Raw genomic sequence first — 72,089 nt, 5'->3', positions numbered from 1 at the left:
CATATGAGGATAGATTAAAAACACTGGGACTTTTCAGCTTGGAAAAGAGACGGCTAAGAGGAGATATGATTGAGGTCTATAAAATTGTGCCTGGTGTAGAGAAAGTGTTGTTTACTACTTCTCATAACACAAGAACTAGGGGTCACCCAATGAAATTAATAGGCAGCAGATTTAAAACAAACAGAAGGAAGTACTTCTTCACACAATCAACCTGTGGAGCTCTTTGCCAGGGGAGGTTGTGAAGGCCAAAACCATAACAGGTTTCAAGAAATAACTAGATAAGTTCATGGAGGATAGGACCATCAATGGCTGCTAGCCAGGATGGGCAGGAATGGTGTCCCTAGTCTCTGTTTGCCAGAAGCTGGGAGTGGACGAGAGTGGATGGATCACTCGATGATTGCCTGTTCTGTTTATTCCCTCTGAAGCACCTGGCATCGGACACTGTCGGAAGATAGGATACTGGGCAGGAGTGGCAGAAGCCCCCTAAAAGTGGAGGTGCCACCAGTGTCTGAACCATGGCCCTGCTCCCATGCTGCCCTGCCCTCATGCTGCCCCTTCTCCCTGAGCCCCCATCCTCGTGCCACCCTTTCCCCCTGAGTCCCCACCCTTGTACCACCTCTTCCCCCAAGGTCCCACTGCCACTCAGCCTCTTCCCACCCAAGAATCCACCCCCTGCTTGCTCCTCTCTGCCCTCCCCCGCATTGCTGACCCTTGCAGTTGGTAAAAAGTGATGGGGCCATGGCCCCCTCACACACCCGTTTCAGCACCCCTGATACTGGACTAGATAGACCATTGGTCTGACCCAGTATGATTGTTCTTATATTCATTACCAGGAGTAAAGGGCTGAAATTAGAAAGAACCTTCAACCTGACCCTTTGTCCTCATCCTCTCCTGTCCATTCTCTCTCATCTACTCCTTGTCCTGATCTAACTGCACTGTCTCCTTGGGCTACTTTCCCTCTGATGACAAGAATGCTTTTGTGTCTCCTATTTTGAAAATATTTTTTCTCTAGACCCCACATGTTTCTCCAGCTACCAACCTGTGCTGCTTTTCTTCATCTCCAAAGCCCTTGAGCCTTCTGTGTATGTACACATTGCCTAGACTTTCTCTCACTCTTTTTCTTCCTGACAAAACACATGCACTATTACATATACTATTAAGTATGTAAACAACAAGATATTTGACATTCAAGAACACTTTTTAACCATTTGACCGGACATACTTGGCAACGTTGTTGCCCATCCCCTCCCAGTGGAAGGACTTCCCCAACCTGTCCTTGGTTATGTTTACCCCAGAATGACCACTGGGATGTCATGGCCCAAGCTTAAGAGCTTGTTCCGGTACTTAGTTGGAACTAACAACTGTTTTTGAAGATGCTGGCCTTTCTGGTGTTCACCAGAAAGAATTTTCTTATATAAAAGTCCTTGTTCTACAACAAACTGGGATCGATTAGAAGAGCTGAGAGGCGGTGGGTTGCTCCGTGCCGCCGCCCAAGCTTTCTTAAGGCTGTCATCGGCTTCCTGCTCAGTCTGGAACTGTTCCCTTGAGGCTGGAGACCCCAGTTCCTCCGTAGACTGTGGACTTGGACTTGGTCCCTCTGGAAGCGATGTAGGTGATGAGGTTGTTTCCGTTGACTGTGGACCGCTCTCCGCTGGTGCACAAGGTGATATTTTAGGCTCTGGCTGAGCCTCTTGGGTAGGGTTGTCTGCAGCTTCTGCCAGTTCAGGCCCTCTGGCGCCCTCTGGCGGTGGAGTTGTAAGCGCTGGCGTCAGTGCTGGCGCTGGTTCTGCCGCTGGTTGCTCTTCCAGTTCCGGTCCTGGAACTGGATGTACTATGGCTGCTGTAGTTGTTGGTATGGGATCCGGTTCCACCACCTCTGTCTGGGTCTCTGGTAACACAGACAGGGTCCTGGTGGATGGCTCAGGAACAGGGATGGGAGTGCCTGCTTGTTTGGCCTGGCTGCGGGTGACCACTCCCCACCTCTTGGCCAGCTGCACATGGTTGGCCAAGTCTTCCCCCAGTAGCATGGGGATGGAATAATTGTCATAGACAGTAAAAGTCCACTTTCCTGACCAGTCCTTGTACTGGTCTTCAGGGATGCTGTACCCATGGCAGGTTCTTTCAAAAAATTTTAAGAAGGCCTCAGTGTCCTCACCTGCCATGTAGGTGGGAAATTTCTTGGGATGGGGAACAGTGCCTGGAGAAGGATTGTTAGGGTTGGCTGGAACATTTGGGTTAGCTCTTGCTAATTCCAGGGCCTGCTGGTGGGCCTCCCTCTGGAGCTCCAACGCCCTCCTGTGGTCAGCCTCTTGCTTTTCCATCTCGCTTTTGTGGTTAGTCTTTTTGGCTTGTTGCTTCTTCATGTCTTTGCTTTCTGGTGCTGGCCACACCCCTCTGCAGTGAGTGAATTGGGTTGCTTGCTTCCCAATCCCTACCCTGTCTACTTGCGACTGAATAGAAAGAAACAAAACCTTTTCATTTGCAAATGTGGTGCTGTTTGTTTGCTGGCTCACAAGAAACTAGAAAAACTGGTTTGGTAACTTGTCTCTTGCAAACTGCTAAGTACCCTCTCAGTAGGTGTCCCTTCTAACAAAAGCCTTGTTAGAAAACCCTACACCTCCTTTTCCTCAAGCTGCCTGTCCAGCAACCAGAAAGAAAAACTGCTTCCAACAAAGCCTGCTGGAAAACTTAATTCCCTCCAGCCAACCTTGCTGAAGATTCCTTCTAACAATACCAGTTAGAAACTGAATACTTGTAACCCCCCCTCTTCTCTCAGGTTGCTTTCCTGCTCTAGAAGAAGAGAATAGCTCTCTTCAGCTTAGCCCGCTGAAAAAAAACTCCCTCTAACAATACCAGTTAGAAAAACCTTGTCTAATTGCCTTCGGGGTATCTCTCCCTCCTAACCTGCAGTCCTGCTTTAGGAGAAGAGAATAGCAATGGCTCTCTGGTTCAGAAAAATCCCAATCGCTGCCTACCATGTCATAGGTCTCACCCCCACTTGGAGCTGTTGGGTTCACAAGGTGGGGACCTGCATGGATCTTTCTAAACTTAAATCCTAGTTTAGATCTGGTAAAAGCTGCCACCACCCAATAATGTACGTGTATTGGGACACAGTCCTTCTCCAAAATCCTTGGGGATCCCAAGAGCCCCAAATCCATGGAGTTCTTACACCTAGGAGAAGTAAACCATTCTCCACTGCTTCCTCCCCCCTCCCTTTTCCTAGGAGAGATACAGGGATCCAACTACAGAGGGATGCCGTCCTCCTCTCTCCTCCCCTTTCCCTGAGAATCCACCCAAGGAAAGATTAACCAAGTCCTTAACAGAAAAGATTTATTAAAGAATAAAAAGAAAGTAACTGTCTCTGTATTACCAGGATGCAAAAATACAGGGTCTAAACTTATCCATCTCTGGAGAGAATCCCCCCCTCCTTTCTTTCTCAGTAAAAGCAAAGTAACAGCAAACAGAAATAAAGAATTTCCTTCAGCAAACACACAATTGCAAATGTAGAAATCAAATTATAAGACTAATCCGCCTTTCTAATTAATACTCACTATTGAATAGTAGGAACTACTCCAGGAGAACTTGTAGACATGTCTGGCCTCTCTTAGATCCAAAAAGAGAACAGAGCCAACAAGGAACACAGACAAAGGCTTCCCTCCACAGAGATTTGAAATTATCCTGTCCTTTGATTGGTCCTCTGGTCAAGTGTTTCTCAGGTTACTGAGCTTGTTAACCCTTTCCAGGTAAAAGAGACCTTTACCCTGATCTGTTTATTTATGACAGTCTCCTATTTTGAAAATATTTTTCTCTAGACCCCACATGTTTCTCCAGCTACCAACCTGTGCCGCTTTTCTTCATCTCCAAAGCCCTTGAGCCTTCTGTGTATGTACACATTGCCTAGACTTTCTCTCACTCTTTTTCTTCCTGATCCCTGTGGAAACAAGCCACTGGGGTAGGGATGTGTAAGGCTGGACATACCTCTTGCAAGATGCACCAAATTATGCATCCCACAGGCAGCTTTCACCCTGTGCTGCTTTGCAATCCCACTCAGAGGAGACAGCTGCCCTTGTATTGGAGAGAAAAAACATCTCCTCAGAAAAGAACATCTTATCTTTCTTCCTAATACCTCTCCATTCTCCATCATCATTGACCACTTCAGCATCCTTCCCATCCCCCACACTCAATGTTGGTGTAATTTTTTGCTTTTCTATTTCCCCTAATAATTAGTTGTCACTAAAGTCCTGATCCAGGAAAGCACCCCTATTCAGGAAATCTCTTAAACACATGCTAAATACCCATTAGAATTACATGCTTAAGTGCTTTCTTGATTAGGGATGGATGTAAGCATGTGTAAGGGGTTGGTTGGCCCTCTCCCAGTACCAAAAGGAAGGGGAAGGGCCAATGGGAAACAAGGACCCTGAGACTGACAGTCCCCAGGGGCAATGGGGAGAGACCAACGCTCCAGATCAGCCTGACTACAGCGCAGGCAGGCTAATGAGGGAGTCAGGAGGCCAGGGGGGTCCCATCCTCGGTGTGAGCTGGAGCTGCCTGAGCCAGAGTGGGGCTGAGTTATGGAGAAAGCAGAAGCCTGAGCTGCGCTGGGGAGCAGAGCTGTGCTAGCCAGAACCCGAGGGGCCAGAGAAGCAACCCGGGGAGCTGCACTGGAGGCAGAGCAGCAGCAGCACTGAAGCGGGAGTTGGGGCTGGAGCAGTCTGGAGCCAGGTGCGGTGAGCAGCTGGAGAGACAGAGGGAGGGGGACAATGGGCAGAGGGCCCAGCTCAGGGAGATGCCCCCAGCCAAGAGGCCTTGCGGGTCATACTTGGAGGGGGATCATAACCCCAACAGGGGGGTTGACGCTTGGAAGAAGGGTTCTTCCATCTAGAGTCTGAGGGCATGTGCCCATCGCCAGAGCAAATGTCCAATCCGCAACATCCCTGCAGCACAGTCAGGGCCTGGGAGAGAGGCCAGGAACATTTGAGGAACAGACTATGAACTTCCCTTACATTCCAGAGATGGTTGTTTGTGATGTTCCTGTGCCATAGAACGGGGTTATATGTTTTCCTTTAACCTTTCCCATGTTTCTTTATTTTTTAAATTGATTGCTGTTTAATAAATTGTATTTTCTTGAACTATATGTAATGATCAGTGGGTCAGGGAAGCATCCAGAGCGGAGAGATGAGGACAACCTAGCCCTTGTCCTAAGTGACTATGACAAGATTTCTAGACCCAGCCTTGTCAGGGTTACAAGGACTCTGCCACACAGGGTACGTCTTCACTACCCACCAGATCGGCAGGTAGTAATCGATCTATCGGGGATTGATTTATCGCGTCTCGTTTAGACGCGATAAATTGATCCCCAAACGCGCTCCCCGTCTACTCCGGAACTCCACCAGAGTGAGCGGCGGTAGCGGAGTCGATGGGGGAGCCGCAGCCATCGATCCCGCACCGTGAGGATCCGAGGTAAATCGATCTAAGATACTTCGACTTCAGCTACGCTATTCACGTAGCTGAAGTTGCGTATCTTAGATCAATCCCCCCACTAGTGTAGACCAGCCCACAGAAGAGTGGAAGGGGAGTCCTCGAGATCAGTCAGCTCTCTGGGTAAAGGGAGTGGGAGTGAGGACTTAGATCCTTTCACTAGCCAATTCCACTGGGGTAGTGTATAAGCCAGGAAAGTTATAGTGGGACAGTTCCCCTGCTTACACATGTGCTTAAGTGTACATTCTGAATCAGGACCTAAGCCTGGGCGTTTCTTCCTCTATTATCACACAGGTTTGCCCTTTCCTCATTTTCCCCTGACATGTAATTTAACTGAATCATCCAGACATAAAAGAAGATTCCTGGCATGGAGCAAAATTAAACTAGATGTTAATTAGAACTAATGGAAACATAGAAAGTAAAATATAAGTACCGGTAAATGGATTTAAAAAAAAATCCAAACCCTAGATCTCCATACAACTGAAAAGGAAAAAAAATGAAAAGGAAAGGAAAATAGAAAACAAGAGTACAACTGCTTTTGATTTAAATGTTAAAAATGGAAAACAGAGAAACAGCTGCCACATTTAGACATGTTTAAAAATAATCCACCTTACCCAGCCGGTATCTTTCTCTGAAATATTTTTCCACCATACACTACAATTTTCTTTCTTTAGATTTTTTAAAAAATGTTGTTCAAGCAGCTCTGCAGTATTTCATGTAAGATACTTCATTTCTAAAACCTTGAAACCGTTGAGAACATTGAACTTGTGAAGGGTTTTTTTCTCTAGTTTCAGCTGAAGATTATGTTGCCAAAACTTTTGGACTGTAATGCTCATATTGATGGCATCTTGAAAAGCTAGGATTAGAAAGCTTAAAGGATCATTCTTTGAGATCCTACCATTGGCCTAACCTTGTGCATATTATTGATTAGAACATTTTTTACTTTTTTGTGCCCAATTAGCTTAAACATATTTCATTAAGTGTTCTATCTTTGTGGCAATGTATTTTGAGGGTACGTCTACACTACAGAATTTTACAGAAACCAGTTTTTTAAAACAGATTGTATAAAGTCGAGTGCACACGGCCACACTAAGCACATTAATTCGGCGGTGTGCATCCATGTACCGAGGCTAGTGTCAATTTCCGGAGCGTTGCACTGTGGATAGCTATCCCATAGTTCCCTCAGTCTCCAATGCCCATTGGAATTCTGGGTTGAGATCCCACTGCCTGATGGGGCAAAAAACATTGTCGCGAGTGCTTCTGGGTACATTCTCACCCCTCCCTCCGTGAAAGCAGCAGCAGCCAACCGTTTCGCGCCTTTTTTCCTGGGTGAACTGTGCAGACGCCATAGCACAGCAAGCATGGACCCTGCTCAGCTCAAGACAGCAATCATGGACGTTTTAAAAACCTTGCGCATTCTCGTGCACTCAATGCTGAACCGGGACCTGCAAAGCCAGGCGAGGAGGCAGCGGCTACGGCAGTGCGGCGACGAGAGTGATGAGGACATGGACACAGAATTCTGTCAAACTGCGGTCCCCTGCGTTTTGGAGATCCTGCTGGGAATGGGGCAGCTTCTAGCCATTGAACGCCAATTTTGGGCCCAGGAAACAAGCACAGACTGGTGGGACCGCATAGTTTTGCAGGTGTGGGATGATTCGCAGTGGCTGCGAAACTTTCGCATGCGGAAGGGCACTTTCATGGAACTTTGTGACTTGCTTTCCCCTGCCCTGAAGCACCAGAATACAAAGATGAGAGCAGCCCTCATAGCTGAGAAGCAAGTGGCAATAGCCCTCTGGAAGCTTGCAACGCCAGACAGCTACCAGTCAGTCGGGAATCAATTTGGAGTGGGCAAATCTACTGTGGGGGCTGCTGTGATGCAAGTAGCCAAAGCAATCACTAAGCTGCTGCTACGAAAGGTAGTGACTCTGGGAAATGTGCAGGTCATAGTGGATGGCTTTGCTGCAATGGGATTCCGTAACTGTGGTGGGGCGATAGTTGGAACCAATATCCCTATCTTGGCACCGGAGCACCAGGGCACCCACTATATAAACTGCAAGGGGTACTTTTCAATGGTCCTGCAAGCACTGGTGGATCACAAGGGACGTTTCACCAACATCCACGTGGGATGGCCAGGAAGGGTTCATGACGCTCGCGTCTTCGGGAACACTATTCTGTTTAAACGGCTGCAGCAAGGGAATTTCTTCCCAGACCAGAAAATAACAGTTGGGGATGTTGAAATGCCTGTCGTTATCCTGGGGGACCCAGCCTACCCCTTGATGCCATGGCTCATGAAGCCATACACAGGCAGCCTGGACAGTAGTCAGGAGCTGTTCAGCTACAGGCTGAGCAAGTGCAGAATGGTGGTAGAATGTGCCTTTGGCCGTTTAAAGGCGCGCTGGCGCACATTACTGACTCGCTCAGACCTCAGCCAAACCAATGTCCCCATTGTTATTGCTGCTTGCTGTGTGCTCCACAATCTCTGTGAGAGTAAGGGGGAGACCTTTATGGCGGGGTGGGAGGCTGAGGCAAATCACCTGGCCGCTGATTACGCACAGCCAGACACCAGGGAGATTAGAAGAGCACACCAGGAAGCGGTGCGCATTAGAGAAGCTTTGAAAACCAGTTTCATCACTGGCCAGGGTACAGTCTGACTGTTGTGGTTCTTTCTCCTTGATGAAACCCTCCCCCCCTTGATTGACTCATTCACTGTAAGCCACCCACCCCCCCCCTTCGATCACAGCTTGCTTTCTAAGGAAGTAAAGTCACTCTCATTTAGAAATCATGTATTCTTTATTACTTAACTATAAAAAGAGGGAGAGAACTGACAAGGTAGCCTGGTGTGGTTTCGGAGGAGAATAGTAGGGAAGTAAAAGGCCACTATAAAAATTTCATAATTTCATAATAATGAGAGCCTTTTGGTTGGGCTGTCCACTGGGGTGGAGTGGGCGGGTGCACGGAGCCTACCCCCACGAGTTCTTACTCGTCTGGCGGGTGAGGAGGCTAAGGAACATGGTGAGGGGGGAGGGTGGTTATACAGGGGCTGCAGCAGCACTCTGTGATCCTGCTGCCATTCCTGAAGCTCCACCATACGCCGGAGCATGTCAGTTAGATCACGCAGCAGCCCCAGAGTTGCATCCCGCCACCGCTGATCTTCCTGCCACCACCTCTCATCTTGAGCATCTCTCCTCTCATCTCGAGCGTCTCTCCTGTCCTCACATTCGTCCCTCCTATCCTCACGTTGGTCCCTCTTGTCCTCACGGTCACTGGCATCTTTCCTATACTTTGCTACCACATCCTTCCACTCATTCAGATGCGCTCTTTCATTGCGGGTCACTTCCATGATTTCCGAAAACATTTCTTCTCGCATCTTTTTTTTCCGCTGCCTTATCTGAGATAGCCTTCGGGACGGAGTAGGGATGCTTGAAAAATTTGCAGCTGCATGAGGGAGGGAAAAAAGGGAGAGAAGTATTTTAAAAGATACATTTTAGAGAACAATGGTCATACTCTTTCATGGTGAACGACACTATTCACCTTACATAGCACATGTGTTTTCACTACAAGGTCGCATTTTGCTTCTTAATATTGAGTGCCTGCGGCTTTGGTGTTACAGATGCAGGTCCGGGCGTCAGAATTCTGCTTACATGCGGCCATGGTAAGCCATTGTCTTTCGTCTTCTGCAGCCTTCATCTATCCAGCGCCCTCCTTTCCCAAATAGCAAGCAAAGCCCATTGAGTGCTGCTTCTTTCCTGTTAACATGCAGCAGCAGAAACCACCCCGTGGCTGGTATCATGGAAGATCACTGCTAAACTCCCCCCTTCCCACCACCCCCCACAACCGCATGGCTGGTAGCAGGAAAGATCCCTGTTAGCCAAACGCGGAAAAGCGCAGCGCCAATCGCGCCCTCCCCTTTCCCCCCACTTGGCTACCGGCAGGGAAGGATTTCTTTTAAGCAACAGGCAAACAGCCCAGTAGGAATGGCCATCTCTGTCCCCTTACTTAAATTCCTGAATTTCAACCAGGTTACCATGAATGATATCACTCTCCTGAGGATAACACAGCGAGATAAAGAATGGATGTTGCTTGAATGCCAGCAATCACCGGGACCATACGCAGCTAGACTTTGTCATGCAATGATACCAGATTACTTGCTACATGCATGGTATGGTCAAATGTCCTACCATGGAGGACGGAATAAAGCAGCACTGCCCAGAAACCTTCTGCACAGGCTTTTGGAGTACCTCCAGGAGAGCTTCATGGAGATGTCCCTGGAGGATTTCTGCTCCATCCCCAGACATGTTAACAGACTTTTCCAGTAACTGTACTGGCCGCGAATGCATCCCAAGTCCTCAGGCCAAATTAATCATTAAAAAATGCTTGCTTCTAAACAATGTCTTATATTTACAAGGTACACTCACCAGATGTCCCTTCCATGGCTTCATTGTCTGGGATAGTTGCTTGGGAGGGCTGGGAGGGTAATTCTGTCAGGGTGAGAGAAAGCTCCTGGCTGTTGGGGAGAACGGCGTGCTGTGTGCTCTCTACAAGCTCATCCTCCTCTTCCTCCTCATCTTCCCCGTCCGCAGAATCCTCAGCCATGGCTGCGATTACCACCCCCACCTCGGAATCCACGGACGGGGTGGGGTAGTGGTGGCGGACCCCCCTAGAATTGCATGCAGCTCAGCGTAGAAGCGGCATGTTTTCGGCCCTGCCCTGGACCTTCCGTTTGCTTCTTTGGTTTTCTGGTAGGCTTGTCTGAGCTCTTTAACTTTCACACGGCACTGTACTGAGTGCCTGGTGTGGCCTCTCTGCATCATGGCCTTGGAAATTTTTTCAAATGTTTTTTCATTTCATCTTTTGGAACGCAGTTCTGTTAGCACGGAATCCTCTCCCCATACAGCGATCAGCTCCAGTACCTCCCGTGCAGTCCATGCTGGAGCTCTTTTTCGATTCTCCGGAGACTGCATTGTTACCTGTGCTGATGAGCTCTGCGTGCCCACCTGTGCTGATGAGCTCTCCATGCTGGCCAAACAGGAAATGAAATTCAAAAGTTTGCGGGGCTTTTCCTGTCTACCTGGCCAGTGCATCTGAGTTCAGATGGCTTTCCAGAGCGGTCACAATGGTGCACTGTGGGATAGCTCCCAGAGGCCAATATCGTCGATTTGCGGCCACACTAACCCTAATCCGACATGGCAATACCAATTTCAGCGCTACTCCTCTCGTCGGGGAGGAGTACAGAAATCGGTTTAAAGAGCCCTTTATATCGATATAAAGGGCCTCATTGTGTGGATGGGTGCAGGGTTAAATCGGTTTAACGCTGCTAAATTCGGTTTAAACGTGTAGTGTAGACCAGGCCTGAGGCAGCCTTTTGACACAACCATTGAAAGCTGTGCTTTCCAACTGTTCTGAAGTCCCAAAGCAAAACTATTCAATTCCTATACTGTACATGGCTTACTGCAACATAGAAATTCTTACAGCAGGCTATAGAGCACGGATCGGCAACCTTTGGCACCCAGCCCACCAGGTTGGTTTGTTTACCTGGCGGGTTGGGCCAGTTTGTTTACCTGATGCGTCCGCAGGTTCAGGCGATTGCATCTCCCAGTGGCCGCGGTTCACTGTCCCAGGCCAATGGGGTAGCGGCGGTGGGGCTCTGGTGGCAAGTTAGAGGACCCGGGGCAGTAGTGGAGGCCGAACACCTGGTCCTTTAAATCACTGCCGGAGCCCCGCTGCCGCTACCGCAGGGCTCCGGCAGGCTCCGGGAACGATTTAAAGGGCCCGGGGTGGTTGGTGTGGCAGGAGCCCCAGGCCCTTTAAATCAGTGCCTGAGCCCTGTTGCCGCTTCCCCAGGGCTCTGGTGGCAATTTAAAGGACCTGGGGCTCCAACCACTGCTGGGAGCCCCAGCCCTTTTAAATTGCTGCCAGGGGAAGCCTATCCACCCCAGTACGGTGCACTGGGTCTTGCCGGTACGCCGTACCAGGGTGTACAGGCCTACTTTCAACTCTGGGTTTGGTGGACATACAATGTAGTCATTTTTGGTTCTTCAGGTCAGGTTTTCACTGTAGTTGATTATTTTAGACATTAAATGTTAACACATTTCACGCTCAATCTTGAGTACACTCATCTACTGAAGTCAGTAGGAGCTGAGGGCACTCACCTTGCAGGGGATACTCAGCTCCATCAAGGATCAGGACAATTTTTATTTATCAGGTGTTCATCTTTGGGCCTTAATCTGCTCCCAGGGATTTCAATAGAGAACTTCAGTGGTTTGAGCATTGGCCTGCTAAACCTAGAGTTGTAAATTCAATCCTTGAGGGAGCCATTTAGGGATCTGGGGCAAAAATCTGTCCGGGGCTTGGTCCTGCTTTGAGCAGGGAGTTGGACTAGATGATCTCCTGAGGTCCCTTCCCACCCTGATATTGTATGATTCTAAAAAGGGCTTCTGTGGCTACCGATCTGGAAGGAGAGAGCTAACAAATGGAGTGTCCTGGAGATTAATCCCAGCTTAATCTTGTCTACAGAATACCTCATTTTCCAGAAGAAAGAATACATTTCAGTCTTTCACAGCCTGCTGTTGACATGTAAGTAGGAGAAAAAAATAAAGCCAAGTAAGAGAGAGCCTGGAAACAAAGGGGCAAAGTCTAACAATTAGAAGCAAGGATTTAGGGAAATATTTATGATTTTAATCATATAGGATGAGGGTTTATGCAATAATGGTCTGAGCACGTCCAAACCCTATTTCCCCTATAGAAGGGAAAGGTAGCTGTCAGGGACCCAGTTATAGCTCTCTGATTCTGTACTCCACGGTCCTGGGATCAGGTAGAGTATGGGGACCTTGCATGAGTGGAAGGAATGCATAGGCATTATGGCCCTGATTCAGCAATGGGACTAACTCATATGCTTAAGCATTCCTGAGCCTTATAATCTGCATGCTATGGGCCTAACTCTCCACTGCCTTACATCAGCTTTATGTCATTGTTAAGCCAGTGGAGTCTTATTGGCATCACACTAGCATAAGGCAGGAAAAAATCAAGGCATAGCTCAGTGGTTTGAGCATTAATTAGCCTGTTTAAACTCAGGGTTGTGAGTTCAATCCTTGAGGGGGCCATTTAAAGAACTGGGGTAAAAATCTGGGGGGATTGGCCCTGCTTTGAGTGGGGGGGTTGGACTAGATGACTTCCTGAGATCCCTTCTAACTGTAATATTCTATAATTCTAAAGAGCCATGCAACTCTAGTACTAGCATATGTAAATTCATGCTGTAAGCCAACTACACCATACCTAACCCAGGCAGAAAAAAATACCAAAATCAGCATAAATATCCAAAGCAAGCCTCTTCCTGCATTGCCAAAATACATATAAATCTAAAATGTCCAAACGAACCATACGGAGGACCCAACAAACCATATTGCCTCACACCTTTTCTGGTGTTGTCTTCCTGAAAAGAAGGGCTGATTCTTTGGAGAAGAAAAAGTGCTCTCCTCTCCAGTGTGTTCCAGGAGCCACCAAGACTGGCCACGGTTCTGAAATATCATCAGTGGTCCACAAGAGGATGGTGACCAGCAGCTCTTCCCAACATAGCTACTTACGACAGCTGCTGCAGACAGGTTCACTCTCCAAATAGTTCAAAGCTGCCATACACAATGTAGACACTATCTCTAGGAATAGAAGTCAAAAGGGCCTCTGTAAACCTGCCTGATCACTTGGAGTAGGGTCAGCCAATCAGAGAACCACAATCAACAACATGTGATTTGTGACCATTCACAACTCACTGAGCCAATTCAAAGTTCCCAAGTAATGCGAACATTTGTCAGAGTGTTTTCAGCCATCTTAATATAAAGATAGTATTTAGAAAACATAGCATAAAATTGTTTCTACTTTACAGAGGTTACACAAACTGGAGAAGGTAATTTTGGCTAAAATTTGGCTGTTACAAATATTTCACCCCGTCTAAGTAAGCTGTTAAGAATCTGCCTGTCTCAGTTTTTACACTCCACAAATCCACTCCAATACAGCAAAGATGAATCTTACGCACTGCAAATAGTCTTATTGAAATGAATGGGACTACTCACTATGTATAAAATGAAGCATGTGCTCCAGTCTCTGGAGGATTAGGACCATTGTCAAAGTCAGTATTTCCTAAGACAAATCCGTGGTTTTACATTGTTTTGAAGATTTGACTCCTCTCTGGGATTAAGAATGTATTTCTGGAAAGAGGTTTTAATCCAAACTTGGATCCATATGGGTCCAAACTCAGGGATATAGTTCACCTGTGACACTGACTACGATCACTCTTGGACTTGCTTCTGCTCACAGGGAAGTCAGTAGTTTTCGCAGGGATTTAAGTGGGAGCTGGAGAGGGGCTCTTTGTATCTGTGATTCCCTCTCCATTGTTGGTGTACTGTACTTGCTGATCTGGGAGGATGGAGGGAAGTCAGTTCTCTTACTAGGGAGCAGGGTTGATACACATTTTTGAAGATAGGTTATTGGTTTACATAGTCTCCCCAGTAATAAGCAATCACACCTGCCTTTGTCCATGGTGGCATATAACCATCTTCAACAGTAGGACTGACATTGAAATGCCAAATGATCCCACTCTTCCCTGTCCCCTTTCAGACACCACCGGGGTCTTCAGCCATAACGCATTGTGTCATTATCGCAGTGCAGCTGAACAGAGCCAGTATGTGGTCACTACTACTAGCTTTATAAAAAAGTAGAAATAAAAACCTCAGCAAAGATCTTCAGAAGTGGATGCAAACCTCCGATGCCCATCCATGTTTAGGCACCTAAATCAGCACTGGGATGAAAATGCTGAGCACGCAGCAGCTCCCAGTGAAGTGAATGGATGCTTAGCTCTTTTGCAAATCAGGTAGTTTATTCAGGTGTCTATATGTGGGCTTTAGTCATCCGCTTTGAAAAATCTTGGCCCATCTCTTACTATACAGGGTTTGGAGGGTGTAAGTGACTTAAAATACATATGAAAAGTCAGTGGGTAGGCCCATATCTCATGGACAGCACAACAGATTCCTAATGTAGACAGAAGGTTCAGTCAGATTTATCAATCCCATTTGCAAAGGGCTCATTGTCTCTTGTTATACCACTTTTCATGTCTACTGAAGTCAGTGAGACTTAAAGGCATTCAGCATCTCTTGGGTGGTGCTCAGCAGCATATGGGCAAAACAGAATGTAATATATACTTTGCTTATCATCACCCTCTCTCTGTTTGAAGTCCACATGGTTCCAATGTAGCATCAGTTATTTCTCATTTCATTTTGCAGATTTGTTGGCAGAGAATAAGAAAATAAATGAGAATTAGAAACCTCTCAAATTCATACTTAAAGAAAGGGCTTAGATGTGGTCATATCTGAAGCTTGGCATTTGTTCTAGCCCTGACTCATTGTGGAGTTACTGCAAGCTTATAGGGATGAGCGTAAATGAATCATTCCATGTTATTCTGTTGATCCAGCTGTGGGGCTGAATTAGACCTCCAGGGAGAATGAAAATATAATTTTACCCCAGACAGAATGACATGACATTACAAAAAATGTTTAAATCCACCCAGATAACTCACATTGTTGAGTGAGAAGTTACCTGTGTCATGACCAGCTGGCTAATTAGTAACCAATAACTAAAATCTAACAAGTAAAGCTGGGTGAATATTGCAAAAAATAAAACTACTAAAAATATCTGAATGCTCACAGAAAGTGAACTGCAGAGTCACATGTGCAAGTATTTGCCGAAACCACATATTAAATTAATATGTGAGCATTTGTACTAGAAATGTGTCAAAAAGCTAATCATACTGTCTCATTATTACTTTGCGCTCCACCCATCTGGTTTCTCATATTCGTCTTTGTCTCTATTCAGTTAGATTGTAATATTTTTGGGGCAAGAACTGTTTTTTCATTATACATCTGTATTGTGTCTTGCACAATGGAGGTACCAATTAGAGATTTAGATCCTTCCATAATACACATCATAATCAATGCTTGCACACCCAAATTGTGCTTAAAAACACTGCCATGTGACTTTTCTGGCCAATCAGCACAGCTCAGAGAAATTGCCATAATCAATCCATGGAGTTAATAAAACCTGCAAAAAAAATTCATTAATTTCAGACAAATAAATTCAAGGAAACTGCAATCTGTTCATGGACATTCCATTGACAGAAAAAAAAGCTAAATTTGTCAGAAACGTTATGCATTGTGAATTATTCACTCAGCTCTAATCACAGATATGCTCAATATTGAACAAAATAAGTTGATTTTTTAATGTTTTTTTAAGGGCTGTCAAGCAAATGAATAAATTAATCTCGATTAATCTCATGATTAATCACACTGTATAAGAATGATAGAATGCCATTTATTTACATATTTTTTGAGGTTTCTACATTTTCAAATATATTGATTTCAATTACAACAGAGAATACAAAATGTACAGTGCTCACTTTATATTTATTTTTATTACAAATATTTGCACTGTCAAAACAAAAGAAATAGTATTTTTCAATTCACCAGATACAAGTACTGTAGCGCAATCTCTTTATCATGAAAGTTGAACTTACAAATGTAGAATTATGTCCAAATATATGTCCAAAAGTAACTGCATTTGGAAATAAAACAATGTAAAACTTTGGAGCCTATAAGTCCAGTCAATCCTACTTCAGCCAATCGCTCAGACATCGTTTGGTTACAATTTGCAGGAGATAATGCTGTCCACTTCTTGTTTCCAATGTCACTTCAAAATGAGAACAGGTGTTCTCGTGGCACTTTTGTCGCTGGGGCCACAAGATATTTACGTGCCAGATGTGCTAAAGATTCATATGTCCCTTCATGCTTCAACTACCATTCCAGAGGACATGCATCCATGCTGATGACGGTTCTGCTAGATAATGATCCAAAGCAGAGAGGACCGACGCATGTTCATTTTCATCTTCTGAGTCAGATGCCACCAACAGAAGGTTGATTTTCTTTTTTGGTACTTCAGGTTCTGTAGTTTCCACATCTGTGTTGCTCTTTCAAGACTTCTGAAAGCATGCTCCACATCTCGTCCCTCTCAGATTTTGGATGGCACTTCAAATTCTTAAACCTTGGATCTAGTGCTGTAGCTATTTGTAGAAATCTCACATTGATATCTTCTTTGCGTTTTGTCAGATCTGCAGTGAAAGTGTTCTTAAAACGAACAACATGCTGGATCCTCATCCAAGACTGCTATAACATGAAATATATGGCAGAATGTGGGTAAAACACAGAGGCAGGAGACATACAATTCTCCCCCAAGGAGTTCAGTCACAAATTTAATTAACACATTATTTTTTAATGAGCATCATCATCATGGAAGCATGTCCTCTAGAATGGTGGCCAAAGCATGAAGGGCTTACAAATGTTTAGCATATCTGGCACATAAATACCTTGCAACACTGGCTACAAAAGTGCCATGTGAATGTCTGTTCTCATTTTCAGGTGATATTGTAAATAAGAAGCAGGCAGCAGTATCTCCGGTAAATGTAAACAAATGTGTTAGTTTTAGCGATTTAGGACTGAGTGGACTTATAGGCGCTAAAGTTTTACATTGTTTTGTTTTTGAGTGCAGTTACATAACAAAAAAATCTATACTTGTAAGTTACACTTTCACGATAAAGAGATTTCACTACAGTACTTGTGTGAGGTCAATTGAAAAACACTATTTCTTTCATTTATAATTTTTAGCGTGAAAATATTTATAATAAAAAATAATAATATAAAGTGAGCACTGTATACTTTGTATTCTGTGTTGTAATAGAAATCAATATACAGTCGAACCCATTTATCTCGACCTCGGTTAACTTGCCAATCCTATTAACTCGAGGTTTTACAAGTGGAACCGCCAAACTCCCTCTTTATCTTATGGGTTTCTCATCCGTTATGTCGATTTGCCCAACCCTAATATCTCGAGCCCGGCTCCCCGCGTCCCCAGACCTGGCTCTCCTATTTGAAAATGTAGAAAAACATCGAAAAATATTTACTAAATTTCAGTTGGTATTCTTTTGTTTAACAGTGTGATTAATCATGATTAATTTTTAATAGCAATTAATTTTTGAGTTAATTGCATGAGTTAATTGATTAATCAACAGCCCTAGTTTTTTTTTTCCTTTTTAGAAATTAAGGAACTCAACATGCAAATACAAGTACTCATGTTAAATGTTCCACTGAATTTAGTGGGATTCAGCTACATGTGTAAGAGTTTTCAAGATACCTAGACCTCAATCCTGGAATTAGCTTTGCATGGGCAGCTTTCTGCTCCTACATAAAGCCACATTGACTGCAGATAGGTTCATGGGAGTTGGGTCAGAGCCAATCACTCAGACTTGAGTGACTAGATATAAGATATTTATCAATAGGGTATGTACTTGAGTGCAGATAACAACCATATCATACAACCAGGGGAATGTAAGAAAGAAGCTGGCTTTATAATTACTGAAGCTGGACTGTCACTGACTTTGTTTATGCTTACGGTAGTATTTCTGTTGTACTATTACACCATGAAAAGTGACTCTCCCCTTGACTAAGAAAAGCCTTCAGTCTCTCTTATTTTAAGTTCAGAGTCATCTAGAAAATATAAGTGATATGCACTGGAAAAGACCTCCTGGGTTATTGAGTCTAGTCCTCCACTAATAAAGGCAACCCCATCATATAATCCTGTTCATCATTTTATCAAGCTCTAGTTTAAAACTCGTTAGGTGGATTGTCCCCACTCTTCCTGTTGAAAAGCTGTTGTGGAACTTCATTTCTCTGATGGTTTGAAACCTTCCTCTAATTTCCATCCTAAGTTTTTACCCATGGCCAGTTTATAACCATTGGGTTTTGTGCTATAAAGTGCTGCTCTGGTGGAACTCAACCCCACATGCTCACCCAGCTCTAGATAGCTAATGCACTGCCCATTCCACTGTAAAGCCCAATCCATTCTGCAAAACTGGCAAAACCATTCAGACTTCTGCCAGCACAAGGCCCAGAAGATCTCATGAGATATAGGAGAACATTTTCAAAACCACCTACCTGACTTAGGAGTCTAAGTCCCATTTTCAAAACTCACGTAACCACTTAGGAGCCTAAGTCTCATTGAAAGTCAATGGGACTTGGTCCTATAAGCTCTTGGGTTCTTATATTTCATGGGCGCTTTTGAAAATGTAGGCCATCGTCTTCGGATTGGGTTGCTATACCAAGATTCCATACTCCATGTATATGCATGTGTGTGACAGAGACAGACAAGCTGGCTTTGGGGTAGTCACTGACCTCTTGAGAGCATACATTTTTACACATCATGTAAAGTCATTGCACAAGATATTGTGCATGGTGACAAAGGGGCCCACATACTGAAGAAGAGGGCTGAGCCCTAAGAAAGGAACAGCAGAGATATAGGCAGGACCTGTGCTTTACATTTGTTGTATATATTCAGATTACCAGACAGCTGAAATGTACAGAGAAGCAATATGTACCACACATTACATAGGCAAGTACAGCTAGACAGAATAAACAGTGCCTCACATTGTCCTTGTTGTTCTAGAGGATGATAACTGAAGACACTCTCACCTCAGGCCAGTGAAAAGATTATGTTCCTTGGACTCACATCCACTTCCAGTACTGCAAACAACTCAGGGTAGGACCCCAGAGGGACAGTCTTTTATATCAGACACCACACTAAGGTTGCAGATGCTTGTCTTGGATGAGTACATCATTCTAAGAAGATAAAATCCCATAGTCCAAATATTCTGCACGTGTAAATGAATGAAACTTGATTGAAGTCAATGGAACAGTGCCCATTAATACCAGCAGGGAATTTGGCTTCACGGTATGGAAAGGGGAATAGATTACAGGATATAAGAAATTCTAAAAAACATCATTTGCTATCAGTCTCTAGCTTTTCAAAATGCATAAGCCTTTCTGAGATGTAAAGTTGTCTCTCCTGATTATGTTCCATTTTGTTCTGTTGAGGTTCTTATACTGCATCCATCAACATAGTACAGAAGTGCCTTCCAACAGTTCATTGGATGACATAACATTGAGTGACATATCTGTCATGTGTGGTTCTTTCCCTTTTCCTCTCCCCAAAGGGAGAATTGCATGTGGATTTATTTTTTTATATTTGCAATACTGTGTATTGTTATTAATAAAGGCAAGGTTGAAGGAGTGGGTTTTTCACTTGAAATGGAAGATGGTGAAATTTTGGTGTTCATAGATTCTGGGATTTGTGCTACAGTCTTGGATCAACCTCTGAGAAAGCTTTGTCTCCTGCACAGCCAAGCTTTGCCTGCATGGTGGTCAGCTTCATAGTGCCAGATGAGCAGTGTTGTTGAGCATGGTCATTTTCCCAGAGCTTTAGGTTACCTTTTAGGTACCCTGGGCCTGGATCATTAAGTTCCTTGAAGATCAGGACTGAGATGTTGAATTTGGCATGGCTTTTATGGGAAGCCAGGGTAGTGAGCAGAGGACAGGTCTGGTGTGCTTGCAGAAACCCATGGTACCAAGGAGGTGCACTGCTGCAGTTTGTATGAATTCTAGTTTCCCAAGGGCTGATGGTTTCGGTGCCAAGTAGACTGCATTGTGGTACTCCATTTGGAAGTTAACAGAAGCCCAACCATAATCTCAGAGGATGGGATGTAGTCTTCTAGCAAGCTATAGATGGTAAAATATTTATTATATAAGGTCAAATTCTGATCTCATTTACACTACCATAAATCTGGAATAAGGCCCAGATTCAGCAAGAGATATAAGTGCTTCTCTAATTTTAAACATGTGAAGCCAATGGGTTGACTCTTGCATAAAGTTAGGGATGTGTTTAAATCATTTGCTGAATCAAGTCTAACATTGCTGATCATGGAAGACTTATCCCAGATTTATATTGGTATATCTGAGACCACACTTTGTTCCAAGGTACTAAATAAACACAACTATTAATTAAATAGTGCAGTCAATTTAAAAAAAAATGCTTTTGGTATGAGTAGAAAACCACCCCAGACAAAAAATACCTGTGCTCACTGAGGTGCAACAGCTATTCCCATTGACATAGTCACTAATCATTTCTGGGTAATATGATGCATTGCTAAATAGGGTAGTGCAAAATAATAGCTCCCATCCACGTGAATGGCTTATTCTGTTAAATTCCACCCCACCTTCACCGCCCCTCTCCTTACTGAGATTTTGTGTCTAAAAGGAAAATAAGTTTTTTCAGGTAAACAGTGACTAAATAATTTAGGGAGAAATGCAGTTTTTCCATATGCAAATCTTAATATTGTATGATCTTTACTGGACCCATAAAAAATGTTTTTGGTTTCATGATTATTGTCCAAAAGAAGTAATCTCCAGCACTGCCCAGTTCTGAATAGAGCCATTCCAGGCTGCTTTTGAAAATTCCAGTCAAAGCACATAGTTTTGCAGTAGACTCATCTGAATAGTTTCTTAGCCAAAACAATTTCAGCAAAAAGGCTGGTTCCAGACATACCATATTAAATAACCTCTAAATTGGCAAAGAGGAACGCATACATTCCATTCGAGAGTCTGCCACGGGTCCGGTCAGCTGAGGTAATGTAAGTTTATCTTCACATCTGAAAACTATAAGAGTTTTTCAGAAAATAATTGGCAAAACAGCTCTCTCATAAGATTTTCGGTCAAAGTGTATTTGCAGACATATATATAGATAGATATTTTTAAACAGGAGCAATGTACTTATGACTTTTTAAAGTGAAGATAATGATGAAAAGTGGAATGGATGGTTACACTAAAAAGAGAAGGAAATACCACTAGTTAATTTAATTGGACATATGAGTTTATACTCATCTTTATAAACATATTCTATGTGTTTAAGCCAACGATCCAAGTCTCCTCTCACATACATTGCCATTTACATCAATGTAACTCCACTGACTCCTGGAGAGTTACTCCTGATTAAGATTTAAATTACCATAAAGACTTATCTACATGAGGAAATGACTGTGTTCTAAAGCCTGGTGTCCTCAGTGCGGACAAGAATTTTTATGTTTAAAATTATATCAGCCAGTTGTGGTTAACCTCAGAGGGGAGAATCAGGCCCCAAAGTAATGATGGTCACAGGGCATCTCAATTATCACTTCAAAGGTTTTTTTTCTCCTGCTGCTGATAGCTCATCTCAGTTGATTGGCCTCTACAGTTGGCATGGCTACTTCCACCTTTTCATGTTCTCTGTATGTATAAAAATCTTCTTTCTGTGTGTTCCATTCTATGCATCCGAAGAAGTGAGCTGTAGCCCACGAAAGCTTATGCTGAAATAAATTTGTTAGTCTCTAAGGTGCCACAAGTACTCCTGTTCTTTTTACTGAAAATAAAGAGATTGATTGTGTTTACTTTAGTTTCTAGTCAGCTGCTAGCAGTGGCACCAGAACAGGGGAAGGCGGGGGGGGGTGTCACTTTTTGAAAGTGAACAGGCCTAGCCCGTCCACTTTGCACTACAGCCAACCCCTTCCCCTCCTCTTCCCCGTGTGTCCCCGCCCCCTGGGCTCTCAGCCCAGGGCAGGTGGAGGTGGAGGGTCCGCGCCAGCTCCCCACAGTTGCCCATGCTGCTCTCACCATGGCCAGGCTGTGGCTTCGAGGCCCCACCCCCTGGCCGGAGCCAGGTCACAGAGAGCCACGTGGGCAATTGTGGGGAGGCTGGGTTCCTCCACCTTCCCTGAGTGGGAGGCCCAGGGGGCAGGGACATGAGCAGGGGCTGCTGTCCCACTCTGGCTTCTGGCTTGGCTGAGGGCAGATGCTTCGGGGGAAGAGGAGGGCTGGGGCCTCAGGGGAAGAGGAGGGACCTTGGGGGGGATAAGGAGGGGCAGGGCCACAGAGGGGAAGGGACCCCCGGCCCCCGCACTTTAGGGAAGGCTCTGCTGCCCCAGCAGCTAGTCAGTTTCACTTTCTCTTTCCCTAGCAGAATGTTGTGTTGTTTTTGGTTCAACACAGCAACAATGGGGATATTTAATTCCATATATCCCATGTTTTTATTTCAAAATAAGAACAAAATTCATATTGGGATTGGAAAGCACCACTGCATCACCTCCCTTCCCCAGACTATTTTTCTTACCAAAATTGTAGCTTTGTCTTCAATGGGTTTTGCTTTATTACAAAAAAATTAGCCAAGAAACTGGGGTTAACACTATTGTTATCTAAGATTTTTTTTACTGAAATTCTAAACTTTCAGTGGTTCATAATAACTTCCAGCCAAGATCCAGGAGACTCATTGAGCACTTCGTCAAATCCCTCCCAACACACATCGCTTTTCCCCAACATGCCTCAGGGTCATCCCACCTATTACCTAACCCTCCTGAGTGCCACCGTATTCTGGGACTGTCAAAGAAGTGGATGATAGGACCTAAAATATGAGTCAATCTTCAAAATGATTATTCTAATCTATTTTAGATATTTTGCCTCTGCCTATCAGTACAGTTGTGTGTAAACAACCTAGGATCTTTATCCTGTACACCGATACACTGACACATGCACAGAACACACCTTAAATTGACTTGTAGTGGTCTGCAGTATGTGTTCCCCTTCTAATATCTGCAGAACTAATCAGATGGTTTGGTTCTTCTCTGGATCTTTTGAGGAGAAGGCACAGCATGCTCTTCCCAATCCACCTGAAAGATCTTTGGTTGAACTAAACTTTACTATAACTGTACAGTTTTTTCTGGGGTATATCAGGCTCCATAATAATGTTAAAAACCTTTTAAGCAGTAAAAGCAGAATGGACTTGGTACCACTGCTGCTCAATGGAGTGTCTAAAAGGATAGGTCCAGGGACAGATAGGCTGCCTACTCTCAATAAGATTTTTACAGTGGATTTTGGGTGTGGGGCAGAGTGCAGCAAGAGGCTTGCTGGCCCGAGTTCATATGGGTGCATGGGTCTCAAGAAGACTTTAAAGTCTAAGGGAACCTCAATGGCCATGAACCAAACACACTGTGTGAACACAAACTAGTTTCAGTGAATTCAAACTAGCAAGTTTTGCATAGCACAAGTTAATACACCTACTCCTGATAAATGTATAATTGATCTAGGGATGTCAAGTGATTAAAAAAAATTAATCGTGCTTAATCGTGCAATTAAAAAAAATAATCACAATTAATCGTGTTGTTAAATGTAGTGGGGTGGTTACCCGCTTCTGCCCTGAGGGGTTTAAAAACAGCACAGGAGAGGGTTGTGGCTGGGGCAAAAAGCCTGGGATGATTTGGGAAGGTAGGCTCAGCTGTGACCAAGCCCCAATCAGGCCCAGCTGGCCCCTATAAGAGGCACTGAGCTAGAAGCCCCAATCAGTCTCCCTCTGCCTGTAGAGGGAAAAAGGCCTGGCTGCAAGGTGACAAGCAAGGAACCTAGATTGGAGCAGGGCTGGGGAAAGGCCAAGGGAGCTGGGGAGCTCCAGCCTAGGACAGCCCCAGGCTGCAGGCCTGATAAGGCCTATTAGGTACTGGGTTGCAGGGGGCAGCCCATGGGTAGGCAGAGTCATCAGGTCCGAACCTCCTTTGCCTATGATGAGTGGCTTACACTGCAGTCCGCCCCAGTGAGCTGGGGCTAGACGGAGACTGGCAGTAGCCTGACAGTGGGTGGGGGTTCCCCTGGGAGGGGGAGACCCTGAGGCTGTGAGGGGTTACTGCCAGAGGGGCAGCACCCCAGGTAAAAGAGACACCGGGTCCTGGGAGCGACACGGGCCAGCGGTAAGGTGGATCACCAGCCTGCAGAGGGCAGTCCTGACTGGAAAAAGAGCTAATTCCCAAGGACAACCAGCAGGAGGCGCTGCAGGGGTGAATCTGCATCTCTACATTAAACAATTATAAATAAACATTTATTTAAATATTTTTGGATGTTTTCTACATTTTCAAATATGTTGATTTCAATTACAACACAGAATACAAAATGTACAGTGCTCACTTTACATTTATTTTTATTACAAATATTTGCACTGTAAAAAACAAAATAAATAGTATTTTTCAATTCACCTAACACAAGTACTGTAGTGCAATCTCTTTATCATGAAAGCTGAACTTACAAATGTAGAATTAGGTACAAAAAAATAACTGCATTCAAAAATAAAACAGTGTAAACTTTAGAACCTACAAGTCCACTCAGTCCTACTTCATCCAATCACTCAGACAAACAAGTTTGGTTATAATTTGCAGGCGATAATGCTGCCCCACTTCTTGTTTACAATGTCACCTGAAAGTGAGAACAGGGCTTCTTATGGCACTGTTGTAGCCAGCATCACAAAATATTTACGTGCCAGATGCGCTAAAGATTTATATGTCCTTTGATGCTTCAACCACCATTCCAGAGGACATGCATCCATGGTTATGACGGATTCTGCTCGATAATGATCCTACTCAGAGCATACCGACGCATGTTCATTTTCATCACCTGAGTCAGATGCCACCAGCAGAAGGTTGATTTTCTTTTTTGGTGGTTCAGGTTCTGTAGTTTCCACATCTGAATGTTGCCCTTTTAAGACTTCTGAAAGCATGCTCCACATCTCGTCCCTCTCAGATTTTGGATGGCACTTCAAATTCTTAAACGTTGGGTCAAGTGATGTAGCTATTTTTAGAAATCTCACATTGGTACATTCTTTGCATTTTTTCAAATATGTTGTGAAAGTGTTCTTAAAATGAACCTGTGCTGGGTCATCATCCGAGACTGCTATAATACGAAATATGTGGCAGAATGCAGGTAAAACAGAAAAGGAGACAAACAATTCTCCCCCAAGGAGTTCAGTCATAAATTTAATTAACACATTATTTTTTTTAACGAGCATCATCAGCATGGAAGCATGTCCTCTGGAAGGGTGGCCAAAGCATGAAGGGGCATACGAATGTTTAGCATATGTGGCACCCAAATACCTCGATTCCTTGCAACTCTGGCTACAAATGTGCCATGCGAACACCTATTCTCACTTTCAAATGACATTGTAAATAAGAAGCAGGCAGCAGTATCTCCTGTAAATGTAAACATACTTGTTTGTCTTAGCGATTGTGCAGAAAGTTCTGCAGAAAGGGACCTATGGGTTACGGTGGACGAAAAACTGAATATGAGTCAACAGTGTGCCCTTGTTGCCAAGAAGGCTAATGACATTTTGGGTTGTATAAGTAGGGGCATTTCCAGCAGATCGAGGGATGTGATCATTCCCCTTTATTCAGCACTGGTGAGGCCTCATTTGGAGTACTGTGTCCAGTTTTGGGTCCCACACTACAAGAAGGATGTGGATAAATTGGAGAGAGTCCAACGGAGGGCCACAAAAATGATTAGGGGGCTGGAGCACATGACTTATGAGGAGAGGCTGAGGGAACTGGGATTGTTTAGCCTGCAGAAGAGAAGAATGAGGGGGGATTTGATAGCTACTTTCAACTACCTGAAAGGGGGTTCCAAAGAGGATGGATCTAGACTGTTCTCAGTGGTAGAAGATGACAGAACAAGGAGTAATGGTCTCAAGTTGCAGAAGGGGAGGTTTAGGTTGGACATTAGGAAAAACTTTTTCACTAGTAGGGTGGTGAAGCACTGGAATGGGTTACCTAGGGAGGTGGTGGAATCTCCTTCCTTAGAGGTTTTTAAGGTCAGGCTTGACAAAGCCCTGGCTGGGATGATTTAGTTGGGTTTGGTCCTGCTTTGAGCAGGGGGTTGGACTAGATGACCTCCTGAGGTCCCTTCCAATCCTGATATTCTATGATTCTATGATTGGCTGAAAAAGAAGTAGGACTGAGTGAACATATAAGCTCTAAAGTTTTACGGTGTTTTTGAGTGCTATGTAACAAAAAAAATCTACATTTGTAAGTTATACTTTCACAATGAAGAGATTTCACTACAGTACTTGTATGAGGCGAATTGAAAAATACTATATCACTTTTACAGTGCAAATATTTGTAATAAAAATAATATAAAGTGAGCACTGCATTTTTGTACTCTGTGTTGTAATTTAAATCAATATATTTGAAAATGTAGAAAAACATCCACAAATATTGAATAAATTTCAAGTGGTATTCTATTGTTTAACAGTGTGATTAATCGCAATTAATTTTTTTAATCGTGATTTTTTTTTTAGTTAATCGCATGAGTTAACTGCGATTAATTGATAGCCCTAATTGTATCTTTAAATGCAAAGTGGAGGGGGCTTTAGTCTACCTTTCCTATTCCATACCCCGACCCAACTGTATTATGGGGCATTAACTCAGATATGACCCTTAACGGTCCACCGAGATCACTTAGTGCAGCAACAAGTCCTTCAAATATCTGAACGGAGTCAACCCTAACTATCTTGTGAGAGCTGATTAAAAAACAAGAGCAGAAGATGACATGATTGGAAATTACAATGCACAGCTGCTAAAAACTCAAGTTTGTTGTTTCATGTCAGAATCTGAGTATCAGGTGCCCACACAATAAATGTCATTAATCAAAATTAGCATCCACAAGTGCCAATATCTTAAGCCAGGAAGCACATATTTTATTGCTCACTGCAGAATGAAGACAGCAATGAGTTTCAGCTAACCTGTACATCTTTCACAGCAATATGTAACATAGCTTAATTCGTGCATCTAATTTTTACTTTGTTTTTATTCCTGAAATAATAATTTCAATACTTCAGAAGTGTAATTTTAATGTTTTTTTTTCAGAAATAATATCTGAATTATAATTACATGGCAGCAATATTGTCAGATAACATGCTTTAACTGGTAATATCCATATCACCCTTCGACATCATAGAAAATCAACTAATAGACAGATATAAAGAACACAATGTTCTAAACACCATCTAACTCCCATGTCAGACCCACATTAAGGCCAATATTTTCAAATCTGTTTTCCCAGAGTTAAGCTGTTAGTTACATAGCTAGATCCCTAACTAATGAAGAGGAATGATGGTCTGTCAGAACCTACCTCTGACTTGCTCCAGAACAGGGAATGAGGCAGCTCAGGTTCACCTGGGAGTAGTTAACTGACCGAGTAACTGGGAGGCAGTTAATTAGTCAGGGAATCATCTGGACGTGATGAAAGGTCAAGGACCTCAGTAAGAGAGAAACATTTCTGAGGAGAAAGGTGGCTCCTGACACTGTTGGAGAGAGGTTTTTCAGAGACAGTAGCCCTCCAGCAGACTGGTGAGAAGCTGCCAGACAAAACAAATACACCAAAGAGGGAGAAACAGGGCAGGAGGCTGGGGAAGACTTCAGAGATAGGAAATAGCTCAGGGAATGGCAAGGAACTGATAAGGACAGGGTCTAGCTGTCCCAAACAATGGTTCTGAGCTGGAATCCAGTGGACTGGGTGAGCCTGGGTTCTGTTACCTATCCCAGCCAGGTAGAGAAGAAACTCCTAAACCCAGGAGACCTAGGGCTGTTTAGCCCCTACTAGAGCCACACTCATTTGCAAGGGAGTGCTCAGGAGGCAATGGGGCCCCTTCTGTGTGGTCTTATGGTTAAGGTACTGGACTGGAACTCAAGACATAGAAGTCCAGTACCTGGCTCTGCCACAGATTTTCTGTGTGACTATAGGCAAATCACGTAGGGTGTGTCTACATGGGAGCTGGAGGTGTAACTGCCTGCTCAAGGAGACATACTTGTGCCAGCTCCGTTCGGGCTAGGATGCTAAAAACAGAAGTGTAGCTGCAGTGACATGAGAGGCTAGTATGTACAGCAAAGTACATACATAGTGTCTCAGACACGTATGGACTTGAGGCAGTTAGCCCCTCTTGCAGCTCATGCTGCCATGGCTAAACTTCTTTTTTTAGCATGCTAGTTTGATGAAAGCTAGAGCAGGTATATCTCCTTGAGTGGAAAATTACACCTCCAGCTCCAAGTGTAGATGCACCCCTGTCTCTCTGGCCCAGATCGTCAATGGTTTTTAGGCTCCTTACTTACATTGAAATCCGTGGAAGTTAGGAGCCTAAACACCTTTGAGGATCTGGGCCTTTGTGCTTCAGTTCCCCATCTGTAAAATGGGGATAACAGTATTTCCTTTCTCTCATCCTTTGTCTCATCTGTTTAGAAGGTAAGCTCTTTGGAACTGTCTCATACTATGTGTGTGTATTCAATCTAGCACCATGGAGCTCTAATCTTCATTGGGTTCTGTAGATGCTACTGTAATGCAAATAATAAATACATTTGACCTAATTTTCAGTGGTGCATGTTACCTGCAGCTCCCATTGACTTCAGTGGGAACAGAGATTACTTGACACCCCTGAAATAGTGCAGCATTTCAGAGCCTACTTTTAGAAACTCATATTTTAAAATTTTGGCCTAAGGGCTTAATGCCTTGAATGAGCAAGGTACTTAAGCATATGCCTGATTTTAAATACATGAGCAGTCCTATTGAAGTCAATGGATGGGATTCCTCATGTGCCTTAAGTACCTGCCTGAATTGGGGTCTTTGAATTGGGCCCTCTGGTTTTCAACCTCAGGTGCAGCCATCTTCTGATACCAATACATTTGTGGTAAAATTTGTGTTGAATTTCAGGTAAGCTAGAAGTTAAAAAGATTCAAATACTAGGACACATTACTACACAGAAGATCACATCTGAATTACAATGACATGAGAAATATTTTCAAAGTTAACCTTTGGCATAGCATACATAAAATACCTTTTCAGTCTATAGAAAGCACACTGGATTTGTGTTTAACATACACAGCATTTTCTAAATGGAGATAGAGATTCAAGTCATTCTCAAAAACGGTTGTGTTTAAGATTGCTTTCTATAATGGTACTGATGTGGTGTCAGAGCTTATGCTATTTGATCAAACTTCCAAAATAGCTCGTCTGGTAACAGCTTCTTTGGAATTAAAATTGGCACTTAGATGTTGATATAAAATATAAATTAAATGCACAATATGAGTAAATGAGGCTACTCTCATGATCTATTTTTTTTCTCTTGAGGTTGGTATTTTTGTCCAAATCATAAACATATTTCTTCTTTTAAAAATATGGTTTTCAATTTCCTTTGCAGCATTGCTTTCAAAGAGAAGAAACATCACCTTCACTACTAATTCACATGAGAATAATATGACTATCAATCACATTGGCTTGGAGTGAACAAGTAAGACTTCAAAGCTTCAAAGACGAAGATAAAAAATTAAATTAAGTAATGCTAGAATGAAGCAATCAAGATTAAATGTGTTCGCAGCTGCTGACTTAATCAATTCTGAGCTTTTTTATCCAACAAAAAGGTTTTTTAAAAACCCCACTTCACTGTAACTTTACAATTTAATGTCTTCAAGCTCAGGCACTGAGCATTTGACATTCTTCTGCCACTTTTTTAAAAAAAAATGTTGTTTCCCCTTAATGGCGCTCAAGAAGTTAATTTAACACTCATGATGATCATGAACTTAATAGGCTGTGTGATTTTAATTAGAACCAGCAGAGTTTGGGAAATCCCGCATAGTAAGCAAACTCATGGGTAGTTTTCCTTAAAAACTCTCAAATTTCTTGAGCCTGTGCCAGGGAGAAGTTCTTGAGTCTGGTGAGGAACAGACCCCAGTGGCTGAGGAGGATGAACCACCTGCCCTCAAGATTAGGAGGCTCACAGTCACCACACCCAAGAGGGAGAAACATAGGGTGCTGGTGGTCAAGGACTCCCTTCTGAGAGGGGTGGAGGCATCCATATGCTGACCTGACATGATGTTCCAGGAGGAGTGCTGCCTGAGCAAAGAATATGGATATGAATATGGATATGAGCAAAGAACCTCAAACTGTTTCCTTATGTAGTAGCACATTCCTCTGCAATAGACTGCTGGACTTGCTGTCAGAATCCAAATCTCTAGCAAGTTTCTCACTATAACTGATTTTAATGTTTCCAAGGAGTATTTTCAATACAAATCAACGCCACAGCAAATTTGCTTAGTGGCTGCAAACTTAGGCTTCAGGATCACCCAATGTAACAACTTAGTCTCACAGGAAAATCCTTACTGACAGAGAAAAAAGAAGAAAAGTGATTCCTGAGCTAAACAATTGTGTATTAGAGAGAGAAATTAATTTCAAACAACCTTTTATGTGCTTGATCAACCAAGAATTTAATTATAAGCAACCAAACATTTTAATCTGATGAAGACAAAGAATCCTGGTGCTATCAAATGCAGCAATGGTGCTATGATGCCAGAGTCCTTAAATCAATGGCAATGAAATTTTGTAAGCATGGGAGTAAGAGTCACCACTGAGAAAACTGACACTCCTCTAGGAGTGTGAACTTGAAAATACTACTTGACCTCCTGGAAAAAGAATATCTGCTTAAGCAGGAGACTGTGGGTAAAATATTCAAAAGTGCTTATGTGTATAGCTACACAGCCCATGGCAACAAGCCTCCTGGCTCAGGTCGGCAGATTTGGATTTGCGGAGATCACTCTAGTGCTTTAAAAACAGCTGTGTAGACAGTGCTTTGAAGTTGCAGTTAGGGCTGGCGTGTGGGCTCTGAAACCCAGGAAGGAGAGTGGGCATTTGCCCAATCAATGTCCCCTTTATGAAATATGGCACTCTGGACAATGTATTCGCATATGAATGGATCCTAAATTGCCTCAGACAAATTCAAGGAATTTGCTTGCAAATGGGAGTTCAACCACACCTCTTCCCCAGCATGCCCACGTAGTAATAGTAAGGTGGCCTCAGCTGTGAAAACAATCAAGAGAGTGTTACACTAAGCTGTTTCTTCTGATTCAGACCCCATGTTAGTATTTTTGGCACAAATAATGGGTGCCAAAACAGTCCATTGCAGACACTGATGGGACAAGGGACCAAAACCCTACTGCTGGTGAGGGGAGAACTGTTGCAGGCAGAAGGATGTAGAAACTACCAAGAGCAGATGGCCAGCAATCAGTGAAAGCAGGCACTAGACTCTGATAAGTCAACCAAGGACTCACTGTCCATGGAGACAGGCATTCCTGTGATGATCCAGGCAGTGAGGCGTGGTCTACACTAGATTTAGGACAAATTTAGCAGCGTTACCTCTATTTAAGCCTGGACCCATCCACACGACAAAGCCCTTTTTTTTTTTACTTAAAGGGCTCTTTAAATAGATTTCTTTACTCCACCTCCGACAAGGGGAATAGTGCTGGAATTGGCCTTGCCGGGTCGAATTTGGGGAAGTGTGGACGCAATTTGACAGTATTGGCCTCCGGGAGCTATCCCAGAGTGCTCCATTGTGACCGCTCTGGACAGCGGTCTCAACTCAGATGCACTGGCCAGGTAGACAGGAAAAGGCCCGCAAACTTTTGAATTTCATGTCCTGTTTGGCCAGCGTGGCGAGCTGATCAGCACAGCTGACCATGCAGAGCTCATGCAGAGCTCATCAGCATGATGTGCACATTGCTGGGGCACGTTGCCCAGCCCGTACTTTGTGAGAAGTCTGTGTCCATGTTTATGTTCTCATCATTCTCATCACCACACTGCCGTTGCCTCCTCGCCTGGTTTTGCTTTTGCAGCTTCTGGTTCTGTGCTGAAAAAAGGCGCAAAACAATTGTCTGCCGTTGCTCTGACAGAGGGAGGGGCGACTAATGACATGGCTTAAAGGGAATTAAAATCAACAAAAGAGGTGGCTTTGCATCAAGGAGAAACACAAACAACTGTCACACAGAATGGCCCCCTCAAGGATTGAACTCAAACCCCTACATTTAGCAGGCCGTTGATTTCACAAAACAAATCGGGTCAATTTCTTGTTTTGATCCACTCCATCTATCTTTTACATCTTAGGCTGGCAGCAGACGGTGCAGTACGACTTCTAGCCATCGTCATCTCCTGGGTGCTCGACAGAAGATGGGAATGACCTGGCTGAGTCACTCCCATGTCTACCCAGGCACCCCTGACCGACCTCACTGAGGTCAGCTAAAAGAGCACCCAGGAGTACGATGACGATGGCTACCACCGTCTGCTGCCAAAAGGCAATGAGCTGCTGCTGTGTAGCAATGCAGTCCCATGTCTGCCAGCACCCAGGAGACGTACAGTGACGGTGAGCTGAGCTCGGTGCCTCTGAAATCAGGCCCTGTGACCTGATCTGCAGGATCAAGTGATGGAGACACCGGGCAGATAGGGAATAAATTATTATTTGAGCAAGGAATATGCTTCTGTATAGACATCTCAAGTTTGTCCTGGGTGGAAGTCCCTCTTTAACCTACCATATCGTGTTGTCCAACTCCTGGCAATACATTGCTCTCATATAAGGCCTGAAGTCAATTGGAGTGTTTCCACTGACTTCAGTGGGCTTTGGATCAGACTCACATATCACTTATGTGATATGGTATATCACATCAGAAAGTTTTTACTCATGAGAAATATTTATTGTAATGTTTTTCTAACTTGAATAGGTATTAAAAAGATCATTTGATTTTAGTGGCAGGTAGAATCAAATAATCCCCTTAACCATAGGAGTCCCATTGCTATTTTGCACAGCTATGGCTATACTATCCCTCCAAGCAATTAGATCAGAGGTAAGGCTAAGATTTTGTCATGGGCAATAAACAAAAATTAACGGAAGCCGTGACCTGTCTGTGACTTTTGCTGCTGCGGCTCCATGATTTCCCTTGCCACCGTAGTGGCTGAGAGTTGCGGGGTTCCCCCTCCACCCACAGTGGCTGGGAGCTGCAGGGTGACCATATTTCCCAAAGAGAAAATGGGACACCCTCAGCCACTTGCCTGAGGCGTCCCCCTGCCCCTTGTGTGAGGCTGTCACCCATCTCTGGAACCCTAAGGAGGGCCCCCTCAGGAGTCTGTCACCTGCTGCTGGAACCTTGCAGGGGACTCCCTGTCGCTGCTGTCACCTGTCACTGGAACCCTGTCGGGGCCCCACTGGCTGCCAGCTCTAGTCCCGCAGTACCTGGGGCTGAAGCAGAGAATGTCACAGAAGCCATGGATTCCGTGACTCCATGACCTCCATGACATACACGTAGCCTTAATTATAGGTTAATTATAGGGTGAAGCCATGCTCTTCCAGAGAGTGCACTGGAGTTCCTCAGTGCATGGAGGAACAAGTGGATATCAATGCCCTTTCTAGAGCTACATCTTACTCCCTGCAGCCTGGCCCACTTATTCCAGTACTGTTAGGCCTTACAATGGCTGTATGATGGGGAAAGACTCTTTGCTCTTCACAACCTACCCCACCATATGTAAGGACTCAGATGAGAAACAGTTGCAGGAATGGGCCCAAAATCCCAGCTAACTTGTTCTTTTAATGTCTAATCCCACCATTTTGGATGGCAGCAATAACAATCTATTTTTTTCTGGTATGGTGCCCAAATTGTGCCCTCAAATGGACAGTTCCACTGGAGCTCCACTTCCCCTTCCAAGAGCAGAACTGGGCCATCATTGTACAAACCAGATTACATTTTTTAAAAATCTGCTAGCTTTTGGTGCAAGGCACAGAATCTACAGCTACTCAGTATTTTCAGGCATTCTAGTTTTCTGGAGAAACCCAATAAAGTGTTTTATTTGTTCTGATCTTGCCAAGTTACAGTAGAGTTTTTAGGTGGTTATATGTTTGTCACATAAAATAGAAGCCAAGTTAATTCTTTTTGATATTTACCTTTAAGATCAGTCTGATAAATTTTAGGTTGAAAAACAAATATTGTAAATAAGAATGCATCAGAATTTCCTCCTCTTCACTTCTAAAAGGATCTTCTACTTTGTTCAATACATCTTTGGATGTATTATGCTGATTATTGAATTTTTTTGATTAGATGTTTCAACTCCTGCAGAAGCACACTGGCTAAATAATATTCTTCATTGACCTGGAAAGTTCATAAAGGAAGATGATTAATTCATATATTTATTGTTTATGCTGCTTTTTTTACAGAAAGGATTCCAATCAAATATAAATAATGGAACTTGATTCTGATATGGACCAAATATGTAGATATTAATGTGCTGCTGTTATGAACTAAAACTGGGCCAAATTCTGCTCTCATTTAAATGTAAATACAGAGTAGCTCCACTTAATGTAATAAAACTACTTGGATTTACACTAAAAGACAAATGAATTTGACCCATTGTGTTTAATATTTTAAGCAAATGTTCACATCCTAGCTTTGAAAAATATTTTTACTTATTACCTGGAAGGAATTATATAAATCCCAACCTTGTGGCATTTGTTTTTTGGATTGTTGCATTTCCTGTAAATAACTCTGCCTTTGAAGAAACTGTCATCTATTTCAAATAGCACTGAACACTGGAATTGCAGCAATGTAGAAAGTGGAGCTTACAGGGCCGCGGGGAGAAGGGGCAATGCTGGGGTCAGTATGTATGTAAAGACAGAATGTCTCTCTCCAATAGAGAGAGGAAGGCACTAATCACTGCTAGGTGAACTTGCAACAAACTAAAGGCCAGATCTGAAGTCTTTTAAGGAGAGGAGATAGTCTAGGATAACTGGGATGCCCATAGTAATAAACGAATGTTGGTGGCAATGTTCCGAGGCTGAAAAGCTGCACCATTTACCCAGGTAGCAGGCTGTAGTAGAATCTTTTCTACTTTGATTAAGGATTTCCTGAACAGAGACAAGCATGATCATTCTATTTCTGATGCCCATCCAAACACCAGGCCATGAGGTGGAGTGAGCCTGGGTCATGATGACTGATTTTCTCTCTCCTGGGTTAGTAGATCCTGAAATGGGCGGATCCGGATAGTTGGGTGCACAGACATCGTTAGGCGTTCCATCAACCAGAATTGTCTGGGCCAGTAGGATGCTAAAAGGATGATGGTGGCTTTGTTGCTCTGGACCTTGTGTACAACGTTTGGTAACAGGGGAATGGGAGGAAAGGCATGCATGAGGTCATCTGTCCAGGACAGCATGAGAGCATCACCTTGGGAATCATAGCCTAGGGCTCCACTGAAGCAATACATGGGAAGCAAAAAGGTCCCATAGCAGAGTGCCCCCTTGTGCAAATATGTCAGTTAGAACTGTGTCATGGATTGCCCATTCATCGTCTGCAGAGAAGCTTCTGTTTAACCTGTCCGTCAGAAAGTTGTGAACACCCAGGAGGCATGCAGCCTGTATCTTAATGTGATTTCTGATACACCAGTTACAAAGTCTCACTGCTTCCAGGAAGAAGGGATGAGATTTCACTCCTTGCTGTTTGTTTATATAGACCACTGTGGTGATATTATCTGATATTATCAGTACATGGAGTTGGCGTATGAGAGGTAGAAAGGCCTTGTATGCAAGGTAAACTGCTCTCGGTTCCAGTAAGTTTATGTGTAGCCTGGCCTCCTTTGGGGTCCAGTTACCCAGAGCAGGGTGGTAGTCCAGCTGAGCACCCCACCCTGAAAGAGAGGTGTCTGTCAGGATGGTGGCCCTTGGTAAGGGAACCCCTACCATGACTTTGTATGAGTTGGACCACCCAAGTAAGGGAGGTGAGAACTCTCATGAGAACAGTGATGTTGGAGTCAGTGAGATCCCTGTGTGGTCGGTAGGTCAAGTGAAGCCAAGCTTGCAGGCTGGAGTGGAGTCTAGTGAATGTCATCATGTAGGTGCATGCAGCCATGTGGCCTAATATGAAAGACACCAGCTCACCATAGTTCGCAGTTTGTGGGTGATGCAAAAGATCAGGTTGCTCATCATGTAAAATCTGTCTATGGGGAGAAATGCTCTCACAGAGTCTGAGTCCAGCCATGCTCCTATAAAAGTTTTTGTCCTTGTGGGTGACAAAAAGAACTTTTCTTCATGTATGCAAAAAATGAGCATAGTAAGAAGGAACCGAAAGGATCCTATTGCTGACATGACATCCTCATGAGATTGGCCTACCAGGAGCCATTCGTCCAGGAATGGAAACACTATATATCCCTGGCATCATATCTGGGCTGCTACCACAGTGAAAACTTTCAAGAATATCCTAGGTGCCAGACCAAGCTCAAAAGGGAGGCTGCAAAACTGGTAGAGCTCTTGGCCAACCATGAAGTACAGGAACTTCCTGTGAGATAGGTGAATATCTATATGGAAAGATGCATCCTTCATATTCATAGCCATGAACCACATTCCCTCCTGAAGGAATCGGATTATAGATGCCACCGTAATCATTCTGAATTTCAGCTTTTGAATAAAGATATTGAGTTGCCAGAGGTCCTGGATGGGTCTTCACTGTCCATCTTTTTTGTGGATTAGGAAGTATGGGGAGTAGGACCCTCTCTCTTGGTACTGAGGCAGGACATGTTCTATTGCCTCCTGGCACAAAAGGGATTCTGCCCCCTGTTCAAGAATCAGTTGGTGAGTGTGGTCCCCAAAGGAGGGTTGGGAAGGTAGTGAACTTGTTCCAGCTGTGAGCGAAGAAAGTAAGACAGCCTCCACAGATGACAGAAGGCACAGTAGTAGTAGCCAGGTCTTGACCTGTATGTCAAAAATGGCCCTTGGACTGTGGTTGGGAGTAAGTGGAGGCTGTGGCAGTAGAGAGAGCTGAGAAATGGGATTTCTGAATCCTCTGTCATTTATATGGGAGCTCAGGTGGATGCTGCAAAGTGGGTGGTCATGGTCCAAAGGGCTGTCTCCGGTGTCTCCTCCTGGGGGCTGGATTGTAAATCCCCAAGGATTGGAGAATGGATCTCGAGTCATTTAGAGAGTGCAGGGATTTGTCCATCTTTTCATTACAAAGGTTGGACTCATTGAAGGGGAGGTCTTGGATGGTGTTTTGGACCTCTGTAGGAAAGCCCAACAACTGGAGCCATGAGTCCCTTTGCATGATCAGTCCTATGGCCAAACTTCTGGATGCTCCTACGGCATACACCACAACTTGGAGAGCCATCTTTGCTACTACCCACCCCTCATCCAGGAAGGAACGGAACTGGGCTCCTGACCAATGAGTTGAGATGGAACTGATCCTGAGACATCTGGAGTAAGTATGTCTCTCAGGAAGGCAATGCCTGAAAGGAGTGGAGATTGCAGGTAGGGGAGGAACATATCCTCTAGTGTTACAAATGTCTCCATACAACCTGGAGTCCAGGGAGTTCCAGAAATGCCTGAAGGACCCAGCTCATCTATCTCAGCCAATTGCTCTTTGGATAAATGAGGTGGTACCAACGGTGAGGCCAAGCCTGCACTCATAATGGGCGAATGTCTGTCTTTCCACTTAGGTCCCACAGTCACTGTTGGAACCAGCAGATCCTTCTTTTTTGCTTGTCTTGTTCTCCAGCCTGGGGGTCTTTGGTGGAGCTGGATTTATGGGCTCCATAAATGACATTTCACCCAACATGAACACGCTTTGGGAGGAAATGTTTCTTATGGACAATCCTCTGATGGGATCTAGCCTTATGCTCATGATAGTGCCCCTTACTCTTATGGGGAACCCTGTAGGGGGAATCCCTGAGCTTCAGTGGTAAAGGCTCCTCTCCTATGCTCTTTCTTGGAGGGGAATTGCTGGTTGGTTCAGGACAGTGTAGAGGGGGATCTTCAGGCCTGGGTCAGAGTGGGGCCTCATAGCCTCCTCTATCAGGAACATTTTTAGTCGGAGCTCTCAAGCCTTTCTAATTTTGAGTGGGAAGTATCAACAGATGCTGCACTTCACAGATATATGTGGCTCACCCAGGCAGTACAGGCAACGTTGATGCTCATCACTGATGGAAGAGAGAGGGCAGAAGAAGCAATTCTTGTATCCTGGGACTCTAGGCCTAGTCCCAGGACTGGGGAGGATTTCCACCGAAGCGGGGAACAGAAGCGAGGGAACTATTCTATGCCAACTATATACTATACTAACTATAACTACTACGCTAACATATAAAACTATTTACAAAGATTTTACTTAACAGGTTATGCACGGAGTGAAGGAGGACACAATTCCAACTCAGGACATGCCGTGATAAGAAGGAACTGGAGAGGCATCAACCCATACTGTCTCTTATACCCTTGGCTGGGAGCATGAGGGAAGCTACTGAGCATGTGTCAACAGTGTTAACAGACACTGATGTGAAGCATTTCCAGGCTTGGGTGCCTGGTGTGCATGTGTACCCAGGTATGGAATACACAGAAGGACCATCACTCAAAGAAGAATTAATGGATTACACTGAAGATAAACCAGTAAAAAGTGTGTGCATGCATATACACCCCAAATCTGTAAGTAAACTAAAGGAAGTGCTACAAGATCAGCAATTCAATATTTTGTTTTTCCTTGAGCTGTGTGGTCACATATTAATAATGGCTGTTTGGGGGAGCTTGTTAACTCGGAAGGAATTCTGGATGTTTTCAGTATTGCTGGGCAAATTACTCTTGAAAAGCAAGCATCTCTTTCATGCATAGATCGAGTGAACTTGGCAGAAGCAATGTCATTGATGCTAACAGCGTGTGACAGGAAACAAGCTCATGTGACTGCTGTGTTTTGTAAGCCTAGCTCTTGTGTAAGATTACGGTACATTCTTTTCCAGCTCCTCTCTCACAAATTTGAACTTTTAATTAAAAGGCAACATTGAAGCATTTCCAGTACTAAGAATCTTAATGCTGTTCCTTCCCTATTTTAACATTTAAACCAGTTCGAGTCAGCATGTGAGGAGATACTTGTATAATTAGCCTCATTGTCCATTATATACAAATATGTGTTTTGATAACAGAAAGAATGTACCAGTGTTTTCTAATCAAACAATCGGGAATTGGGATTTTCAGCTTTTAGTGGCTGTGTCATTAGACAGCCTCAGTGAGGCTAATTAATTACCATTTTATGTTATCAATGGAAGTAAAGTACTTATGCCTGGTTTGGGTATCTTTTGACTAAATTTAATGGCGAACTGAATTCATGTTACTCAGTGTCAGAAGCCTTGTATTATTTTCAATTCACTTCAGCAAAAAATTATAAGAAATGCTGTAGCACTTATTAGAATCCATATGAATCTAAGACCATGTCTACACTATAACACATGCTGGCAAAACTTATATCACTCGGGAGTGTGAAAAAAACCACCCAGGAGCGACATACGTTTGGTCAGCATAAGTGGTAGTGTGCACAGCGCTATGTCAGCAGGAGAGCTTCTCCCGCCAATGTAGCTACCACTGCTCATTGGGGGTGGTTTAATTATGTTGACCGGAGAGCTCTCTCCCGTCAGCATAGAGCAGCTGCATGGGAGATCTTACAGCGGCACAGCTGCATTGGTACAGCTATCCTGCTGTAAACTCTCTAGTGTAGACATAGCCTATATACTCACATGGAACCATTCCTGCTAAGACTGGCTACTATGTGTAGTTTTCACTACCATTTTAACTCAGTGGGATTCATCACAGTAATGTACACTGTGCCTGGTACTGTTTGTATGTTACCAGAACCATCAGTCAGTCATAGTAATTCACTATATAAATCCTTTGTTTTCTATCTGAAAAAAAATAAACGCATAATAATAATAATAATTAATAATTAATAATAATACCACTAGGTGGTGGCTCAGGAGTTAGGGTTCTAAGATTAATTTTGGATGGCATTTATGCTATTGTAAAAGTGTGAGCCTGCAAACAGAGAAGTAAAGGTTGTGTGCTGTTAGGCTTAATTTTTAACTTCCTTGCTTTTGTGGGTTTGTGTTAGATATGTTACAAGTAGCAATCCAAAGTGTTTCACAGTTAAGTTGTGTGTGTGTGTGTGTGTGTGTGTGTGTGTGTGTGTGTGTGTGTGTGTGAGAGAGAGAGAGAGAGAGAGAGAGAGAGAGAGAGAGAGAGAGAGAGTTAATTATGTTGTAGATAAAAAAAATTACAGTGACAGCAGCATTATAATTTAGGGCCATGATACCTATACTCATGCCGAGTAGCAGTTACATCCTTGATTTCAATGGGACTACTTGTGGAACAAGGTATTGTGAGTAAGGGCATCGGAATCTGGTGCTTAGCACAGAAAATAATTAAATATTAAATCTTCACTGCAAAAGACTATTGCAGGATATAGAGGAAAATCAGCATAGACATGTGCAAAGTAATAATTTAAACTATTGACACACCCACTGATAGATCCTGAATTAGTTGTAACCTCGTAGGAAAAAGATCTACCTTTTGGCAGCATTGTGGTCAGCTCAGTAAACACCTCTGCTCGGTGGATAGAAGAAGTCAAAAAGAGAGAGAGGCAGAGAGAGAGATAAGGAGAGAGAGAGAATTCATGGATGAATCTCACAAAATGAAGAGCTCCTATTCAGTTTAGATAAGCATCTTAACATTCGGGTACTTGTCTAAACTAACTTCCCTGCCTGGTGTCAGGTGTGTTGTGAGAGGCCTCACAACTTGCTATTCCTTTCCAGATCCAATCTGATCTATTCTGATGTGTAGTAGGGGCCCATCTGATAATTTTTTCCCTAATTCTCTTTCTGAAGTCTACCAGCTGGCCCATTATCCCCTCCAGAGTCATAAAAATTATGCGTACAATTATGCCTGGCTCAGATTTTCAGAGGAGCTTAACAAAATTAGGTGTTCAACTCCAGTTGAATTCCAATGGCACTTATGTGCCTAACTCCCTCAGGATAGGAGCTAAGGACTTTGTCAACCAGGATTGAAATTCCACCAGAGAAAAGGGTACTCTCCTTGCTTTATCCAAAGTCCATTCAGGTCAAGGGCAGGCTTTCCACTGACTTCAGCTGGCTGGTATTGGATCAGATCCTATATGTCTGCAACTTGAGGAAGAGAGCTTGCTTCAGGTTTGTCTGTCTGCAGTTGCTATTTCTCTGTTATTTTAAATCCCAGTAGAACAGTTTCATACAATTAGAGAAGTTAGAGATGGAAAAGACCAGTTAGAACATCCAGATCATTTTCTTGCCAATGCTTTAGTAGATTCATAGATTATTAATAAAGTATTCAGACTACTTTATAACATAATTACTTCATCTATCTACTTACTATCATTAACCTAGATGCTGTAGGAGAGAATGCAGGCAGAAGCCCAGCAGCAGAGGGGGGGCTATCATGTTTATTACACTCAGTGTAGCATGTATGATTACCTGCCCTGTGGGCGGGTGGTGTATGTGTGCATTTGGTGCTTTTGGTCCTCAGAGACCAAGTATGTGCTTTGGAGGCCGGGGTGGCGGAACTGGAGGAGTTAAGGGAAGCTGAGAGGTATGTTGATGAGGCTTTCTAGGACACTGTAGATTTGTCCCACCTCCGGTCAGCCCCTGTGCTATTGAGGAGGATGAAAGGCTCAGGGAAGGAGAGCAGTGTCAACTGGAGCAAAGAGAAACCTTCCCATAGTTGGGACCCTCCTTCCAGATGATGTTGGGGTATCCTCTCACTCTGAGGTTACCTCTCCAGGGAAGGGAACTCCAGTCATTAGGAAAAGGAAGGTGTTAGTAATAGGAGATTCAGTCATTAGAAACATAGATAGCTGGGTTTGTGATGACTGGGAGAACTGTATGGTGACTTGCCTGCCTGGTGCAAAGTTTGCTGATCTGTCGAGGCATCTAGGTAGACTTATGTATAATGCTGGGGAGGAGCCGGTGGTCGTGGTACATGTAGGTACCAATGACATAGGGAAGGCCAAATTTAGGCTGCTAGGAAAGAGACTGAAATCCAGGACCTCTATGGTGGCATTCTCAGAAATGCTTTCAGTTCCACGCACAGGGTCAGGTAGGCAAACAGAGCTTCAGAGTCTCAATGCAAGGATGAGACAATGGTGTAGGGAAGAGGGGTTTAGATTTATTAGGAACTGGGGAAACTTTTGGGATGGGGGAGCCTATACAGGAAAGATCATAGAATCATAGAATATCAGGATTGGAAGGGACCTCAGGAGGTCATCTAGTCCAACCCCTTGCTCAAAGGAGGACCAATCCCCAGCTAAATCATCCCAGCCAGGGCTTTGTCAAGCCTTACCTTAAAAACCTCTAAGGAAGGAGATTCCACCACCTCCCTAGGTAACCCATTCCAGTGCTTCACCACCCTCTTAGTGAAAAAGTTTTTCCTGATATCCAACCTAAACCTCCCCCACTGCAACTTGAGACCATTACTCCTTGTTCTGTCATCAGGTACCACTGAGAACAGTCTAGATCCACCTTCTATGGAACCCTCAATGCAAATGAAAGCAGCTATCAAATCCCTCCTTATTTTTCTCTTTTGCAGACTAAACAATCCCAGTTCCCTCAGCGTCTCCTCATAAGTCATGTGCTCCAGCCCCCTAATCATTTTTGTTGCCCTCCACTGGACTCTTTCCAATTTTTCCACATCCTTCTTGTAGTGTGGGGCCCAAAACTGGACACAGTACTCCACATGAGGCCTCACCAATGTCGAATAGAGGGGAATGATCACGTCCCTCGATCTGCTGGCAATACCCCTACTTATACAGCCCCAAATGCCGTTAGCCTTCTTGGCACCAAGGGCACACTGTTGACTCATATCCAGCTTCTCATCCACTGTAACCCCCAGGTCTTTTTCTGCAGAACTGCTTCCTAGCCATTCCGTTCCTAGTCTGTAATAGTGAATGGGATTCTTCCGTCCTAAGTGCAGGACTCTGCACTTGGCCTTGTTGAACCTCATCAGGTTTCTTTTGGCCCAATCCTCTAATTTGTCTAGGTCCCTCTGTATCCTATCCCTACCCTCCAGCGTATCTACCACTCCTCCCAGTTTAGTGTCACCTGCAAATTTGCTGAAAGTGCAGTCCACATTATCCTCCAGATCATTAATGAAGATATAGAACAAAACCGGCCCCAAGACCAACCCTTGGGGCACTCCACTTGAAACCGGCTGCCAACTGGACATGGAGCCGTTGATCACTACCCGTTGAGCCCAACGATCTAGCCAGCTTTCTATCCACCTTATAGTCCAATCATCCAGCCCATACTTCTTTAACTTGCTGGCAAGAATACTGTGGGAGACCGTATCAAAAGCTTTGCTAAAGTCAAGGAATAACACATCCACTGCTTTCCCCTCATCCACAGAGCCAGTTATCTCCTCACAGAAGGCAATTAGGTTAGTCAGGCATAACTTGGTGAATCCATGCTGACTGTTCCTGATCACTTTCCTCTCCTCTAAATGCTTCAGAATTGATTCCTTGAGGACCTGCTCCATGATTTTTCCAGGGACTGAGGTGAGTCTGACTGGCCTGTAGTTCCCCGGATCCTCCTTCTTCCCTTTTTTAAAGATGGGCAATACATTAGCTTTTTTCCAGTCATCCGGGACCTCCCCCGATTGCCATGAGTTTTCAAAGATAATGGCCAATGGCTCTGCAATCACATCCACCAACTCCTTTAGCACCCTCAGATGCAGCGCATCTGGCCCCATGGACTTGTGCTTGTCCAATTTTTCTAAATAGTCCCGAACCACTTCTTTCTCCACAGAGGGCTGGTCACCTCCGCCCCATACTGTGCTGCCCAGTGCAGCAGTCTGGGAGCTGACCTTGTTTGTGAAGACAGAGGCAAAAAAAGCATTGAGTACATTAGCTTTTTCCACATCCTCTGTCACTAGGTTGTCTCCCTCATTCAGTAAGGGGCCCACACTTTCCTTGACTTTCTTCTTGTTGCTAACATACCTGAAGAAACCCTTCTTGTTACTCTTAACATCTCTTGCTAGCTGCAACTCCAAGTATGATTTGGCCTTCCTGATTTCACTCCTGCATGCCTGAGCAATATTTTTATACTCCTCCCTGGTCATTTGTCCAAGCTTCCACTTCTTGTAAGCTTCTTTTTTGAGTTTAAGATCAGTAAGGATTTCACTGTTAAGCCAAGCTGGTGGCCGGCCATATTTACTATTCTTTCTACATATCAGGATGGTTTTTTCCTGCAATCTCAATAAGGATTCTTTAAATTGTCACAGATTGAAGTGTTATTATAGAAGGTTTTGGAATTAATTGATAAACTTAACAGTAACAAGTCACCGGGACCAGATAACATTCACCCAAGAGCAGGGGCAGCTCCAGGCACCAGCACGCCAAGCGCGTGCCTGGGGCGGCAAGCCACGGGGGGGCGCTCTGCTGGTCGCCGCAAGGGCGGCAGGCAGGTTGCCTTCAGCGGCATGCCTGTGGAGGGTCTGCTGGTCCCGCGGCTTCGGCAGACCTTCCGCAGGCAGGCTGCCGAATCCACGGGACCGGGGACCTCCCGCAGGCAAGCCGCCGAAGACACCCTGCCTGCCATGCTTGGGGCGGCAAAATACCTAGAGCCGCCCCTGCCTAAGAGTTCTGAAAGAACTCAAATGTGAAATTGCGGAACTATTAACTATAGGTTTTAACCTGTCCTTTAAATCAGCTTCTGTACCCAGTGACTGGAAGATAGCTAATGTAACACCAATATTTAAAATGGGCTCTAGAGGTGATCCCAGCAATTATAGACCGGTAAGTCTAACATCAATACCGGGCATATTAGTCGAAACAATAGTAAAGAATAAAAATGTCAGACACACAGAAGAACATAAATTGTTGGGAAAAAGTCAACATGGTTTCTGTAAAGGGAAATCATGTCTTACTAAACTATTAGAGTTCTTTGAAGGGGTCAACAAACGTGGACAAGGGGGATCCAGTGGACATAATGTACTTAGATTTCCAGAAAGTCTTTGACAAGGTCCCTCACCAAAGGCTCTTGTGTAAATTAAGTTGTCATGGAATAAGAAGGATGATCCTTTCATGGATTGAGAACTGATTAAAAGACAGGGAACAAAGAGTAGAAATAAACAGTAAATTTTCAGAATGGAGATGGGTAACTAGTGGTGTTCCCCAAGGGTCAGTCCTAAGACCTGTTCTAGTCAACTTATTCATAAATGATCTGAAGAAAGAGGTAAACAGTGAGGTGGCAAAGTTTGCAGACGATACTAACCTGCTCAAGATAGTTAAGACCAAAGCAGACTGTGAAGAACTTCAAAAAGATCTCACAAAACTAAGTGACTGGGTGACAAAATGGTAAATGAAATTTAATGTGGATAAATGTAAAGTAATGGATAAATGTAAAGTAACCCCAACTATACATACAATATGGTGGGGGCTAATTTAGCTACAACTAATCAGGAAAGAGATCTTGGAGTCATCGTGGATAGTTCTCTAAAGACGTCCACACAGTGTGCAGCGGCAGTCAAAAAAGCAAACAGGATGTTAGGAATCATTAAAAAAGGGATAGAGAATAAGATTGAGAATATCTTATTGCCCTTATATTAATCCATGGTACACCCACATCTTGAATACTGCATACCAATGTGGTCTCCTCATCTTAAAAAAGATATACTGGCATTAGAAAAGGTTCAGAGAAGGGCAACTAAAATAATTAGGGGTTTGAAACGGGTTCCATATGAGAAGAGATTAAAGAGGCTAGAACTTTTCAGCATGGAAAAGAGGACACTAAGGGAGGATATGATAGAGGTATATAAAATCATGAGTGGTGTGGAGAAAGTGAATAAGGAAAAGTTATTTACTTGTTCCCATAATATAAGAACTAGGGGCCACCAAATGAAATTAATGGGCAGCAGGTTTAAAACAAATAAAAGGAAGTTCTTCTTCACACAGCGCACAGTCAACCTGTGGAACTCCTCGCCTGAGGAGGTTGTGAAGGCTAGGACTATAACAGGGTTTAAAAGAGAAGTAGATAAATTCATGGAGGTTAAGCCCATTAATGGCTATTAGCCAGGATGGGTAAGGAATGGTGTCCCTAGCTTCTGTTTGTCAGAGGGTGGAGATGGATGGCAGGAGAAGGGTCACTTGATCATTACCTATTAGGTTCACTCCCTCTGGGACACCTGGCATTGGTCACTGTCGGCAGACAGGATACTGGGCTGTATGGACCTTTGATCTGACCCACTATGGCCATTCTTATGTTCTTATGTGTGCATGTAAGGGTGACAAGATTTCCAACAGGAGGGATTTTTTGTTATTACTATTACTATGTTTTTGTTTGGCTAGTTTTTACAAAGACTGAGGGACTGATAATTGCATTGTGTTCAGCATGTTGCAAGATCCATGCTTGGACCTTTGATCTGACCCACTATGGCCATTCTTATGTTCTTATGTGTGCATGTAAGGGTGACAAGATTTCCAACAGGAGGGATTTTTTGTTATTACTATTACTATGTTTTTGTTTGGCTAGTTTTTACAAAGACTGAGGGACTGATAATTGCATTGTGTTCAGCATGTTGCAAGATCCATGGCCTACTGAAATCAATAGAAAGACTCTGCCTTTGTGGACTTTGGTTTCACTTTATATGAAGAAACTCTGATTTTTTTTTTTCATTTCAGAAGATTCTCTCCCCTCCCTTTTAATATAGAGGAAAAGAAACTTTTTTTTTCAGTTCAACTAATCACTCACCCAAAAATGCCATGCGTAATTAGGAATAACTTACTGTTTCTTCCAAAAGTAAAGCCAGGGGAGTCCTGATCTCGATCTAGAGCTGAACTTACAGTTTTCAATGGAAACTGAAATATTTATGATTTTTTCTAATTTTTTCCTTAGAATTGGCATCACTTCTGCTTTCTCCAAGACTACACAGTAACTTCACTACCATAAAGCACAGAGCCAACAACGCATATATGTTTTCCAAGTTATGAAACACTGGTATTTGCATTCATGTGGATCTGACTTGGAGAGTGCCTGCACTGTACATGGACTGCATATATAAATGAAAGATTTTGATCAAGACATGTTTGAGATGAACTCTATTACCTCTTAAAAGCTGAGCAGCTATAGTTGAATGCTTTCTCAAACTCCTAATATATGAAGCATGACAGGGACTACCCCCTAGAATCTTGATCAGTAGTCTGGAATAGCTGGTGTTAACTATTGACAGGTGAAGCCAGAATATGTGGGGATCCCCTAAGCCTTTTGGCTTTAAGTCTTTGTTTTCTTTGTCTTTGATATGAATTATATTTTTTTTGATAATTAAGCCCCTAAGTTATTATTAACTTGAACTTAGTGTGATCAGCCTTTAATTGAAATTTACCATTATAGCAGCTTTCTTATTTCAGCTCTTGGGGACCATTCCTAATAAGCCCTCCTGACAAAAATAAAATGATTAAATTACATGCTAATGATTAAATTACATACTAAGTCACAGTTTTATGCTGACTTTATGTAGTTTCAGGTGCTTCTTACTGATGTTGAAACTTCATAAATAAGCACTAGGCATGGCCGCCCATGTCCTGGTCACTCACAGTTTGTGCCAACACAAACAATAAGAGAACTAGAGCTGATACGGTGAGATGTTCTACAAAGGCCAACACCTCTTTGACAGGGATAGTGGAAGCCCTACAGACCTTGCAGACCCAAGTTGCCCTGTAGGCATAGAAAGCAGTCCTGCAAGATCAAGTTGTGAGGTGCCTCTTTCACCTCCGACCCCAGCTCCCAGAAAGCTCAAGCTCCCACTGCTTGACAAGTTTAATAGCCAGTGCGACAATTTCATGAGTTCCAAAATCAGAGTCTGCTCCTATTTCTGCTACACCCACAGTTGTACACAACTGACCAAGCCCAACTGGGATTGATTATCAGCCTGCTTACCACGGAAGCCATGGCTTGAGCATCTGTGCTCCTGGAAAAAACAAGTCCACTTCTGAGACAATTTGATGGCTTCATTAGAGCTATGGTGGTGATCTTCAATGACCCAGGTAGAGAGCAAAACTGAACTTCAGGTGTTGTGGCAGGGATGCTAGCCAGTTGCTAAATATGCAACAGCATTCCAATGCCTGGTAACAGACACCAAGTGGAATGAGGCTGCCAGTGTTATTGTTTCTGACTTTGCCTAAATGATGATACTAAAGATGAACTGGTATGGGTGGAACCCCCATCTGGCCTTGATGCTTTAGTCAACCTATGCATCAAGACTGATGATCACCTGGCTGAATTCTATGAAGAAAAAAGATGGTTCTGCCAGCTCCTACGAACCCTACCAGCTCTGGTGTTCTCACATCCCCCACCAGTTCCTTCTCCATCACCCAAACCCATGTAAGTCGATCAGGTCCAGCACTGCCTCTCTGACGTGCTTGGCATTGTGCCTCTGGCTATACTTCAGGTAACCAGGACATTGCATCAAGCTGCCTTGCTAAGGTCTGATCTGTGCCCGGGTCGGGAAATGCCAAGCCCCAGCCCTGATAGGTAAGTCCTGGAGGGGTTGGCACCCTTCCCCCTCCCCAGAAGCCCAGGCCAACATTTATCCATCAGTAGCTTAGTGATGTCCAATCAGTGCTCAAAACCTCTCCAACTCCCTCTCCAGGTCCGGAAACCTGTGATGCCTAATTCCAACCTACAGGCACTGGTGGACTCAGGTGCCTCAAGAAATTTCATAGATCTGGAGTTTGCCCAGGAACAAAATATCCCTACCTAGCACAAGGACTCCCCTGAATTTGTGTAGTCCCTAGATGGGGCCATTCCTTCCATCAGGACTAGTCATCCAGCAGACAGCTCCCTTAGAAGTAAATACTCTTCGAGACCACCAAGGAACCTCTCCAGTTTGGGTTAATTCATGCACCACATTCACCAGTTGTTCTTGACACTCCCTGACTCATTGCCAATGACCTGACTGATGGTCAGGTATGATACACTGTGACTTCTTGCCAACAGTCCTGTTTCCTGAGAGCCAATCTGAGACCAGAAACCTGTTACGGATTACTCAGTCCTCCATGAATTTCCCAAAGGCTCCAGGGATTCCTGTTAAATATCAACACTCTGCTGATGTGTTTAACAAAAAGAAAGCCAACACCCTACTGCCTCATTGCAGCTATGACTGCCCCATCAACCTCCAGTCAGGAGCACAGGTTTCCTTTGGGTGCTGTACTATCTCAACATGTGGGCCAACATAAGCACTCCACCTCTGTGCTTTTTATTCTCAGAAGTTAACCACAGCAGAGAAAAATTACAGTATTTGGGAAAAGAAGCTAGTGGCTATCAAGATAGCTTTCAAGGAATAGCACAATCTTCTAGAAGGAGCTCAATTGCCAGTTCAAGTCCTGAGAGACCATAAAAACCTGGAATACTTATGAACTGCTAGACTCTTTTACTGATGTCAGATTGACTAGTCCCTTTTCTTTGCTCACTTTGATTTTCTTGTATCCCGCAAAGATGAATAGCTCTAATCTGGCAAAGAGTGCAAGGCATCCAACTTTGTTAATGGAATGATTGTCAGTAGTCTGATGTCCTCCGTCCACTCCTTGCTCCCCAATGAACCATTTGAGACCCAGATCTGCCAGACCCTGAACAATACGGAGAACTGACTCGACTCCAAGTTCCGACTACAGAGTGGCCTCCTCTGTTGCAACAGTTGTCTTTACGTTCCAGAGGGACAACTTGGGCCTCAGGTTGGGCCAGCCTTAGGGGAAGGGTGATGTGGTAGACTGTCCGTTAGAGGGGCACCATGGTCAGGAGGCAAGAAGCCGGACACAGGCCTGGCCCCGACACTGCCCCCGGCCTTGCCCCTCGCTGTGCTTCAGCTGGATGACACTGAAGGCTGCACAGCACAGGCAGGGCTGGGACACCAAGCAGGACCGCCTGGCCAGGGCAGAGCTGGGGGTGTCCCAGTAAGGGGGAGAGCACGGCTTTTCCCAGACCTGGCCCCTCCCAGCACAATCTGGAACAGCTAAGCACATGGCACACATGGGTGGCGCATGGGGTTGACACCTTTACGCTCTTGCCAGAGCCTCGTTCACAAGAGGGAGGGCCATAAAAGGCCAGGCGCTTGTGGCAGAGTGCTATCTTCCTCTTCCCTCCCACCCCCTTCCCCCATATGACCACCTCTACCCTCCACCTCCCTCAACTCCCACCCCCTCCTACACTCTCCCTCTCCTTCCCACCCTTCCTCAACTTGACTCCATGCTCCTTTCCTAGGGTTCCCAAAGGGCAAGGGTGCAGGGCTGTCGCAGGAGAACAAGAGCCACTGGCTGAGGTGGGATGGGAGTTGAGGAAGGCCGGACGCTGGGGTAGGATGAAGAGGATCCATCCACAGACCCAACCTTCCGCAGCAATGGGGGTAGGGGGGAGGCAGTGGGGATGGATGGGGGTGAAGTGGGGGGGGGAAGAGCTGATGGAGGCAGCAGGGGCCAGGGCAAAGGGAGGTATAGGTGGGAAGACAGCAGGGGCCAGAGGGGATGGGTGGGGATCAGAAGGGGCTCAGTGAGGCAGTAGGGGGCTATGGCCAATGCGGGGGTGGGGTGGAGAGACAGCAGTGTCCAAGGGCAATGGGGGGGGGAGCCCAGGGAAGCAGTGGGGGGCAGGGACACCAAAATACAAGTTTGCCCAGGGCACCATTTTCCCTAAGGCCAGTCCAGGCCTCAGGTATTGAACTATGTCACAATTCACTGCTTGCAGACCATTTTGGCTAATTTAAGACCTGGAATCTGGTCTTGAGGTGTTTCTGCTGTCCAGCCTATGAGCTTACATCAAAGATTACACAAGGTCCTGCAACCTCTGTGTCCATATCAAGAACACATGATCAAAGCCCCTAGGTGCCCTCCAGCCTCTTCCCATACGGTTTCTTCCTTGGTCTGATGTCTCAATGGACTTAATTTTAGAACTGTCACAGTCTCAGGGACACTCAGTAATCGTGGTTGCTGTCCACCTTTTAACAAAAATGGCACACTTCATCCCATGCTGTACTGTGCCTGCCATAGATCTTCCTGGAATATGTCTTCTGCTACCATGGATTACTGACAGGCATTGTATTGGACTTGAGGGCCCAGTTCATCTCCTAATTCTGGAGGGAATATCTCAGACTCCTTGGCATTGAGTCCCTCACTTTCTCCACCTATCATCTGCAGCCTAATGGCCAAACAGAAAGAGTCAATCAAATCTTGGAGAAGTATCTTCACTGCTTTCTGAGTTACCACCAGGCTTTCTGGTTCCCCCTGCGGTGCTATGCTGAATTCACATATAACAATGCAATCCATGCCTCAACCCAAGATAGTCCATTCTTTGCAAACTATGGCTTTCACTCTCCTCTTCCACCCAGACTTACCTGTGATTTCCCCAGTTTTGGTTGCTGCAGATTCAACCTCCCACCTACCAGGTGCACCAGAAGCTCAAAGGACACTTGCAGTTTTCCAAAGAAGCCTACAAGTACCATGTGTACCAAGACCATCAGGCTGCCCACAATCTGGCCATAGAGGACAAGGTGTGACACTCTGCCCAGAACCTTAGATCAAGCTGCCCATCTGCCAAACTAGACTAGCAATAACTGGCCCCCTCAAGGTAACAGGTGAAGCCAGTAGCCTTCAGGCTACAGCTGCCTGAATCCTAGAAGATCCACTCATTTTCACACCTCACTTTTAAAGACCTACACTGAGATTCTGTACCCAGACCACTCCAACCCACCACTACTGCCCATAACAGTCCATGGACAGGAGGAGTGCTTGGACCACTGAATTCTCAATTCTCAGCAAGTTAGGGAGAGGCTCCAGAACCTGGTGGACTGGGAAGGCTCCTGTCTGGACAAGTGGTCTTGGAAACCAGTAGAAAACATTCATGCTCCAGACCTATTGCGAGAATTCCACAGGAAGCATGCCAAGAAAGTGAGGTGCCCTTGGGCAAGGCCGGGGAGGTAAATACTATCAGGAAGCAGGGCCTGCAGCACAGCCAGTCTCCAGGCAATCTTACCAGCACAGCTGGCCTGTAGTAGGCTGCTTAATTGGTATATCACCTGATTGAGTGAAAAAATCAGCAGACCAGCTCTTAAGCCCAGCAGCAGCTCAATGACTGCTCAAAGTTTTCACCCATGGCTGTAATAGCTCCTGCCTTGGACCCAGGCCTGCCCTTTCATTTCCTTTCTCTGGGTAAGCTAGTTCTGACCCTCAGCTCAGATTTCAGCTCTGGCCTCGGACTCCAGTTCTGATCCCGGGCTGGGACTCCCGGCTAATGACACCTGCTCCAACCACTAGGCATGATGCCTGGCCCATCCACTAGGCATAATTTGTCCCAATCACTGACAATTAGTAAATGTTTAAGTTAGTAAAAGAAAAGAAATTCTGTATTAATTTTGGTATTAATTTCTCTTGTATAGCCCCAGATTTCGGTGTGTTTTATTATTGTAGTTGCCGTTATCTATCTTTCTAAGGTACTTATTTGGCCCCTATTGCTGTAGTAGCTGAGAGACTCTCCGTTTTTAAAGCTCATGCTCCAAAACGTCTGTTACTCTATAAGGTGCCACAAGACTCTTTGCTGCTTTTTCAGTTTTTATAGAATTTATCTTTATAATACCTACTGTTATCCCACTTTTACAGACAAGGAACTCAGGCACAGAAAGAGACTAAGTGACTGCCAATGCAGTCATACAGAAAGTGTGGGGCACAGTATGAAACCAAACACAGGCATACGATCTGATGGCTGTTAGGCACAGTGCTTTGTAAGGAGCAGAGCTAGATGATTTCCGCTAAGCCGTCTTTTCACATAACGTGGCTTTTCTATTAAGTGGAGAATTTTGTGAAGAGACTTGTTTTCATCAAAAAAATGTCAAGTTTCCTTCAGAAAACCAAAAAGTGTGAAATGCGTTCAGCTGTGTCATTAAAGACACGAACATGCCACCATGCCTTCCTAGTCCTGCTATATATATCTGCTGAACCTAATACCTTAAGAGTGCAGGGCAGATGACACAGCATATCAGCAGCCTAGGCAATGTGGTAGATACTATCGCCTCACTGTCCTTAAGGACTCAGTCCCAGCTATTCCTTGGTGCACACTCAAGATAAAACTGCCTTGAACTGCATGACATTATATGCCTCTGGACTGTTCACAATGTGGTTTTCCTGAAGGAGCATACGGGGGCGGGGGGTAGGGGGGAGAGTAGGTCAGCTTCTTCTGGCTGTGCCCCCACACAAAGCCATGCTCCGTAGGTGGTGTGTGTTGCTAATGTGCGTTGTTGTCCAAAAGGCACTGCTCACGGGCAGCACAACAGCACATCTTTTCCAGGGCACACAGTGCAGGCATCACCTCTAACTGTTGCAGCCCCTGTAAACAATGCAGTATGCCCTCACCAATGTATACGTTCATAAATCATTGCTATTCGTGTATTTAGTAAAGTATCTCCTCATGGTAACATCTATTATTGTCCCGCTATGAAATGATATGTCTAAAACTTTTAGGGGAAAAAAAGGCAAAAGCACACCTTGATTTAAGGCTTGCTATGTCACATGAAGATGAGGAAAGGGAGTTTCATCAATTCAGAAACACTATGTCCACCCTGTGCCTTAGGGAATGGAGGTCTTGTGACCCAATCACCTCTCAGGTATTTCCCAACTAGCAACAAAATAAAAATGATAATCAATGTTAGGAGCATCACAAGCTCATAACTTCATGCCCACCAAGTTAATGTTCATCTATTGTTTTTGTTTTCTGTCTGCCTGTGCATTGCATCATTCCTTGCTTCCGTTCTCCATAGAGCAAATTTAAGCACCTTTAAAATTAGTCTGAATTATATTTATTAGTAGAGACTTTTCAAGCGTTAGAGGGTTTTGTTGCTTTAGGACCCAATCTGACATATTTTTACTCTCTCAAATACTCGTTTAATCACAAGTGCAGTTCCATTAACTTCAATGAAATCATGTTTTCACCAGAGTTGAGTTTTGCTCAAGAGGATGTCACTGGTGGTCAGTAACTGTTGGCCCAGTATGTGTGATTATGTGTATGTGGCACATGTGAGAAGAGAGTCAGTTAGACTTTTAACAAATATAAAGCCTGATCTTATACCCACTAAAGTCAACAAGAGCTCTGCGACTGATTTCAACGGGTGCTTCACTAGACCCACCAAGACTGGTAAAAAGCTGTGGTTCTGTGTGGTGATATTGCCTACAGTGAATTAAATTATGTTATTGTCAGGGGCCAAAATTTAACAGCAATTCTGTACTCACATAAATGGCCAAAATTCCGCATCTGTTATTGAATCTGGACCACTTAAAAGATACAGGTTTTGTTTTAATTACTACTGGCTCCATACAAAAGTACGAGATCATGAGGAATAGATTTCTGCTTGCTATTACTCAAAAGATCCAGACATTCTACTCCATTCTGCAGGCAATTACATTTGTCAGATCATTTATTTTATTGCTTGGAGCTACATTTTTTCTAGATTTCCCTTGTTTTATGATGTCTCATTTAAAGGGATAGAGAATCAATTCCTTTTTTGTCTATATTGGAAAAACAAGTTACAAACAGCTTCCATGATGTTGTTCTATTCATATCCCTGGAATGATTAAATTTGGCACAAACATACATGAGGAGAAATGCAAAACCAGAAGAGGAGGCCTTATAATTTATTTTCTGTAGGCTCTAATTAGACATATATGCCAAACTGCAAACTGTAGCCTTTCAAATAAAAACCATATACTGAGGCCAGATATAGAGTTTTATCTTTTAAATATAGCTTCTAAAGAATTCTAGGAGTAGCTCGCATCATATAATCACGATTTCACAATAGCACTTCTTAAAATATGGCAGGTTTGGTTTACACTAAAACCTAACCTTGAATTCTTTCATGACAATAAATGCCAGTTACCCTAAGTGTCCCTCTGCTATCAATGATACCACTGATAGTACTCCATTCAAACCAGCCTGCTGCTCCCTACAGATACATAGACACCACCCTAGAAGCCAGGGTTTAAATGACTTCTTAGAAGTGAAATGTGTAAAATGACTTCAGACAGTAGTAGATCTTTATTAATTCCATTTAAATACAAGTCATTTGAGAGTTTAAATATTACAAAAATGCTTTTTGTAGCTATGGACTTGCTATTATTGGCTATTTATTATTTATTGAGCACCAACAATATGCTCAGCACTATGCAAGATGAAGATATTCCCTTCTCCACTGATCGTATCTGAATTGGAATCCTTTCTGTGCCATGAGAAATTGCATGGGGCACCAACAAGGGTCCTCCATCCTTGTCTATCCTGGGCTACTCTTTGCATGTTCTCTATGTTAAGTTCAATAAATTTTCACTCTCCAATAGCATTTGACAGATTCTTTCAATTGGTGATTTTTGCGTGTTCCTCCAGCTGACCAGTGACACACTTGCCATGGCAGACACTCTGGCTTCATTCTTAATACATGTCCCAGAAATTTTCATCTTCTTTTCTGGATCACTTTGATGAACTCTCTGATGAATCTTGGCATTTGTTATAAATTCATGCCATTTAATACTTAGTATTTTCTAAGTTATTTACTTACACAGTCATTCAGATGACTGTCTTTACTTTTGGTGGATTTTCAGCTTTCAGATCTATATGTTAAGATGGAAATAACATTTGTGTTGAAGATTTGGGATAGCTCAGTGGTTTGAGCATTGGTCTACTAAATCCAGTCTTGTGAGTTCAGTCCTTAAGGGAGCCCCTTAGGGAATCTGGAGCAAAATCAGTACTTGGTCCTGCTAGTGAAGGCAGGGGCTAGACTCCATGACCTTTTTGGGGTCTCTTCCAGCTCTATGAGATAGATAGGTATATTAAGACAGAAACAGAGAAGACAGGATCCATCAGAAAGACTAGAGGAAAGAATAAGTGGTTCAGCTAGTGCAAATCAATTTGGCTCAATTTAAATCAACACATGGTTAATATATGGTCTCATTCACTCCTGGAAGACATCACAAAGGAAGCAAGCCATTAGGTAGGATTTGAAGGTAGTAGCTTGACACCCCAGGATGGGGCTGGCAGATTTAGGTGATGGGAACACTGAGGATCTCTTCCTGGAAATGTATTAAGTGAATGGAACAATTCTAAAATTAAATGTTTAAAACATATTAGTATATTATAGGAATAATTTTTGTGATTGTTACATGCAAGTATAGCTGCACACCTCTTCTCCAAAAAGTGTCTCATCCATACAGGGAATGAACTTCCTAGCATCATTTTCTGATTTTTCTTCTTTAATACATAAAAAGAGATTTTATAACCACAGCCCTATCCACCCATGTTTGTAAATATATACGGGATTATGAAATCATAGAATCATAGTAATGTAGGACTGGAAGAGACCTTGATAGGTCATTTAATCCAGTCTCCTGCACCGAGGCAGGAATAAGTATTATCTAGACCGTCCCTGACAGGAGTTTGTCTAATCTATTCATAAAAAATGCAATGAGAAAGATTCCACAAACTCCCTAGGTCAGCATTTCTCAAACTGGGGTCTGCAGACCCCTGGGGATCCCTGAGGGTACTCCAGAGAGTCTGCCAGTCCCGCTGATCAACTCCTCCCCTTCCCTCCCTCAACTCCTCCCCCTCCCTCACAGCGCCTACTTCATTCCAGGGAACAGCTCCACGCCACTCCCAGCAATGGCCAGCACGTCCCTGTGGCCCGGGGTGCGGGGAGCACAGGGGGTTTCTCCATGTGCTGCCCCCAACCCAAGCACCAACTCCGCAGCTCCCATTGGCCGGGAACTGCAGTCAATGGGATCTGTGGGGACGGTGCCTGTGGGCAGGGGCACAGAGGGGGCAGGAGCATGGAGACCCCCTGGCCCTCCACCTAGGAGCTGCTGCCAGAGGGATGTGCTGGTCACTTTTGGGAGCTGCCCGAGGTAAGTGCTGCCCCCCCTACCTCCTCCCGCGCCCCAGCTGGGATAGTTTGCTCTTGCACCCGTAATAATGTCGCTTTACAAAACTGCTAACTCGCCTGAACACTTTTTTCCCTTTGACTTGTTTCCCATGGCATCTTACTGACCAATTCTCTGATATTGCTAAAGTCTGCCTTCTTGAAGTCCATTTTATTTATCTGCCGCTTTCCCATCTACCATTCCTTAGAATCATGAGCTGTATAATTTCATGATCACTTTCACCCAAGTTGCCTTCTGCCTTCAAATTCTCTACTAATTCCTCTCTGTTTGTCAGAATCAAATCTAGAATAGCCTCTCCCCTACTTTCTATCTCTGCTCTCTGTAATAAAAAAGTTGTCTCCAATGCATTCCAGTGCATTCCAACACTCTGTTCATGTCACAAAGTGTTTACTTATGGTTTACAATGTGGGTGGGGGGGAAATGAAATGTAAGGACACAAGTCTGCATTCTTGCCTAGGGAATTAACCACAGTTTGTTCACAGTTCAAAAACCAGAGCCCCTATAACTCTATGCATCACATCTCATTTTCATTATAGTTAGAATGGTTCAATGGTCAAACATGGCTGTAAAAGATGTTTGTGGCCAAATCACATTATAAAATATTTTTTCTTACCTGTGCTAATAAGCAATTTGTTGTCTGACTTTCTCACCATGATATGCTCATTTGGGAATATAACGAAACATGACTGAGGAAACCTTTGTAAAATCATCAGGCCATATTCTCAGCTAGTGTAAATCAGTATAGTGCCAAATTATACCAGCTGAGGATCTGGCCCTTAGGACTTTTAGGAGTGAGAGAAACTAAAGCAGCAGATCTAGTCACCTGCTTTTATCAAGTGCTCTTGGATAAATTCTGTTGTGGGGAGAAAGGTAAATATAGGTAAATGCGCAGAGTTTCTAAATGTAGTGCTTGTGAACTATACCAGTTCTTTCTGCTGAGACGTGGCCTTTTTTCAAAAATGAAAATTTTCACCTCATTTGTTTTCAAACTTTCTGTTTTTTGATGAAACCCAAAAAGAGGGAAAACCTCTTTTTTGGTTTTCCCTTTTCCTCTTTCTCATTCTCCTCTTCCCCCTCCTCTCTCGCTTTGGAGATGAAATAGAAAAAAGAAAAAGAGGGGACAAAAGCCAACCCAGAAAAAAGGAAGAGAAAGGGGGGGGGGCGGGAACAAGAAAGGAAAACCTGAAAAAATTGTGGTTAAAATTTGTGATTAAAATGTTCACAAAAATATTCCACCAAAAAAATGCAAAACCAGAAGAACAAATATTATTTTGGATTTTTAGAGAAAAATCTGTTCAGTTTTTCACTCAGCTGTATATATGTGTATAGATAAGAAGCAGGAAGGTGAGGACTTGAGAGAGGAGGAAAGGCTGTGGGATGAAACAAAGGAGAGGCAAGGGGGGAGGTGGGAGTAGGAGAAAGGCCTGGGCTGAAGAGTGACAGGAGCAAGGAAGGTGTGCAAAGCTGGGTGAACTACAGGAAGTACGGGAGGGTAGTCATGACATGAGTCAGTGGGTGGTGAGAGCTCATATATAGTTCTGTGTTGCAAAGCTGGCAGGCAAAACCAAATCGAATACGATGAACCCGGTGCACATAGGCACAGTCAAGACGAGCTTTGACCATAGGTATTTTGGTAACAAATATGTTTGGATAAAGCAAATTAAGCTGGGAGATTGACACTCCTTTGTCAAACCATGTTTTCCCTATTAACATGCTGATGTGGCCAGAACTACCTCTTTCTCAGGCCCATTGTCCAACTTTGAGCACTTGCAGGAATGGCTGAGAAAGGAATTGCCTTGAGGTGAACTGGAAGAGCTGGGTGTGAAACTTGCACACCTGCTCATTCTGCTTGCATTCCTGCTACTCTTGGCTCATTCACTTTCTTGAGTACTGGATTCATTCACAAATTGGAAACATCCCATTCTGCCACTATCTAGCATATCTGGTAATTGATGGAACCCAAATTAGTGTTGTAGTGTGGCAGAGCTTTGGTCAGTGTGCCTCTGGATACACTGCAGGGGAAAATATAAAATGTTTTATTGGCCAAAGCTCCATTAATCAAGGAGGAAAAAATACAGTTTAATAATCAAATATTAAAGAAAATATATTGCTTCGGTGTATTTTGTGTGCCTGTAAATACCAACTCCATTTGAAAAACAATGTTCGCCATTACACACTGATAATATTTAGGAATTTTGTTTAGTTAACCTAAAAATACTTCCTTAGGGGGCTGAAAAATTAACATATGTATTACTGGATATCTGCCATTAATGAATGTCAGAAAGAAATCAAAGACTTACATGGACCATCCCTGTTAAGAGCATAAGTACCTGGGTATCAAAGCTATCACTCTGACAGCAATCGAATCGGTGGCTTAATTGACCATAAGAAGCATTTTCCTTTCTCACTAATCTGGATTTCCCTGTGCTACCAGAATTGCAGATGAAACTGAAAACCATCCCTGACTTTCGTTGATGAGCAAAATGCTTTCCCCTCTCATGTACAGAAATTACAATATTTTTGGATGCAATGCAGTTGTAACAGTGTCCGTCGCAGATTACCTCACCCACCTTATTTCTACAATATTTTGGAGAGATTTACAAGCTTTGGGAACTACAAAGAGGTGTCATTAAAGTCGTGTTCAAGCTCCCATTCATTCTGCTGTGCCCTGACCCAGAAAGAGATGTTAGAGAACATTTCAAAACTTGTCTGTTTATATCCTCCCAGTCAACTACATTTCCTGATTCTAAATTCAGTGGTGCAGCTGTATAGTTACATTTGTCAACATACAATGTGTACTAGAAATAAGACTGTGTAGTTATTTACGTTTGATTTGATTAGAACAGCGGTTCTCAAATTGTGGGTTGGGACCCCAAAGTGGGTTGCAACCCCATTTTAATGGGGTCACCAGGGCTGACTTAGACTTGCTGGGGTTTGGGGCCAAAGCCCCACCGCCCGGCGCCAAATCTGAAGCCCGAAGGATTCAGCCCTGGGTGGCAGGGCTCAGCGTACAGACCCCCTGGCTGGGGCTGCCTTTGGGCTTTGGCCCGGGGCTGTGTGGGGCTCAGACTTTGGCCTCCCTACCCGAGGCAATGGGACTCAGGTGGGCTCAGGCTTCAGTCCCCGCTTGTGGGGTCGTGTAGTAATTTTTGTCGTCAGAAGGGAGTTGCAGTGCAATGGAGTCTGAGAACCCCTGGATTAGAGCATGGGATTGAGAGACAGGTAATCTGTGCTCCAATCCTGGCTCTGCCCCGATTTCCTGTGTAACCTTGGACATGTCCCTTAGAGCCAGATTTTTCAAGATATCCATGCCCCTACCTCCCAATGAAATCACTAGGAGTTACGTGCCTAAATACTTCGAAAAATCTGGTTGTTAACCTCTCTGTGACTTGGTTTCCCTATCTGTAGACTAGGAGTAATTATAATACCTACCCCACAATACAGTCATAAGACTTCATCAATTAGGCCCAGTTTCAGGAAAGTACTTCAGCCGGTGCTTATGTTCATTCATATTCAGGAAAACATGCTGAAGTGTTTTCCTGAATAAGGATGCTTACTTGAATCAAAGCTTAATATTTACAAAGTGCTTCAAGATCTCCAGATAGAAGCTGCTATGTAAGTGTTAAGTGCTATTAGTTATTTCTAGTTGGTGTCTAAATATATACTTCACGTAAATTAGCCAAGGGATTTTGTTGCAATATATGACATCTCTTATGCACGCTGATTTTTCAATTTCACATGTAATTTTAAACTATGTAGAGCTACGGTAAGATTTCTCTACATGTTATTAAACATTAGATTAAGCTGATCACTTCACAGCACATTAGCTTGTTTACATTTATACTGATCGTGCGCGCTGTCTCTTTTATTCACAGAGTCTTTGGATGAATTATATTTTGTTGACAGAGTTTGAAGAAGAAGCAAATGAAATCAGGTCATAATGCCACTTTCAAGAGCAGGTAAGTTCATTGTGAAGCTCAGTGAGTGAAATGGAATTTACTGCCGTAATTACAGATGCAGAACAATGATTTTTTTTCTCCCCTCAGAAGGCTTTTTGTTCTAGTTCTTAATTTAACTAAATATTATTTTATTGACAAAGTCTGAACAAAAAGCAAATGAAACTAATTCAAACCATTCAAAAGTAAGTTGCTCTGAATACAGAGCTGGGATTTTCTATTTTAGTTCCAGCTTTTTGTTGTAGGAGGCCAGTGGGCTAGCACAGAGACCAGAGGCTCAATGGTAAAACAATGAGATAAGTTTTCCTTTTGTGCCAAAATTTAAATAGCATTCACTTCCCAGCTAATTTCAGTTAATACTTTTCAAGCAGATACCAAAATAGATACTGTGTTTTTCTTTTGGCTGGTAAGTTACAGACAGGCTTTATCTCATCCTGGTGAGATTGATATGTAATGAGGGAGATAATTTTACAGTATATCATTTTCTCACATGATAAGAGGGGTAAGCTCTTTTCCAATAAAGTGGATGAATATGAAATATCCTGGCTAATAATAAAAACGTGGTCCTGTGGGAGTACCCTAGGAATTCTCTCTCTCTCTCTCTATCTCTCTCACTCACACACACACACACTTCCCAACTTCACAGGGGTATTGTGAGGATATATTTCTTAGTGTGTGTCAGGTGAGAAATGCCTATAAATAAGTCTCACAAATACCCACACACTTTTGCTCATGTTTCTCAGGTTTTGATATCACTCCTCCACCTTTCTGTCTTATGGCTGCCATTATTGCCATAAGGTCAAACATTCTGTACAGAGAGGTAATCACAAATGGCAAATTGTAAGATATTTTCCCTCATATTTGGGACCCTATTTCTGGATGAGGGAGCGTTGCATGAGCAGCATGCAGTGAAGACAGTATTAATTGCCCTTTTTGGAGAGCTGTGTTTGAAGGTGCCTGGGACTTGAGATTAGAGAGTTCAGTCACTGTCTGGAGACTCAAAGCAGAACCTTATCAATAAACTCTCCCTTACAAAGTCAGGCGAGAGCTATTGCCACTGGAGAACGGGGCCTGTGGAGGCAGGTATTCCAACAGAACTGATTGGTCTAGCTTCTCTGTACTTATGGCACCATTTATATGTAACTTCTGTTCTTCCAATTTCAGTTAAAAACCAAATCAAACAATGGAAGCACTTGAACATATAGAAATGAAGCCACACACCCTGAAACAACTTCAACTGAGACAAAACACAGTAGCCCATATGCTTAGCAACATGAAAACACCACTCCAGTGCTCTGCTCTGTTCTCTACACTGGCTCCTTATAGAATACAAAGTGGAGTTCAAGATCTCTTTGTCTTCCAAGGTCTCAAATTCAAGGTCTCAAAAATATTCAAAGCCTTCCATGACATAGCCTTCACCTCTACAACCATGGAAATAAAGCTGTCAGCCATATAAAGGAGGCTCTTGAGTGCAATAGACATAACTGCCAAAAAGCCCACGAAAGCTTATGCCCAAATACATTTGTTAGTCTCTCAGGTGCCACAAGGACTTCTCATTGTTTTTGCAGAACTTCCAAAGGAACTGAATCTAGACAATGGAAGTCACACTTGCAAGAGGTAAGAATGGCCATGGAGCCAACCACTAGCAGAGCTAAATTCAAAACTCACTTACACACATAAAGCTATTTCTCATACTGGCTTGGAAGGAAGAAAAAAAATATATTAAGAAAGAGACTATTATTGTGATTTTTATTTTTAAATACTTAGGAGGCACTCAGACATAATGGTGATTCAGGCCACATAATAACCAAAATATCTGAATAGAGATAGAAAAGATAGAAGCACTTTGATACAGTTTTTCCTTTTTACATATAATAAGAAGTGGATGTGGTTAAGTGAGAAATCAAAATATTTATTTCCATCTGAGAGACTGAAAATCTAAAGCTCTGGGGAAGAAAGTATTAAATAAAAACTATATAGTCTTGGATCCAGGTACCCAAAGAAATATAATTGAATAACTAGGATTGTGATAAAAGCTAATCAAAGCTGCCAAAGAAAAGAGCTGAAGATAAAGTAATGGAAATTCCCTTTGTTACCTAAATGCTTAGATAACTGGAAGCACTCAGTAACACATTGGGTGAGAGCCTGCCAAATGGAGATCAGTGACAAAACTGTCTTTAACTTCTCCGGGTCCAGGATTTCAGCCATAATGTTGTCTCTTTTTTGTTGACAAATGTGACTAAGGGCCCAGTGCCGCAACCCAAGGTGAAGTATGAAGGGGAGCAAAAAGAGTAACTAGGGACAGAAAGTCCTCACAATCTGTAAAAGGGAGGGAGAGAAAACAATGAAGTATTCGAAAAGAGGATGGCAGCCCCTCTATACTAATAACTTGTGGTTAAAACATAAGACTTAGAATCAGAAGATCTGGGTTTAATTTTTGGCTCTGGTATAGACTTGCTGTATAACCTTAGGAAAGTCTCTTAAAATCTGTGCCTTGGTTTTCCTATGTGTAAAATGGTGATAATAATAATTCCCAAACCCTTAGAGTAGGGTTTGCTCAATGTTTATGAGATGCTTGGAAATTTAGCACCACTGAAATGTCAGTGAAAAAATAAATACAATATTAAATAAATGAATTCAGTGTCACTGGAATTAATTGGGTCTGGAGGGGCATGTTGGCTTAGGAGAAGGTAGAACAGGTGATCAGTTGCTCTTAATGAGCAGTAACAAGAAGTAACACTGGATAATCCAGCTGTAATTTCTTCTCCATTCTCCACAGGAATACTGAAGCCTACTGAAATCAATAGAAGTCTTTTCTTTAACTTAGAGAGGCGGGGCAGTCGGCCTCGGACCATGTAAGGTGTCCCTTAACACTGCTGCACCACCCCACCCCCAGGCTGGGAGGTAAAACTCTGCAGATAAACTTTTGAACTCTGGGGCTGCACTGACCAGGGACAAAGACTTAAAAAAAGGGGGTGGGGGGAAATAGCTCAGTGGTTTGAGCATTGGCCTGCTAAACCCAAGATTGTGAGTTCAGTCCTTGAGGGGGCCACCTTGGGATCTGGGGTAAAATGAGTACTTGGTCCTACTAGTGAAGGCAGGGGGCTGGACTTGATGACCTTTCAGGGTCCCTTCTATTCTATGAGATAGGTTTATCTCCATACATGTAACTTCAGCAAGCTTCAGATCAGGCCCAGAGGAAAGAAGATGCAGGAATGACTGCCTTGTGTGACAATATGAAGGAGATGAGCTTGCAGGGGAAGTTTATAGTCTCCTGCTCTTAGGCCTGGTCTACACTGGGGGTGTGTGTCGAACTAAGGTACGCAACTTCAGCTACGTGAATAGCGTAGCTGAAGTCGAACTACCTTAGTTCGAACTACTTACCCAACCTCACGGCGCGGGATCGAAGTCCGCGGCTCCCCCGTCGACTCTGCCACCGCCATTCGTGGTGGTGGAGTTCCGGAGTCGACGGGAGCACGTTCGGAGTTCGATATATCGCGTCTAGATGAGACGCGATATATCGAACTCCGAGAAGTCGATTGCTACCCGCCGATCCGGCGGGTAGTATGGACGTACCCTTACAGACTGTGATTATTTGTATTCTGTTCAGTAGCTGTTCAGTGCAATTGCAGCTCACTTTTCCATAGGTCATAAGGGTTTGGAACTCACACCCACTGCATTCTCTCCATCCCTCCAAAATCCTTCCCTCACTGAGGGGAGCCAAAGTCACAAACTGGCAGGTGAGTCCAAGTGTCCAAAGCATTCTGTCCCCCTTACAGGATTTCCTCATTAATATGTTGCCTTTATTGCAAGCAAGCAAGTCTATACAGTGAGTCATTTAATGGAGAAAAGGTGACTGGTGATGTGTCTTTTGTAAGTCATGGCTTTGCATGAATCTCCATAGCACAGAAATTTGACAGATTTATTCTATTAACCCTAGCACCAGACTGGAAAAAAGAAGTCCATACATAAAGAAATATAAAAGGATCTAAAAGATATTTTTGGATGGGAAATGATATTTATCTCAATGATTTCATTGACTGTTGTACCTTTAAGGAAAATACAGACACTCCCCGAGTTACATAAACTCAATGTATGCAAATTCAAGCTTGCGGAAAAAGTTCCGTAAGCTAGAAATAAGAGGGAGGGTTTTTTTGTTTGGTTGGTTTTTTTGCGTAATGGTCGGAGATACATTTCCAACTTATGCAAAATTCAAGTTACGCAAGGCGCTCCGGAAGGGAACTCTTGCGTAAGTCAGGGAGCATCTGTAAGTCTGTTGTACTCCAATTGTCTGTAATATTGGAAATGTGATTCATGTTTGTTCAGATCCATATTGTTCTAAGTGAAGCCCTGATTAAAAGTGAGCTTAGCTCATCTCATGTCTGAGCAAAATCAGGGCTTATATAAATAAGATTATTATACAACTGGCTTTCGTTTCAGTGGGTAGTTTTCCAGTTAAGTAGACAGTTTACTGGTTATTAGTTGTTGACAGGAAATACATCTCACCAATTTTTAACATAGCTCTTTAAAATTTGCCTCTTTTGCAAATTAAAAATGCATTGGCATAATGTATTAGGCATCACAGATGCTATTTGCTTTTAATGCAGCTAAGGGTTGCAGCAAACTGGTTATAACTAGATGACACATAAGTACATGACTCACATGCTGTTAATTAAAGTTGCTAATAACACTCAAAGCTTTAATGCATAACTGGCAGCTACCTGGATACTTCATGCATATATAACCTGTACCTGTAAATGTGACTCAGCCATCACGTGATGCTGAAGACCATCTGGAGAAGAGAAAAAAGGAACTTAAACAAAAGCACAAACGGAATGAGAACAAGGACAGCACGCTGATGGGAAAAAAACACTCACTGCCTGCAAAGCTGTACTATACAGACTACTTTCTATTTTTAAAATACTAAGAATTCCTTTTAAAGCTAATACAGTGTTGTGAAAGGTTTACTAGCATATGAATCAACAAATAAAATATCCTTTTACAAACGTGATCACAGGCAATGTGGTAAACAAGAAACAGTTTAAGCCTGATTGCATCTAGTGATGAGCAAATTAGAGAAAAAGACGTACATGAAAACACTGCAAAAATTTTATTGTCTGATCAATTTTAATCCTGAAGCAAAACCAGAAATTTGGATAATATGCAGGGATATATTGTACCATAACAAAGCTGAAAGATAAATACTGGGGTTCAGTGTGAGAAAGGAAAATACACCTAATAAACATGCTCTAAACTTAGGCCAATAACCGCCCCCCCAGTCCAGTAAAACTAAAGTAGGCAGAAATCCTAATTTAGTTTATTACACTAAATGCATCATTCACAAGTACCTGCCTTGTGTGCCTATGTGCATATGGTGCAAGCAGCTCATGAGCCTCAGAGACCCAGTATGGGCTCTTGAAGCCAGAGTGGCTGAACTGGAGAAGCTAAGGGAGACAGAGAGGTACCTAGAAGAGAGTTTCAGGTACACAACAGGGTGGTCCCACCTCCAGTCTGACAGCCTATCTGCTGTTAAGGAGGGTGAATGTCTCAGGAAAGGAGAATATCAAGCTGGAATGGAGGGAAACAATCCCATAGTTGGGACCCTCCTTTCAGATAATGTCATGATTCCCTGGAGAGGGAAGCCCAGTCATTATGATGAGCCAGGTAACAGTAATGGGGGAATTGATTATTCAAAATATAGATAGTTGGGTTTGTGGTGACCAGGAGAACTGCAAGATAAATTGCCTGCTGGGTGCAAAGGTTGAAATCTCATAGACATCTAGAGAGACATATGTGCAGTCCTGGGGAGGAGCTGGTGGTCATGGTACATGTAGAAGCAGCAAAGAATCCTGTGGCACCTTATAGACTAACAGACGTTTTGCAGCATGAGCTTTCGTGGGTGAATACCCACTTCTTCGGATGCCCGAAGAACCAGACTAACACGGCTACCCCTCTGATATATGGTACATGTAGGTATCAGTGCCAGAGGGAAAGGTAGGAGAGAGGTCCTTAAAATCAAATTTAGGCTGTCAGATAAGAATTTAAAGACTAGGACCTCCAAAAGACAGGCAGAACTGCAGGGTCTCAGTGCATGTATAAGATGATGGTGTTCAGAGGAGGGTGTTAGGTTTACTAGGAACTGGGGAATCTTTTGGGAAAGGAGGAGCTGATACAGGAAGGATGGGCTCCACCTAAAATAAATTAGAACCAGGCTGCTTGCATGTAAAATTAAAAAGATTATAGAGGAGTTTTTTAAGCCAAGAGCTGGGGGAAATCCAACCAGTGCAGAGGAGCACACAGTTTGGGCAATCACACGGTTCGGGAAGAGACATCCCTTAGAAATGAATGTATTAAAGGGGGAACTTTATATCCCAATAAAGAGGATAGGAGAGAAGTTGTTATGGTTCAGGTAGGAGCTAGTGAGGAACAGTCAAAAGTCAGAGTCCCATTTGATTATAACACACGAAGGAAAGCAACTGAATATTGACAAAACGTACAAGCGCTTACATAGTGCTTAAATACCAAGATGGGTGGGGTGAACTAGAGTGCCTGGCATTAAATGAGGGTATTGGTGGTGGCCAGGTGGCCAGAAGCTGGGGCAGCTCAGGCCAGTTGGGGTGGTTGGGGTGGGCCATCCAGGGCTCTTCCAGCTGTGCGGGGGGTGGGGGGCACTGAGGCCTCCAGCAGGTGGAGGGCGGGGACTTGGGAAGAAGGGCCGGGGGCTAGCCTCCCTGAAGGGGGGGCTCACCCACCACCATGCATCACAGAAATTTGGTGGAATGCAGATAATCTTGGTAATAGCAGGGTACAAAATATATAGAAATGACAGAGTAGGTCACGTGGTAGGGGAGTGGCACTATATGTGAAAGAAAGCATAGGACCAAATAAAGTAAAATTCTTAAATGACTCAGTATCATAGAATCTCTATGGATAGCGTTTCATGCTGGAATAATAAGAGTATAGCACAGAAATATACTACCGACCACCTGACCAGATGGTGACAGTGACTGTGAAATGCTCAGGGAGATTAAAGAGTCTAAAAAGGCAGAAAACCCAATAGTAATGAAGGATTTCAAGTATCCTCATATTGCCTGGATATATGCAGAGGGATGCAGACATAACATTTTTAGACACCATTAATGACTGCTTCTTAGAGCAGCTTTTCTTGGAACCCACAAGGGAAGAGACAATTCTTGATTTAGTCCTAAATGGAGCACAGGATCTGGTCCAAGAGGTGAATATGTCTAAACTGCTTGGTAAAAGCAGCTGTAATGTAATTAAATGTAACATCCTTGTAGGGGGGAAAATGCCAAAGAAACTCACCACAGTAGCATTTAACTTCAAAAAGGGGAACTCCATAAAAATGAGGAAGCTAGTTAAATGGAAATTAAAAGGAACATTCAGAAGAGTGAAATGCCTACAAACTACATGGAATCTATTTTAAAATATCATAATAGAGGCTCAAACTAAATGTATAACCCAAATTTAACAAAAAAAAAACACAGTAAGAGGACCAAAAAATGCCACCGTGGCTAAATAGCTGAATAAAAGGTAGTTAGAGGCATCCTTTGAAAATTGGAAGTCTAATCCTAGTGAGGGAAATAGAAACCCTGGCAAATCAAGTGTAAAAGTACAATAAGGAAGGTCAAGAAAGAAACTGAAGAGAAATTAGCTAAGGACACAAAAACTAACAGCAAAGAAAAAATGTTAATACATCGAAGCAGGAACCTGTCAAGCAGTCAGTGGGGTCACTGGACAATCAGAATTCTAAAGAAGCACTCAAGAAAGACAGGGCCATTGCAAAGAAGCTAAATGCATTGGTTTTCACTGCTGAGGATGTGGTGTGATCCCCACACTTAAGTCATTCTTTTAGGTGACAAATTTGAGGAACTGTTCCAGACTGATGTATCAATAGAGGTGTTTTGGGAACAAATGGATAAATTAAACAGTAATACATCACTGGGACCAGATGGTATTCACCCAAGAGTTCTGAAATAACTCAGGTATGAAATTGCAGAACTACTAACTGTGGTATGTAACATTTCACTTAAAGCAGCCTCTGTACCAAATGACTGAAAGGTAGCTATTGTAATGCCTATTTTTTAAAGGGGCTACAAAAGAAGATCTGGCAATTGCATACCAGTAAGCCTAACTTCAGTACCAGACAAATCGGTTGAAACTATAGTAAATAACAAAATTATCAGATACATAGATACTCATGATATCTTGGGAAAGAGTCAATATGACTTTTTAGAAAGATAAATCATGCTTCACCAATCTATTAGAATTATTTGAGGGAGTCAGCAAGCATGTGAAGAAGGGGAATCCAGTGGATATAATGTACTAGGACTTTCAGAAAGCCTTTGCCAAGGTCCCTCACCAAAGGCTCTTAAGCAAAGTAAGCAGTCATGGGATAAGAGGGAAAATCTCCTCATGAGTCAGTAACTGGGTAAAAAGATAGGAAACAGAGGATAAAAATAAATGATCAGTTTTCACAGTGGAGAGAGGCAAATTGCAGGGTCCCCCAGGGATCTGTACTGAGACCATTGATGTTCAACATATTCATCAATGATTTTGCTAAAGTGAAGTGGCAAAATCTGCAGACAATACAAAATTACTCAATATAGTTAAATCCAGAGCTGACTGTGAAGAGCTACAAAAGGAACTCACTAAACTGGGTGATTGGGTGAAAAAATTGTAGATGAAATGCAGTGTTGATAAGTGCAAAGAAATGCACATTGGAAAAAATAATTTCAACTATACTTACAAAATGATGGGGTCTAAATTAGCTGTTACCACTCAAGAGAGATACTTTGTAGTCATCATAGATAGTTCTCTGAAAACATCCACTTAATGTGCAGCGGCAGTCAAAAAAGCTAACAGATTGTTAGGAACCATTAGGAAAGGGATAGATAATAAAATAGAAAGTATCTTAATACCTCTGTTCAGTAGGTCTCAAACTGTGGGTCGGCACTCAGGGCTAAAGCCTGAGCCCCACTGCCCAGGGCCAAAGCCAAAGCCCGAGGGCGTCAGCCCTGGGGGGCGGGGCTCAGGTTGCAGGCCCCCTGCCTGGGGCTGAAGTCCTTGAGCTTCAGCTTTGGCGCCCCTACCCAGAGCAGTGAGGCTCAGGCTTTGGCTCCCCTACCTGGGGCAGTGGGGCTCGGGCGGGCTCAGGCCTTGGTCCTCCCTCCTGGGGTCGTGAAGTAATTTTTGTTGTCAGAAGGGGGTCGCGGTGCAATGAAGTTTGAGAACCCCCTGCTCTATATAAATCCATGATACATTCACACTTTGAATATTCTGTGCAGTTCTGGTCACCCCATCTCAGAAAAGATATGTTAGAATTGGAAAAGGTACAGAGAAGGGCAATGGAAATGATTAGGGGTATGGAACAGCTTCCATGTCAGGAGAGATTAAAAAGACTGGGTCTGTTCATCTTAGAAAAGAGACGACTAAGGGGGAATCTGATAGAGGTTTATAAAATCATGAATGTTGTTGAGAAATTGAATAGAGATGCCTTCACATAACACCAGAAATAGGGGTCACCCAATGAACTTAATAGACAGCAGATTTAAAACAAACATGAAGAAGAACTTCTTCACACAACGCACAGTCAACCTGTGGAACTCGTTGCCATAGTCTGTTGTGAAGGCCAAAATTATAACTGGGTTAAAAAAAGAATTAAATAAGTTCATGGAGGATGGGTCCATTGGCTATTAGCCAAGATGGTCAGGGATGCAACCCCATGCTACAGATGTCCCTAAAAACTACCAGGTGCTGGGATTGGACAGCTGGGGATAGATCACTCAAAATCACCCTGTTCTGTTCATTCCCTCTGAAGCATCTGGTACTGGCCTCTGTCAGACACAAGATATTGGGCTAGATGGACCATTGGTCTGACCCAATATGGCTGTTCTTATGTTCTTATTAAAAATTGTTTGTTCAGCCCTAAATGCCATGTAACATTGCCCTAAGGAACAGACTCCAGCTTCTGTTCTTGTTGCCATTTTTCAATTAAGGTAGCACAAATCTATCTACTAAATATGGACTGTTCTAAAATATCATTCCATATCAAAAATAGAGTAGAATTTCAGTATTACACATTGGGGTTCAAGAATAACATGGATAGCCCTCTTAACTGACTGAGCCAGGGATCACAACAACTCAGTTCAAACCTTGGGTGTGGGATGTAAGTTTTTAATACCTTTACTATTTTCTTCAGGCATCAGACGGACTCTTCTTAACTCAACAAGCTCACCATTGTCATATTTTAAGAGGTATCATCATGAATAGTGTCCTTCCAGCCTCTCCCAGGGTCCTGACTAAGAGATTTCTCAAACGCTTATAGAAAAACATAGGTACAATTGATGGCTCCTGCACACAGCTCATGTAACTGGGGATCTGTGTTGGGGAATTGTGATGGGTGTGTGTGAGAAGTTGAATCCTCCCCTGTAGGACATGGAGTGGCATTATAGCCACTCTACAGGAACTACTTTAGTCTTAGGGTTTGTGACGGGGTATACAAACCCCACACTGGACAACAAAGGGTTAAGGAGTTGCTCTGGATTTAGCCAGCTCTGCCCTGCCACAGTGCAAGGTGTGCACAGATGGGAGAAGGAGCTTAAAGGGGAGCAGATCAGATCACTTGTTGGCAGACCAGGGAAGAGAACAGACCTGCATCTCCTGAGGAAAGGGATGACTGAATGTAGGAGTATCACTGCCTGAAGGGCCTTCCTGAGGGAAGGGAGGGTCAGATCCTGATGCACCCTGAGAGGGAATCATTTCCTTCTATCCCTTGTAAATTCAGTTTATTGGCATTAATTCCCCCTTGCTTTTAGTCACAGACTACCCCAGAAGGGGAGAGACTTTAAAATGACCTGCTGGAGGGCAAAGTCACAAGAAGAGCCATTCACCCCAGAGGAGGCTCAGCCATCAGCAGGAGACACTTAGCAGAGAGAGAGCAGCTATGCCTTGCCCTGCCACAAGGGCATGCCAGCAATGAGTCAACCCCTTCACAGTAACATCCCTGGCTCCTGAGTCCCAGCACTGTGGGAAGAGAGACCCTCGTTTCTCCTGCATTGGTAGATCCACTGGCCCCACCCCCAACACCTTCCATGGCCTGAGCCCAACCAACCTGCCTCCTGTCTGGCCATGCCAGAAAGAGACGGTTCATTTTAATATGGAGCTATACCTATCTCATAGAACTGGAAGGGACCTTGAAAGGTCATCAAGTCCAGTCCCCTGCCTTCACAGCAGGACCAAATACTGTCCCTGACAGATTTTTGCCCCAGATCCCTAAATGGCCCCCTCAAGGACTGAACTCACAA

This window comes from Mauremys mutica, chromosome 1 (genome assembly GCF_020497125.1).
Source record: "Mauremys mutica isolate MM-2020 ecotype Southern chromosome 1, ASM2049712v1, whole genome shotgun sequence".
Lineage (NCBI taxonomy): Eukaryota > Metazoa > Chordata > Testudines > Geoemydidae > Mauremys > Mauremys mutica.
This window is presented reverse-complemented; position numbering follows the sequence as displayed.